Source organism: Dromaius novaehollandiae, chromosome 12, assembly GCF_036370855.1.
Source record: "Dromaius novaehollandiae isolate bDroNov1 chromosome 12, bDroNov1.hap1, whole genome shotgun sequence".
In the NCBI taxonomy this organism is placed as follows: Eukaryota; Metazoa; Chordata; class Aves; order Casuariiformes; family Dromaiidae; genus Dromaius; species Dromaius novaehollandiae.
Genome location: NC_088109.1, coordinates 14,262,373 through 14,326,798, shown reverse-complemented (window position 1 = coordinate 14,326,798; position 64,426 = coordinate 14,262,373). Strand labels below are relative to the sequence as shown.

Sequence of the window (64,426 nt, the reverse complement as noted above, 5' to 3'; positions counted from 1 at the left end):
TCCCAGTATTCATTGTGAATTGTCAAGTAAAAAAGGGTCAGTTCAAGAGTTCTTAACCTGTCCTTTCACTTACCTGAAGCACAGTCTTGAGAATAGATCATACAGCGCTGCAAACATCCAAAAAGTGGTTTGCTCCTTGAGATCTAGTATTTGTTTAGTTTTAATTCCACTTGACCTTTCCTTCCTCTGTTGTCCCCATCTCCCCCTTCCCAACCCACACCCAGAGATTTTTTCCTGTCAATATTTTTAGGGACTTCACAAATGCAAGATTGAACTATTCCTGCAGGAACTCCAGTTCTGGGCTGAAATCTTTCATTTTCATTTTTTCCAATATTTTGAGATGTGTTGAAGAAAGGTAAACAGGTCAAGACTTTGTCAAAAGCCACTTCAAGAGGAATAGAGAAAATCTGAAGCCTTAAATAGGAGAGCTAGATAGAAAATACTTTCCCTATCTTTTTCTGACATTTCAAGCTTTATTTAAAAAAAAATCTGCTCCCCCTTTTGACTCCATCAACTTGCATCTATAATTCTTGTGCAGGCTGACTGGCTGCTCTTGTGTTACTTAAGACAAATTACAGTGCTCAAAATATAATTAAAATTCATGCCAAACACTATGTGGAAAGCCATCTACTAATTTGATGATGAAGTGTTTTCTATGCTTACAATAACTATAATCATAACCACTCCTAGATCTGGAAAGGATAAATCTCACAAGTAGGTTTTTTTTTTTTTAAGCCACACAGCTTTGCTGTTTATTCGCTGTTTCAAGAGCTACAGTCCAGATACAGAGAGCCATAATTATCAGCCATCTAGACAAAAACATTGCTTCAACTAAGAGCAGACTAAGCAAGCTGTTGAGTATCTTCAACTGCAGCCTAATAATGTTTTTTGGTATTACAGTATTATAAGTATCAGAGTATTTTAAGGATACAGAACACATCTTCACTAGCATCACCAGTACACAGGACAAATTCACACTAAAATTACAGTGAACAGCAGAGACAATAAGCAAGTTTATTTTAAATTTACTCTAATAATTGCACTAAAGCAATGCATCAGAGAACAAGTGGATGCACTTTGCAATGTGAAGACCAAAAGTATAATCAAATAAGCACCTTTGAATAGCTGACAACTTGACATGACAGTGCACAAACTAAGAGAACAATATTTAATAGGCTTTTGTAGTATTTCCCATCTCTTATTTTAACTGTCCTTAACACAAGTACTCCAGTTTTCCTGTTGACTATCCCCTCTAGCTGGAGGGTTTATTTACTTGTTTTTCATTTCCTCAGTTTTTCAAAAGAACAAAGCAAAAGGTTTTTGTGAGGAAAATAATCTACAACTCTCCACTTAATCTGCACATTCCATTAATTAATATCTTGAGACACCCACTTTCCTAAGAAACAACTAAATCCATAGCACAGAATCCATCTTCTTTGAGCTTCAAAATATGGTGAACAGCATTTATGACAACAGAAATGTAAACACACCATTTTGCCTTTAGTGCCATTGCCTGTATATCTGTACCACTCATCATCATGCTTACAAGTGATTTGCAGCAAATGAGTTTCAAGACAAGATAGCTGGTACTTGTTAACTACACAGAAGATTGTTTTAGAAAATTCTAAAGTCAATTTGACAAGCACTAGCTGAGTTTCCATCACAGTGAGTCTGGAAATGCAAGAAAAAATACAGATAGACTATCACTTTAAAACTATTTATGTTACCAAAATTAAATGGTTCTTCCTGTGGTTTTGAGTGTCTTTTCTCTTGTGGCTCAAACACACACGTACACAAAAAGTGCTAGTGCTCATAATCTGTAGTTACTTTGGCCTAAACAGGATCATTTAATCCAGCCTTTGTGTAAACTGAAGTCAGATTCTCTTTTACAGCTCTTCTGTCAAGCTAACAATTCAGCTGTTACACCTTATTGCACTGGAATGCATCCTTCCTCCTCAGTTTTTCAGAAGGCAGACCAGTGGAAGTGTTAGACATTGCAACATAATGATACCACACCAGGCACAAGTTTTCTCATAGACTTTTCAGAATGATGTCATGAAACTCCCCCACACTTGACCACTATACTGCCCTGAGCATATGGAAGAAGCCCACAACTTTTCTTTTTTTAAGTAACAAGCTATCAAGGCACAGCAAGTCTGAAAGGCGCTGGGCAAAAGCAGACTTTGAGAATAGGAGACAATACAGCCCCAGTATTAGTCCTTGGGAGAACTGACAGCTAGCACATTTTAGGTCACACAACATCTCGACTCCAGGAATAGAATACTTTGAATTTAGAAGAGATTGAAGCAGAAAGCATTCTACTTATTTAACTCAGTCACAGTCCAAACAAAAAAGACTGGGAAAACCACCTTAGAATCTACATTCAGAGAGATATTGGGTAAGTTGACAGTTACATGTTCTTACTTCTCAGATTCTACATTTTTTGTCTAACATCTGCTGTAAAGCTTAATGTCCTGGCTTTCAATTAAATCTTGTTGTCATGGCAACCTCTACTTCATATGCCAGCCTAATGAAACATAAGCAAGAAGTTCACTGTGGACAAATTACTACCATTTTTAAAAAAATTGCTCTTGCTACTACCTATTTATTGTATATTTTAAATGAAGAGTTAAAAGCTTAAACAATTAACTGTGTGGAGTGCTCAATGCTTGTAAAGTTGTCATTTATAAAGAGCTGATAGCCTGGGCACGTTAGATAAAATTAACATGCATAATTAGTATATTGTTACAGGTGCACAAGCAGTAATTATTGATCAATTAACTTGAACTTAAGCATGCAAATCAAATCTGAATGTGAAATGGAACTCAATTACTGCTTACTTATTAATATTGAATTCAAGGAGTTACCACTGACTTAATGATTTGTTCTGTCCTTCTACTTCCTTTATAACATGACTACACAAGTTAGACTTCACTACTACCAGTCAGTTTCTCACAACGCAAAGCCTTCTGAATGCCCTGTGATTCCTAAGTTATATTTCAACTGTTTAGATTGTATAAAGTCTGTAATATATGTTATCCGTTAACACCAGTCCCTTCCAATCAACTCAGTTTTAAAACAGCTCAGATGAGCCTCTGGTTCATCCACTACAACTTCAGAGATTAGTCACTGCTATTTGTGCCTACTTTATTTCAAACTGTAACAGCTGACTTAAGACAGGCAAGCTTTCAGGCATGCAAGTTATTGGCAGTGCTACTCTTCAGGTCACTGCTGCAGAAGTGATAGCAAGCAGATGGCTCAGGCCCATCAGTTCAGCAAGTGTCTCCATTCTCAAGTAAAATGGCTACTAACTTTGTAGTATTAGTAAGTACCCACAACAAACTCACAAAGTCTCCATGAGTTAAACACCAGACCACCTTTAGCAAAATACGCTGCTAATAATCTGGCTAGATTCCACTGAGCATCTTTCAGCTACCTTGTAGTTAAACACTACAACACATATACACATTTAGTACTTTCTGATGTGCGTAGAACTCCTGCTATATTATCCTCAACTTCAATATACAGAATTCTCTCTGTTCAAACAGAAGGGGGTTAGATTTTTTTGAGCAAGCCCCCAGAGGTGGCAATATAACTTGTTTCTCCATTGCAGAGATTCCAGCACGCACAGGTCTATACAGGTTTTGGTACTGCATGTGATAAACAATACAATTGAAGCACAAAATCTTTAAGTATGCAATAATGTAAACCATGAGGTCAGACACCATAAAAATGTTGTATGTTTTGTTTATTGAACTTCAAATTCCATGATACATCACAGATTAAATAGTTAAAAACCTGTTCATTTACTATCATACAGTGTTCAGAATAGTCTTTCAAAACATCTCTTTGGACAAAACTGAAAAGCCAAATTCAAGCATAATTCCCCCAGAACAGAATGCTAGGGGTGGAATAAAGCCTCAGACTACTGACTATACAAGACGCTACACAAACCATGACAGCACACTTATTCATTGTTCTCTGCTGCAACACATGCATCAGACATTCTATACAATGCATATTACCATCAGGGACAGGCACCTGCTATACGAGTGGAACAGTGTGCTCTTAGACCCTTCTCCACCAGATTTCAATACTCCATATAATAGTACTGACTTGCAGTTCTGATTCATGTGATATTTTACATTGGAGAGCTGAAATCAGATTTGAGACTATTAGCACTGAAAATACTCATGAACAGAAACAGCAGCCTGACAAGGTCTTGCATTCTAGTGCTCATGCACTTCAATCCTAACACACAAGATTCCTACCACTGAAATGTGTATCTTGAAGGCATGTCACCTGAGGTCAAACAACTATGAATGTTAACAGCAATGTCTTACATTACGTAGAAGTTTTAGAATGGTTGAGACGAGAGACTAGTGCTTGAACTGCACTGCTTGTCACTTGCATTTGTTTTGTGCCATCTTGCCTCAACTGGATATACAATTAAGTAAAGCAAAATGCATCAAAACAAATCAGTAAACTGTAAACTTAGGCAAGAATCATTCAGTTATACATTTGTCCTCTGTCTAGGGCATTTACACAAGACACTGGAGCCTAAAAGTGTTAGCTTTAATTTGTGCAACTTCATTTCCTTCAGGAGTTCAGTCATCTGACTGGATGAAGAGATCTCCCACCCTTGCATGGCAGTCATCAGTCGTAGCTCACCTCACAATAAGGTTCCGAGCCAGAACGTCAAAAAAGCACATTAGTGCCGTTTCCAAGCAAAGTCAGGATTTACAGTTCAAGTTTTCCCTGCTGTAAGACTGTTTCCATTTGCAACACTATTTACTCAGGAAGCCTTACAAAGGCACCTCTCCCGGCTGCAGTACATACATTGGTACTGATGCAAATGTTTATTTTGCCCAAAAGTAGTTGATGTACTAGGGCTTCCACAGAGCCAAGTGTGTACAATGTGAAAACAGATAAAACAGCAGGTTTAACCTCAGCAGCCCCGTTGACTGATATCTTGTCCTGAAGATTTTGTAATGTCCATTGTAGTGAACACCTGTAAGACACCAAAACAACAGCTTATTAACTGTTGCTCTGTACTGTCATCTATGTGGCTACATCTATTGGGTCTCCTCTTGTACAGCAACAGCACTAGATTTCTATGAATGGTTACAATGGAATACAGGATGCAGAGCACAGCTAACATACATTTCCTACCACATATCAGTATCTTGCAGCTAGAAGTTAAACAAAATAAATCTCATTATGAAATGCAATTTACTATTCCTTTCTTTCATCTAGGTAACCACCTTCAAAGCAGGAGTTAAAAGAAGTTTGTCCTCCCTTACCTCTGCACAAGTTGGATGGATACCAATTGTTTCATCAAGTAATTCTTTGGTGAGACCACATTTTATTGCGGCAGCAAAACCTTGGGTAACTTCACCAGCATTAGGTCCAAGAACATGGAAACCTATCACACGGTTCTTTAAATAAGAGAGGTAAGAACAGAACAGGAATTAGTTCAGGGCAAAGTTTAACAAATGCTCTTCAGGGATTGATATAACTCCCACCATACTTAACTATATGCTATTCAAGCTGGTCAATAGCACTGTCTGCAATAAAAAAGGCTACTCTGAAAAGAGGATAGTTCTACAGTTCATTTCAGTCTAGTATATCAGAACAAAACAAATTTGTATTGCAGAGAAATGAGTTTTAAAATCATCGAAGCAGCACTGTAATTCAAAAGATAGTGTCCAAAAATAAACGGATCAGTTTTCTCTGCTACTTATTTTGTAGATATACAGTACATTCAGAATGTTGATCTAGAATTACCTTTCTCTACATCTAAATTAAGTCAGATGGAAGACCTGTTTGGTCTGTTAAAAATCTAATACTGAATAGCTTTACTGACTGTTCCCTTCCTCTGCCAAGCAGTTAACAAGGAAAGTGAAACTATTATAGGTTTCAATATGGAACAAAATGTGTCTGCAGCAAGATCCAGAGTAATGGCAATAGCTATAAAAATGACTTAAAAAGGGGTGTAGTTTGTTCTGACTTGCTTTACAAATTGATTTATGAAGAAGGATAAACATTTTGTTTTGAAACATTTTCTCAGGTTGTTTCCATGCATTCAAATAGGTGCTAGCAAAGGTCTGGCCATAATTGGATGGGATAAAAATTCCTTGTAATACAAAGGATTTAAAGACTGTATTTACCCTACATTCCTTTCCCACTCCCATGTTAGGGGAAGGGGGGGGAAAAAAAAAAAAAAAAAAACTAAAAACAAACAAGTTTCACAGAAACCTAAAGAAAGTCCATCCCTCCACTGTGATCCTTCCATATAAAGACTTCTTCCAATGAGCGTCCAAACAAAAAAACTTCCAACTCCCCCATCTTTTTTCCTTAGGAGCTCACTTAATCCTTTCCTGAAGGCTGCAGAGAGTAAGCTCACATCCTCTTAGCTTAAACACCATACTCTTTCACTCTGACATTCCTTCTCCCCCAAAGTTTTCCCTGATTTTGACACCAAAATCTTCCTTTGCAAATCTGTTCTCCCAGATGGCTTTTGGGATAGTTACTGGACAGCATCAGCACTTTTTCCACAACAAGAACACACCATTCACTATAAATTCCCATTTCACATCACCGAGTTTCTAGAACAGCAACATGTTTTCCAAGTTTCTGCTGAACATACAAAACCTCACACTACAAAAGGCAAAACTCACAACATCAGAAACCTAAAGCAAGAATGTAGATTGTATAGCTACTCAGCACCTACTTGGAAGAAAAACCTGGAGAATTTCTTCACAAGTCTGTCCTGAGGAACTTGAGATGAAATTTCATAACATAAAAAGCTAGCATTTGCCCAAACAGCTGTTATACCAAAGAACTAGCACTCTCCCAATTGATTAAACCTCTGAAAGCAAATATTAATGGGTAGAAGTGACTTCAGGCAGGCCAGATAAAAGTTTTAAACTAGTCAAAAGACTAGTAAGACTATTTTCAGAATATACTCAGCACATCTATTCTAGCTTGTTACTCACATTGTCATGTTTGTTGCAGATGATCTTTGCATAACAAGTATTGTTGTCTCTTCCTGGTATTGTCCATTCAAGTGGCCAGAACAAACTGTGATAAACCTGGGAGGATGACAAAGAAAGGGCATTAAGATTTGATAAAGTATTCAGTCTGACATAATTCTCATTTGTTAGCTTATCTTTACAAATAGGTAGTTTAAAATTTAACCCACTACACTTTCACAATGTATATTAGACAGGATCAGTGATTTTTCTCCCCCTGCTCTAAGCAGCCTTTCTTCCAAAAGTTAGTAGCTGAGCTTGACTCAAAACAAGCGTCCCCTCATTTAAAGACTTCATTAAAACAGCTACAGCCTTGAGACACGGCATTTTAAGATCATATGTGCAGCAAGAGCTCTTCAGTAGGAATACAAAACTAATATCTAGCTATTATGAATTTAACTCTATTCTGCAAAACAATTAATAGAAGAAGCTAAACAATGCCAAATATATTTGAAGAACACAAGGAGTTAAACATAGGGAATCTAAACAGCACTAATGAAACTGTCTCAGAGGAATGCAAAAGCCAGAAATTAGCATCAAAAGTAAAGGAGTTTCGGTCGATATTACTATAGCCCTAAGGAAAAAGAAAAAAACAGGAAGAAAGTCTTTCCAAACTGAGGTATAATGAACAAGTGGGAAATAGATCATCCCAAGACTCTTATTTTACAGCAACATGAGGCTTTTCTTCACTACAACAAAAAAAGCTACATACTGTTTTCAGCCTGAGTTTAGCTTCCTGAAGTCAAATGCTTCCTGGCAGCATGCTAACAGCCACACAAAATTCTAGTTGTATCAAATGCTCCTAAGCTTCTGGGGGTCCAAAAGCCTGTCAGCCAAATGACAACACTTCACTACTGCCACAATCAAAAAGACCTGTTCACCTAATCTTGTTTTAACACTACATTCTGAGTCTAAACCAGAGAGGTTAGAATAAATTAAGCCACAAGTTAAACAAGTCTTAAGCATTTTCACCTCTAAGTTTTGCTTTCCATATTCTTCCATGGCTCTCTCTTCAGCTAATCCACAGCTGCCATACTCTAAAGGAGTAAACACTGTCGTTGGTACATTGATATAGTCACACTAAAAATAAAAATACAAATTTATATATTAGATTGTGCAAGTTCTATACAGTACATTTTAGAGAGGAAAAGTTGTATTAGCCAGTACTTTACAAAACATTCACAACTTGTTTTCTGTGCCCATGGTTGTATGAACAAATCAGCTCCTGTGAGTTACTACTATTCTGAAGCGAGAAACATAGAAGTAAATTAATATTCTATTCCTAGAGCTTTACCTTTGTAGAGCTACCACCATAAAGCCTGCGGGCTAGCAGTTTTCCTGCTTGAATGGCAACTGGAGTAAGTTCAAGTTTTCCATCCAAGATATCACCAATAGCATAAACATAAGGCACATTGGTTTGTTCTTCATCATTTACGGGTACTTTCCCATTCCTTTAAGCAAACAGAAAACAGAACAGAGTTCAATATCATGACTTTCCCTCAGAGCTCAGCAGAAACCAAATGAGAGCTGTTCTGCTAAAAATAGATGTTATTTTCAGCTATTGAGCATACTTTAAGTGTGCTTATGCTTTACATCAATAGCAAGTTCTTCAGGCCAATTACCTTTGCCTCTTAACAAATGCTGAATTCAGTATTCAGTGGTCCAGTTTTTTCCCCAGCAATAGTGCAAGTCTGATGACAATGAAGGTAGACATATTTGGACCTTTTATTATATCTGTATTTGGATTTCTTTCTTGAAGATTATACAACCTCCATTTCACATTTTCCCCTCTGGGGAAAAAAAAGCTGTAGCATCACTCACATGTTTAAATAGGTTGATGTATTTGTTAGCTACTGTAACCTGATCCTGATCATTCCCCTTCTCCAGAACTACACGATCCTGCCTCTTTCTTTGCACCAGTTTTAACACTCTGACACCAAGGAGAAACCAGAAGAAAGTTAACTCTGTAGAAAGCAAGTAGTTTGCTGCTTCTTTAGATCCCCAGACTGACTAGCCACATGAGTTCCAGGGCTAGGGCATCATTTGAAGCTTTACGAGCCTACTATAAATAGTGAAAGTCACCTCTCAGATTTAATCAGCTTCTTGTAGAACCACAAGTTTGAGCTCACTTACACAGAACAATAAGTGCTGAAATCTGTACACTAATAAAACCAGTGAGCAAGTTAAAAGTTAAGGAAGAGGAATGAATAAAGCCTTGAATTCAAGGGAATTCATAAACTGTAGTTCCTAAGCAAATGAAGCAAATATTAAAAATCTATTCCTTATGCATAGTGATCAATAAGTGATCATCAATTCAGAATAATTCCTTTATGAAATAGGTATTTAAGAAATGAAGTTCATGAATAATTGCACTCACTCATTTTTCAGGAGCGAAAGAGGTTTTAAAGGTTCACTGAGTTGCTCAGTGTAGTAGTGGGGATTTAAAAAACACCAGTATCATTGTTAGAAAGATGTACAGAATAATCCCAGTAAGTAGTCTGGGAGAGATAAACAATACTCACTTCTCATTGATTTTGACACCAATTGTCTCTAAACCAATATTTCTGGTACAGGCATCACGACCAATGGCTATCAAAACCTAAAAAATAAAGTTACATGCAGCAATTTTATGCAAGAAAGTGTTATGCTGATCACCCTTTTCTTGCTTTTTGTTAAAAACCTCAAAGCATACGGTTGAAGTCACTTCTCTAAAAACTTTTGTGAAGAAAAGAAGTACCAACGGTATGTTCAACTTGTTTGATGCAACAAATAGAAATAATAGCACCATTCACATGAACTAAATTCCAAATGCTAAGTTTCACTGATTCTGCTGACTGGGCTCAATTCAAAATGTATATTCAACTTTTGCATCATCTTTCTCGCAGTAAGCTGTTGGTATGTGAATAATCTGCCAAGCAAGGCCTCCCTTTACTTTTCTCCTGAACAGCTCTTAATGTATTTTAACACATTTTCATACTGCTGCATATATTCAATGCAGAAATGCTTACAGTATTATATTCTCCTTCAAAAACTTCTGGCCCCTCAGTTGACTTCGCTGTCACTTTCAGTCTTCCAGGCATGCCTTCCTCCAGCTTTTCGACCTGAATAAATACACATAAGCTTAGAATTGTTTTAAACAGCACAGCCCACTTGCATTGGCACTTCAAACCTTGACCTAACTTGATCTTCTGGTAGCATATAAAAAAAAACCCAAAAAGCTTAGTCTCAAAAAATTTATTCCCATATAGAGCTAAAACCTTCCCAGAAGGCATTTGCATCCTACACATGCTATTCTAACACGCATAGTCTATTCTATTCCATATTCTAACAAATAAGGTTATTTTGTGCAGAAAGAAGAAACCAAAATAAAGTACTTGCCTGAGAAGGTACAAACTTTCTGATGAACTTCACACCGTGTGTTTCCATGTGGGCACCTACTCTTTCTGCCATTTCTTGGTCAAATCCCCGAAGGAGTATGGAACGCACCATCACTGTGACATCCAGACCTAGACCAGCAAGAAATCCTGCACACTCCAGAGCCACATAGGAAGCACCCACAACTAGAGTTTTGCCAGGGCAGTAAGGCAGGGAGAAGAGGTCATCGCTAAAAAGAAAAGACGCATAAGTTGCAAGGCTCTTCCAACACACATTTGTTTGCCTTTGCAAACACTCAAGTAGACGAAATTCAGTCTATTATGCCTTTTCATCTCACCTTGTGATACAGTACTCTCTATCTCCAGGGATACCCAGATATCTAGGCCTTTCCCCTGTGGCCAGGACAAAAGTCTCTGCTGTATGATAGGTTACTTGTCCTTTCCTGTTAGTTGCCTGTTTATATATATAGACACAGTTAAGAAAGACTTTATTATCAGGAATAGGCTTTATGACAAATGAAAAACAGCTAAATAACCTTCATTAAGAATCTAAAATTTGTGGGTATGTTTAAGAATTAAGAACAGGCAGTTTAAAGCAAAGCCTACTGCATTTATAGGGAAGCCATGCAGATCACTGAAGAGTAACAAGTTGAATCAGAGTTGAATCAGGATATTCCCACGTTAGTTAGCACACAATGTGATTTACTCTTTGAATCCTGTCCACATCAGCTATTCGTTTAGATTGAATTGTTCAAATAATTTTAAAATAAGATGATGTAAACTCCACCACAGAAAGTATTTTTTTCTCCTCCACCAACAAAAGATCAACAAAATGCCACTAACAGTAATATCAATTGCTTCTTAGGCTTACATTAGAAAAAATAGTTATATGCTTTCAGAGAGCCTAATATCCCAACTTAAAAGAATTAAAACTAATTTAGCTATTTCCTTGACCTCTAGAGGCCCTTGGTCTTGGAGAATTTCACTCATCTTGGCAATGCATCTCTCCCAAAACTTGACCTTCATTCTTACTTTGAGCTATTTGCCAATACATATAGAGGGAATTTTTCTTCCTCTCCAATTCATATGATAATTCAAGTTGAAATGGACCTCAAAGTCACCTAGTCCAATCTCTGGCTCAAAGTCTATCTGTTCTACTTCATTTGTAGACCAGACCAAGGACACTACTAAGTAGATGACCTGTACACCTTGTCACTACAACAGTCAGGAAGATGAAGTAAGTAGAGCATACTACCCCCTCAGTGCTACTCTCTTAGTTTGAAACACATGCAGTTCAGCCTTCACAAACTTGAAAGCAATTATACCCAATGACCAAAGTCTTAACTCTATATGCACTTCTAAGTTAACCTTTCACTTACTGCAAGATCACCAGCACATGTTTTGTCTTGCAAAGCTGGTAGTTTAATTCTTATGCTGATACAGCGTAAGATCTAGCAGCACTTTAATGCAAGTGCTTAGTCTGAGTTTATTTCTATAGCCCTTGCACTTCAGTATTATGAGTTTCCAAGTGGTAAGGTTTTACAGCTTTTCTTTGCTGATTTTCTTGGCTCAGGCTGTTGACCTCAGTCATGAAGTTAGCAGCTGAGACTACCTCACTCTATTGATGGAAGACTTCAGTTTCCAGGTGCCCATGTTACTTCTACATAACAGTTACTAGGTTTGCAAACAGTGACATGTACTAAAGTGCAATATTAATCTGAATTGTAACTTATTTTTGAGATGACTTTTTTTTAACTTAAATTGGAGTGAATTTCAGGATGAAGCCTTTTCTACGTTAGATTTGAAAAGGCAACCTTAGAAGATAAAACTTCTCTATTTAGTTGGGCAGGGAGAACTTAAACATGGTACATACCTTTATTTTGTGTGGTTCAACAAATTCTCCATAGGAATTGATGTATGTCACAGACTTCTCTCTTAAGGACACTCGATAGCCCCAGTTTAAAGAACCTATGTAGTTTTGAATTGCTTCTACCATGATCTCCCAGTTGTGTTTAACTGAAACAAGCCATCAGTTTCACAGTTAAGAAAATTAAAGTGCAATGAACTCCTCAAAGAGAATCTTAAGCCTTATTCATTGTATGACATGCTAAGCAGCCATAACTAGCATTAGCAGTAAGAATATATATTAAAATCTTGTGCTACTATGCTGTATTTACCTGACTTAGTATGATCTGAAATTGTAAAGTCAATTCTAGATGTTCTTTCATTAATTCAATTAAGAGAGGGAACAAAACACAATTAGCTTTCAATGACTCAAGAGGGAGGAATCCTTCTGATTGACTTAGGAAAGCTACTGAACTCTGCATTTATTACGCTAGTGTCTAAACAAGAACTATCTTAAGCTCAGAGTCTCATCCACACCCTGCCTTGTCTGTCCTTTGCATTCCTACTAACCTTGTTCTTCATACTGCCAGCCATATTTCCTTGAATCTTGGAGTGCCTGTCCCAGAAGTGCTGCTTGGTGCATTAGTTTCTTAGGAATGCAACCTACATTTACACAAGTGCCACCGAGTCCTAAGATGAAAAAAGCCCATTATTACCAGCACAAACAGGATATTTATGTTTCTCCTATTACATGCTTTGTTAGTCACCCATATACCACTCGGTGCTGCTTGCTATAGGCACGCAAGCAAATATGAGGTTTTTCTTCCAAGAGACATTTTAAAATACAATGAAAAAAACATACTGAGTTTACAAGTTTGTATTCAGTTTAAGTTACTTGAGCCATCAAACCAAGAAGACTACAGCGTGATGATATCTTAAACACAGATCCAGAACACTTATTTACAGAGTACTTTGGATTTTAGTCAAATTGGCAAGTAAGGCAGGCAAAAAGCATAGAATTTTTAGTTTAGTATCACTTATTCCATGTAGTCAAACACATACATTTGAAATTTTAGCTATGAAAGCACATTCACACTTTGACTAAATACAAAATGACCTGTGAAGTTCCTTAACTCATTCTCAAGTGCCAATAGTAGCACTAATAAGGTCAGACAGCAGCTGTCTATAGTTATGGAAAGGTGATGCTTGCGCGGACAGACACATACATCTGTTTTAAAGGTAGCCAAGACCGGCTATCCACAAAATAGAACTAGATGAACTAAAAAGTAAAAAGAAAAATCCAAATAAAGGAACAAAAAACCACAAACACAAGAACACGAACACACAATCTGGCCACTTTCTGGTTTGAAAGTGAACAGAGTTAGAATAAGATTCGACAAAGAACCGAAATAGTTAGCAATGCACAAAACAGAAGTAACTGTTAAGAACATGCATGCCAGAAAAGTCCTTTATTATCCATGCTCTAGAGCGATAAGAATTCTGTTTCAATATCCAAGAATACAAATCCATAATATATAACAACTCAGTATGCACCACTGGTACTTAAGTGCTATAAAATACAAATTAACAGAAGCTTACCCCATGAGGTACCTAGAGGTGTTGGAACAACATAATCCAATACCATTACTTTCTTTCCTAAGACAGCAGCTTCCTGTGAAAGAGAGAGAGACAAGTAAGCATTACTAAACTTTCCTTTGACCAAAAAAAGCCTGCCTTCTCATTTATGGTTATGATTCACTTTGCACTAATAGAAGGCTCTTCTGCTAGTCAGTCTTTACCATTTGGCTCTTCTATCTCCTCTGCTAAAAAATTAAAATTCCTCAAAAAGTATTACTCTTCTCGAGATTCAATGCATGCCTATTTTCAGTGCTGCACCCATGTGAACCTACGCTGTCAAAAGCCATGATCTGAAGAGGGTACAAGATGGGCTTATCAGCCTAGTATCCTCCACTACCTCACCAAAAGAAATGTATGCTGTTAGCTCTCCTTTTCTCTCAGGAGGCAGAAGTGACCTGGTATGTTCAGGAATAACAGAAAATGACATCAACAAACTGAAGAAAGTTTGGTGGAGGACAAGCAAGATGGTCAGAGGGTTGGAGCACACAATCTATGAGAAGGGGCTGAGGGAACTTGGCTTTTTCAGCCTGGAGAAGAGAAAGCTTCCAGGGGACCTAACAGCAACCTTCTAATACCTGTGAGAAGACCATAAAGAAGATGAAGCCAGGCTCTTCACTGTGGTGGATGGCTGAAGGGTGAGAGACAACAGCCATAAGTTGAAACGAGGGAGGTTCAGACTGAAAATAACAAAAGACTTTCACACCATCATGACACTCAAGTAGCAGAACAGTTTGCCCAAAGACATTGGGCAATCTCCATCCTTGGAGATTTTCAAGACCTAACTGGGTGAGGCCCTAAATAACCTTGTCTGACCTCATAGTTGACCCTACTTGGAGTAGGAGCTCAGACTACATAACCTCCTAAGGTCCATTCCAACCTGAACTATCCTGTGATCCTATATCCAAAGGATGATTAGGCATTGATTGACTCCACCCCTCATTTGATCTTTTAAGGCCTTGGATCAAATCTCTCATTGCCTCAAATCTGTTGAAGAACTCTTGCAGTTATTGCAATCCTGGATCAAACAGTTTAGAGTTACCCAGGCATCTCTTATTTTATGAAAACCTGAACTATCTCACTTTATGGCAGACCTCAGAGGGTTGAGACCAGTGGTGCAAAGTATAGTTGGAGGCCAGCAACTAGTGGTGTACCCCAGGGGTCAATTCTGGGTCCACTCCTGTTCAACTTATTCATCAGTGACCTGGATGATGGGACAGAGTACACCCTCAGCAAGTTTGTGGATAATGCAAAGTCGGGAGGACTGATACATCAGATAGCTGTGCTGCTGTTTAGAGGGACCTTGATAAACTAGAGAAATGAGCAGAGAGGAAGCTCATGAAGTTCAATAAAGGGAAGTGCAAAGTCCTTCACCTAGGAATAAACTCATGCACGAGTACAGGCTGAAAAGCAGCTCTGCAGAAAAAGACCTGGCAGTCTTGGTGGACAACAAGTTGACCATAAGCCAGCAACGTACCGTTGGGGCCAAGAAGGCCAATGGCATCCTGGGGCGCATTAGGAAGAGCGTTGCCAGCAAGTCAAGGGAGGTGATCCTTCTCTACTGAATGCAGTCCTGGTAAGGCCATACCTGGAGTACTGTGTCCAGGTCTGGGCTCCCCAGTGTAAGAGAGAGATGGAGTTACTCAAGTGACTTCAGTGAAGGGCCACTAAAATGATCTAAGGGCATCTTTTGTATGAGAAGGCTGAGAGAGCTGGAAGTGTTCAGCCTAGAGAAGACAAGGCTGAGGGGGAATCTTACCAATACATATAAACATCTGAAGACAGAGTGTAAAGAGGATGAGGCCAGACTCTTCTCAGTAGTGGCCACTGACAGGACAAAAAGCAACAGGCACAAACTGAAATGCAGGAAGTTCCGTCTGACTCTAAGATAAACCTTTTTTCTGTGAGGGTGACCGAGCACTGGAACAGTTTGCCCAGCCTGAAGAATCTCCATTCCTGGAGATATTCAAAAGCTGTCTGGCAGGGTCCTGGGCAGCCTGCTTTAGGAGATCATGCTTGAGTCTCAGGGTTCCTGCAGGGGAGTTGGACTAGATGGTCTCTGAAGGTCCCTTCCAACCTCAACAGTTCTGTGATTCTGTAACTCTGAAAGTTTAGTACTTACCACCAAGCTTACAACTCATGTCCCACAAGGCACTATGAGAAAAAGTCTGGAACATTCTGAGAATGCCTAAGACTGAGCCTCTAATAAAGTACAACTTTAGCCACTTGAAGCAGTTGTGGGGCAGAGGGAAGAGAGGTTTATATAAATACAACAGCCTAGTTATTACAGTATTTTCTGAGGAACAGGAAAGGTTTTCAAAGCCCTCTTCAGTCTGAGGACATTCAAGTTCATCTCTCATCAATGACCAGTGAATGCGGATCGTAAAATACAGACACTTCTGGCTGCAGGAATGAGAACGCTCACCTTCTCCCACTAAGTGGAGCAAAGAGTATGCTATGACACCTTTGTCTGTCTTTCTTTGACTGACCTAGTGAAAGTTGCATACTTAACTGTATTGTTGTACAGTAATCATCAAGGTTGTGACAGTAACCTAAACCATAAACCGATGGTTAGAAGACTAGTTTAGAGGTGGGAAGTGTGTGTTCAAATCCTTCATGTAGAAGGGAAAACTGAATCGGCATCTCAGATCCTGAGGCACTTTGAACAATAGTTAATTGTGATAGTAGTACACAATCTGTTATCACTTCTCCTTGTAGGTGCTTTAATAAAAGCAAGCAGTGAGTCAGTTCTGAGAGTACAGCTGAAAACACTTCATTTTAGAAGATAATCAGTCATCCGGGATCCTAAACAAACAGGAGTGCTTCAAGAGTTGCCTGTGGGTTTTCCAGATTACTGTTTGGAAGTATTCAAGTGCCCAAATGCTACACATGAAGAGGAGATGCTTAAAAAGCTTTTGGTTCTACCCTCAGCCAGATGGCTAGACCTGACTGGGAATTGGTCAGAAACTGGTCCACAGAGTTTCACAGACATTACTACTAGACCACTATTGATTCATTAACAAGTTGAACAGTAATAATCAAACTATCAGACTGTTTTATACTATTGTGATCGATGCAGAGAGTTTCTGAGGTTTTATATGGAACCTATTATTTAATATAAGATTCATGTCATACCTTGGAACAAGCAAGTCCACCAGAGCCACCACCAATAATAATGAGGTCATAGTCATAGGGCTCTGCATCTTTGCTATCCCCAAGAAGTTCCTGCAGTGATCCATTCTGATAAGCCTGTAAAAAGAAAAAAAGTCAAATTAACACAGACTTCTGAGCAAACAAAGACTGAACTGCATTACCTTTTCTAACCTAGGTCGCCCCATGTCATATTCCCCACTTTAATTTCTTAACAGAAAATAAAACTGTTTCTGAATATCAGTATCTGTATGGTCAAAGGCTCCGAGCAGCCTTATCTAGTTGAGCCTGCTTTACAATGGGAGCCTGAATTAGATTACTTCCAGAGGTCTCTTCTAACCTAAATTATTCTGTGATTCTGAAGTTCAGATTCCTAGAAAAGATTCAAAAGTGTTTCCCATTTTACTTACATAATAGCCTTTATGTCCCCAAAAGTGTAGTTACAATCAAACAGCAAATTCAGGCAGCTACTGATGGCCTATTTCCTCAATTCTATGGCTTGTATTTAGAGCTACAAAAACTTTCTAAGAATGCTCTGGAAGTTCTGGAGACTGTCTGCTTTGACTTAAATTCAAGAAGAAAATTAAATATAATTACATATTTGTAATAGAAAACTTAACCTATTTGTTTTGGTCCCAATAAGTTCACTCACTAACAAATGAGGTAGTTGAGTTGCACAAAAAGTATCTTGACCAAAAAAACAAAACAAAACCCTCAAGCACCCACAATAGCCTTGTCTACTCCCAACTGGTGTTTAAAGAAAAGTTACCTGGAAAGTTGAATCGCATCCACCTACATGCCTTCCATTCACAAATACATTAGGAACTGTCCTCTGATTAGTTAGCTCTGCTAATACTTGCTGAATACTGGGTCCATCATCTAGGTATATAAAAACAGATACATTACAGAATAATTTTCAGAGAGACCTTTTAAGACAAGCTAAGTATTATAGACCCAGACTGTAACATACTGTAGGCCCACCAGGAAAACAGTTTTATTATAAGCATCATATTTGTAGATCAGAAATTACTTCTCAAAAGAGCACACCTCAAATACAATGGATAAATTAGTGCTTTAAGCCAAAAATCCTACAGCTTGATGAAAAGTTGGTCATTAAGTTCAGTCACCATATTTCCTGGATTCTTATCAGAGCTTCTGCCTGCCAACATGATACTTGGTACAACAAGAGTTCTTGTCCTGATATCACAGGAGATCATGCAGACAGCTTTTCTTTCAAATTGTCTGGCTTTGGCATAAATCCTCTGTCAAGGTTTGCCAGCATACGCAGACATGCCCAGCAGCTTTGTGTTATAAGAATTTGGAGGCAGGAGGAATGAACATGCTCTTTTGCTTACCTGAAGCTACCTTAAATACTTTCCGTACCCACCACACCATCTTAAACCTTCTAGTTTTAAAATCATGCCTGACTTGACCTGTCCTCCAAATCACCAACACCTCCACGTAGGCTCAATTTGGATTTCATAGCAGTTGTACAGCAGTAGATGAGGGAAGGACAATTTACAGTAGTAGTTTCTAGATAAAAATCTTTTTACTCCAAGACCATATCTACTTAGCATTACTAATTACAGCAATTGCAAGGGAAATATATTCTTAACTAGAAGTAATTCCAGAAAGGGGTTAAAAATAACAAAAATCCTTTGAGCTATACTTTGCATATCTTGGGCTATGATTAGTTTATTTTATAACAACTTTAATATAAAGTAAAAATAAGTAAGACAACATGCTTTGGATCAGCAAATAAGTGTATGTTTCCAAACACGACTTAAGCTCAAACACTTCAGAAAAGCATTAGCAAGAAAGTTTAAGTGCAGAAAAAAAATGGATGGATAATGGTTCATAATTAACAACTTACCACTGGTGCCAGAAGATTAGTTTATTGAGAATTATGTTAGAAACTACTTGTTCTTAAAACTACATTAAAACTACATGCATTATGTACATGAATACATAATGAACTGCATGTGCGTTAACACTACAACAGCATGGGCTTTAAGAAAAAAGCTAGCATTGGCCACAACCAAGGTATTGGAATTTACCCTTCTTTCCAAAGACTCAGCAACTTCCCCTATGAAGGTCACTCACATACCAAGTCAAACATTAACAATTCATTTAGTGCCACAAAAGAACTGTTAGGAGAAATGGAGCCATACTACAGGCTTTTTCCTCAAAGACAGAAACCAAAGATTTCTCACATCCTCTATCAGCTGATTTGTGCAGAAGTCAAAACCTTCAGTTATATTAAAAACACATTCTGTATTAAAATCCATATTAACACCTAATTGCTGTTTTATCTTTGGATATAATGAAGTTATTTTAAATAATCTCCAGGAGTTCAAGACAGCCTTGGAGTCACCCAGTTTTAGCCACACTAAGCAGCATGTGATAGATTCTATCTTCTACTTACCAGTTACATCAAGTTCCAAAGCATAGTATTCTACACCCAAGGAACGGAAGAGTTCTTTTACCTATAACACAAATGAGTATGATTTTTCTGTACACAAGCAGACTTCTAGTGCAAAGTTTTCACAAATTTAAGGTCTGGTACATACTGCTGAAGGTAAAATTTCATGTTGGACATCCTTATATAGATAACTTCTAAGTCACAGTTAAAATCCTTTAAGGGACTAACTATAAATGACTGATAAAGTTTGGCAAAAACACTACTACTGTGTTTTGCGTATTCCATCTCTTAAAGTCAGGCTATTTGACAACGTTCAGATTAAGCATTCCACATCACAGCATCCCACCGATACAAGTTTTACTGACATCAAGAAACAGTTTCTTTATAAGATTTGCTTAGCTGCAGACCTCTTCATCCCTGACACACACCAAAAGCCATGAAAATAACTGCCATCTGGAAAAGCATAAACAACAGAGATAAAGCAGCAACCAGATCCCTTGGTAGTAATAACGAAAGAAAAGAGCAGGGAGTAGATGATTACCTGCAAAACAAAAGTGTCAAGCAATTGCAGAAAAAGGTATTGAAGAGCTACATAAAGGATAATACTCTCCAATACTGTGCTTTGCTTTACTCAGCACTGGAACACCTCATGCCTACCAGACCTGCACCCAAGTTCAGCTACTATACTTCAAAAGAGATGCAGAACAAGCAGATAGCAATTACTCTCATGAAAGAGTCAATGATTTAGGTTTAACCCAAAGAAATGATGGACAAAGAAACAGCAGTGTTTAAGTCAGTAACGGACTGCTGCTGCAGGGAACAAGAGAAACGGTGATGGATGGAATAGAAGTAATTGTCTTGAACTGCATCAAGAGATTGAGAAAAAGTTTTTCCTAATGGCAAGACAGTGGAACATACTGCTTAGGTAGATGACAATCTCCATCAGTGAGCGGCTTTAAAGTACATGTCAAAAATGTTCAAACTACTGCTTATCCATCCTACCCTGAGTCAGGGGTACAAGGCTAGATGATCTCTTGAATATTTTTCCAGCTCTAGTTTTTGGTTTGCTATTTAGTAACACCTCCCTGAACCCCCAGGACCAGGCAGGCACAGTTCTTACTTGTTTGGCATTTCTTTAGTAAACCAGCCTCATCTTACTTGTGAAATATTGACAGAGTTAATACTAGAACATAACATTTGTACTTTTAACCTCTTCAATTTTTATTCTTCTTCATTAAGTAGGAAAAGCATTCTAAAGATGCTTAGTCATTAGAAGGTTGCTTGTCTCTTGTAGTCACATGACAAACTCAAGACACAGTATCACAAAAACATGTTCCATGCATCTAGAAGCTAGTATGAAATTCTTAATTCTATACACAAGCCTAGACTGAAAAAAAAAGAACACAACACCCACAAAACAGTAAATGACAAGTTAGCTGTTTTGTTGATTTTACACAGTTCCTCTTCTAATATTAATTCTAGAGGGACAGTGTACCATTACCAGATTCAAACCAAATATCTTTCCGTAACTGTCATTTTTACTGTAACATGTTTGTAAAACTGGCAACACTGAGATTGTGCACTGTCCTTCCAGTTGGCCAATGACATACCTCACAGCACTCCTTTGAAATGTGATTTGACAACTTACCTGTGCAAAAAGATATTGTAAGGCAATGGATAAAACCTCTGCTTTTAGTTATAACTGTCTGTCTTGATCTGAAAACAGCTCTAGCAAGAAGCAGTGAATAGTGCCTCTGCAGAAAAAGATAAAGTATAATACCACACTAAATGTCTGTGTGATGGACCCCCTTGCCAGCATGGAGTCTAAAAATAAAACAATTAAAGCTGCTCCTAATTCAGAAAAAACTATCTTTCACAACCAGCTTTCCTGATTAACTTCATTTTTATTGACAGCACTTCACTAAGAGTAACTTGAGTTGATCTAATAAGCTTTAAAATGTTAAATACCTGACAAAATGGTTTTTATGCTGCTGGGATCCATGCTGTTACTATGCCAAAACCTGTGCCAAAACCAAAACTAGTGCCTTCTACAGGAGTTGCAGCTTTATTCAAACAAAAGTAAAGCTTCAATATCTGCTACCAACTACACGGCAAGTTTCTTTCCAGATCATATAGCAACAGTAATATAGTAAAATAATCTCTGCTTGTATAACTGATGGCATTAGCGTTACAACTACAGAATAACTTGAGTTGGGAAGGACCTTTGGATGTCATCTGGGCCAACACCTTGCTCAAAGCAGGGCCAAATCTGAAGTTCTATCAGATTGCTCAGAGCACTTTCCAGTTCAGTTTTGCTTATCTAGAGGAATGGAGATACCATAAGCTCTTTGGGCTGTTCCAATGTTTAACCATCCCCACCATAAATAATCTTCATTTATCTCATGGGAATTTTCCTTGGTGCAGCTTGCATTCATTGCCTCTTGCCCTTTCACCCTGCAACACTGAGAAGAGTCTGTCTGCCTTCCCTAAAATGCCTTTATTTTATATATATAAAAATATATATATATTTATATGTACATATAGTTATACACACACACACACACACACTAAAATGCTCTACTGCTATAACACTGCAACAGCAGTTTGGGAGGGGAAAAAGGACAGAGAACATTATTAGAACAAGTACACTCAAGAAATGTTTAAGACAATGCATTTAGGCAATTTTTATTCTCTGCTGTAGATGTGGAGTAGGAAAAAAAATTAGAAGTAGCTTTCATACTTTACATGAATACTGCATGCTTGTATTAGAGCAGATGAAACTGAAAGAAAGAAGTGACAAATATATGACCAGAGTTATGAAGTCTTCACTATGGGAGAGAGAGAATAGATGACTCTTTAGTCTGGAAAAGAAAATGATTAGGAGGGGTAAAAAGACAGCATATACTAATCATGAATAACAGAGAAAGCAAACAGGAAATGATTTTGGAGAAAGTGAGTACTCAGAGCAAACAGCAACAAATGAAGTTACCAGAAAAAACTGAAATGAAAAGGAAGTAAGCCTTCACACAACATACAAACAAATTTCAGAACTTACTGCCACCTGACTTCTCAGAAGCCAAAATTACAAGGAGATCAAAAGAGTTATTAAGAACAACTAATAGAAGAGCAGCCCGCTGAGAACTTTTAACTCAATAAAACTAATACAATCTCAGACCAAGAAATTCCTGAGACAGACTTCTGGAAACAGCAACGGCATTCTGGGAAATCTCCTTTCTTCTCCTTCAACCCTAAAAATTTCATTTCTCTAGCAAGTGTCAAAGACAGGATATTGGGCTGCATGGTCACTGATCCAACCATTTACTTCTCTTTTGACCTCTGCAATGGCCCTTGTTTACCTACTAAACCTTTCCAGTTTTCACAACAAAAGGAAAACACTAGAAAATTTTCCAGTTAACACCAAACAGTAGAAAACTTCTCTGAAACAGAGAAATTGGTCTAACACTTCAGAGAACTCTTCCTGGAGATGCTTTCTATTGTTAAGGTAGCTAAGCAGGTTTGGAGTAAACTTTCTACGGTGAAGTTAAGTAATATGGTATGTCCCATGTCTGCTGTTTCACATATCAGCTAACATTCTGCAATACCTACTGCTGAATTGACCTGACATGTCATTATTCATCCCAGTGGACATGTAACATAATAAGTAATAGCAAATCATAAAACTAGAATAATCAGGAACTTCTGTGCAACCACTCTTGTTGCTCTTAAAATAATTTCTACACAGTGTTCAGACTTGGCACTTCTTTATGCTAAAAAACTGTTTTCTTTATGCATTTCTATCTCACTCAATGTTAGTCTTTTCAGGGTAACAAGAAATTTAAAAACAGTCAAGTTAAGCTATGGCAAGGAAGTTATTCTAACACCACCCTCTTCCCACTACTGCTTTGCTAAAGCAATTGAACAATAAATTGCCTTTGCAGAAAGAGAACAACACAACTGCTTAGTCATACCACCAGCTAACCTGAATAAACAGAATCAACTACTGAATTCATTTAGATTAATTTTTTTTCAGCACAGCTAGGTGCATTTGAAATAATTAATTCTTCCCCACACCTCAAATTAGGTTGTACTAGGGCACAAGGGTACTCTGCACTACTGCTAAATATCATCAGTTTTTCGATTAATCCTACCAAAAGCTCACAGCTAACCACTCTCCATGGTGAAAGACAGATACAGAGCATACTCTTCACACCCCTCTAAGAACTGAAAATCATGTGATCACAGGATAAGTATCCACAGTATAACTACACTTTCAAATTATATCTACTTCATTAATTCTACCAACTAAGGCCAGTCTGCAAGAATACTATGTTATCCATTGTTCTCTCACTCCTTTCACTATTTTCTAAGCCTTCAAGAGGGGGGAAAAGGTTAATACCCAAACTGTTGCAAATATTTCTACGTGTTTTATCACTTGATCTCTCATGTATGGCTTTTCTCTCATTCATAAAGCTTTCTTCTTCTAATCCTCCCTTTGCAATATGCTGCTACTTCTACACGCTTTCTTCATCATATCACCTTTCTCTCCTGTCCCAAACAGGAAAGCAAGACAAGGAAACCTTCCTACAAGAGTGATCTTTTTTTCCCCCCTCTTCTCCAAATTTATCACCTGTTTCCTAACAAGGATTCATATAGGGTCTACCAACTCTCCCTCCTAGAAATGGCTCTGAGCACACCCACTCCAGGTATTTGCTCTCCTTTCCAAAGCAATAAAAATAATATTCCTCAGAGCTTATTGTTTCCATGAAGCAAGCAATCCTGTTTAATGGAAAACTCTGAACGAATTCAGGAAAAACACATTAATCTGGAATCTAACTACCGGACTACAATTAAAACTACTTTTTCTTAAGCCCTTTGTGTTAGTCTAGCTCCACTAGAAATAGCTATATACCATAAACAGATGAAAGAATAGGTTATAAGCTTTAAAAAGTTACTATGCCACTGTATGATCTCAAAAAATATTGCACTGAATGCCATATACGTCAACAGTTGATAGATCATGATCACTAAAAGCACACAGAGCAGTAAAGATGGGCACAACACTAAGGTCTGGTTCTCAATGGACAGCGCTTTAGTCACCAAACCACCTCAACAGAAAATACTATCCCTGTCAGCTGGACTATACTTAGACAAGACTCCCATTCTCCGATTATGTCATTTGCTCAAGCTTCCATTGACAAATAAGCAAATTTTAGAAGGATATGGGCTGCTTACTATGCTATAACTGTCAAAACATCCTTAGAGAGAAGGCATTGGTTTGGCCTATGCACTCATGTAAGAAAATTTCCCTCCCCAAAACCTCAATTAAATTGTAAATGAACAGTGTTCTATTTTACTCAAGTGTTTTCTACACCAGTGTCACAATATCTGCCCCCTCCCCTACCAGAATGAAGTCTAACCTACACAGGAGTGCAGCTTTGAGTCTTTTCCTGGTTTTAAGTTCCATTTAAGAATACCACAACTCTATCCCACAGTTCCAATTGTGTTTTTCCACCATGGCCACATCAAATAAGGTATTATAAGGTTTAACTAATCTTTTCATAACATCCTCTTTGAAAACACAAAAAGAATTACAACACCTACAGACATACGCACAGATTGTATGACTATAAAGTATTGTTATCCTAAAACTCTAGCAAAGATCCTGCTTTTGTTTAATGGCATTGGCTCACCAGTTACAGCTGCTCCATGAGGAAGTAAAATCTAGACAGAGTTGGATAAACATGACCAGGGCTGGAAAGATTCTTTTTTTTCCTCTAATCATAAGTCATACTTATTTTTGTAAAGCATGCACTATGGCTACAGTTTATAACTAATTCTCTTGTTATACAGTCAGCCTTTGGCCTCAAGTTTCAAAAATAACAGAGAGCACAACTTATACTGTCCTCAGTACTTTGTCCAAGTCAGATGCCAATGAGGTGCTTGTACTTTAAACAGGAGAGCAACCCAACCAGCACCCCGACCTTCACATAACAGATACAGAAGCAGCTTAGCAGGAAAAAAAAGCATGCTGTGCAGCACCTCCCACGCGTTCATCTACCTCTTCGTTCAAGTGGTGAAGGGAAACAACTGCGAAGGACCCTGCTTTGAATCCTTGCCTCATCTCAAGCCTGATAAGGGGGTTTCCAAGCGGAGGCACCCAGTGTTAACTCAGCGGGGGAGCGGCGGGGAGGAATACGGTTCTACAGAAGTACGGCAGAAATCCCAAGGGGTTTTCACCAGAGGCATCATCCTGGCGACGCTTGCTTTAAACCCTCCCCGCCGCCCCGGCACGCACCGCCCGGCGCCTTCGGGGAAAGGCCTCGCCCGGGGGCCCCGCCGGGCCCGCCTCTCCTCGCGGCGGGGCCGACCGGCGGGAGGCTCCCGCCGCCCCCTCCCTCGCCGGGACGCCGAGGGGAGCGGCCCTGAGAGCGCCCCAGGCCGCGGCTCGCTGCCCCCGCGGCGGGGCCCGGGGCAGGGCCGCGCTGCGGTGGCTCCCGCCGCCTCACCTTGTTGCAGTAGGGGCAGTAGCTCTTGCTGAAGACCATGACGCGGTGGGAGCCGATGAGGGTCCGCACGCGGAGCTTCAGGCCGTCCCAGTCCGGGAGCGGCGTCTGGTTCGGCGGCGGCATGGCGGGGCCAGGCGAGGTGCGCGCAGCGCAACCGTCCTCCACCACCGCCCGCGCACTCCCCGCACGACCAACGGCACCGCGCGCGCGCCCAACGCCCGCACTGACCTGACCCGCCCCGCCCCGCCCCTTCCGGAGCGGGAACGGCGAGGAGGTTGGACCAACCTACCCGCGGAGAGGGGGGGGGATAAAAAGCCAAAGAGCTCGTCCCGACCTTTGTTCCCACCACACACACTTTGAATAGCTTTAAAATAATCATAAAAAAGCTTTATATCAGAGGAGCAGCGTTAATATTTACGAAAAAGTGGTATAAAGAGGGAGAAACTTGCACTCTTTAAACCATCCCCTCCACTGAAAGGGAAGTTTGGAATAGCCCAAGGAGGGTGGGGGGGGCTGAGAAGGCGCGTGCGCAGTGGGGTGTCGCGCAGGCTGGGGGGAAGGCGGGCTCTGGTGGGCTTGCTTCGTGACTGGGCGGTCCCTCCGTGTGGGCGCCCGCAGCGTCGGTCCGTGCGGGGCCCGTGGCTCCTCCGCAGGCTGGGGGAGGCGAATAGTTCCGGGGCAGCGACTAAAGGGGACACACGGGAACTGGCTCACGGGCTTGTAGCCGGCCTTTGCCCTCGCTGCCGTGCGCTATTAAGATCAAGGCAAAGTCCCCTCACGGAGCCGCCAGATCCCCGAGCTGGAGGCGGTCGTCCTCGTATCCAGACGTGGCAGAAATGCCCCGCGGAAGGCGCCGGGGTGGCGTTTCTGTCCCCTTTGGATACCCGGTAAATTCGGGTAAAACCTATGGGGGAAGCTGCCATCTACAGGGCGAAGGCACGCGTGCCCCATGTGCCATCGCCTGCTGCCGGGGTTCCGTAGGCGCTGAGGAGACAAGAAGGGGGCACTGAGGCGAGGATGCAGGTGGAGCTTCCTCTATAATAAAGTGGATTAAGGCTTCAAAACAAATCAGCTGAGCTTACAGAAAGAAAATCCTCTTCTTCGATGGTACTGTGTTAAGGAAAGGAGTGCCGAAGTATCCAATGCTACTTATTGTTGGTTACAGATCTCTGATTAGATTTATGGTTCTCTTCCTGAGAATCATAGTAATTCTCCGGACTGAAAGCTGATGGGGACTTTGTCCTGCCCTGAAGAGTGCAAAGAGCTTAAATCAGGGCACAGAGCAAGAGGAATGCTGTCTGGTTATTCCCTTGCTTTGGCAGGGTTTTGAGGAACAGTAGTGTGCCAAGGTCCCAAGAAACCGCTCATCTCCCTCCAGAATGAGCCAGTGTTTAGCAATTGCAACAACAGATTTCTGTAAATAATCATAAGGGGTTGCCCTCCTTTAGCAACAACAGCTTTCTGTAAACAATCATAAGGGGTTGCCGTGCTTTAACATCTAAGAACTTTGCTTACTATATCAAACTGTGCAAGCCTCCAAGTGATAGGAGTCATTTTCTAAAGGTGGGGAAACTAAGGCACTGAGACAGACAAAGAGATTTACCGAGGTTTGACAGAAAATTTGTAACCTAGCATGTAATAAAGTCCAGTGCTCTATGCCCCACCTTGCCACAGATCAGGCCTACTGCTATTTACTAATGCTAAAAATAATCACATATAAAAGCAGTAATGCTGCCAGTGATGAAAATGGGCCTGGTGGGAGGCAACTGAATCAACTTGCTTAATTCCTTTTTGATCACATATATTACTGGTGTTCACTGCCCAGTGAGCTTGAAAAATCGTGTATTACATTTATTTCAATGTTAACAATGAAAGAGTTCTAGACTAAGAGTGTTTTTATCCTCCCCACAGAGAAAAACAAATCTCTATTCAAGTTTTGTGGCCCCTATTTCAATATCAGCATGAAGGCATGCAGATGTAATATTGTTAGCTTCCAAGTTTTGACATAACATGCAGGAGCCAAAATCATCCACCATATATTGTTCACAGTTCAACCAAAACTGCTTATTTGGTTCCTATCTTTGGCTAATTTTTCTCTCTCCTTCTCAGACTCATTTAATCTGTAGAGAAACATTGTTACCCTTATTATTCCTAAAATAATTAATATCACAAGCTCAGGAGTTTGTGTCACTGTCTGAAGGTGGTGTTTTTTGTATCTTGTGCTTGGGATCCATCAGCTCCAGAAAGGTCACAGAATGGAATAAATATTCAGGGAGCAAGGATGGATATCAAGGGCAATGTCACCTTGGGATATTAATGGGAGATCTGGGAGTACTGTAATGGCAACATTGTGGTATGCTGGACATGGCTTTGGTCTGAGCTTGCTTTCCTCAAAGCTGGAGTGGAGGAGCCAGCAGGCAGGTATGGCCTTGCCTTGCTGGCAATTTCTGTTTGCTTTTTTAGAGAAAGAGAAAGGATTGATCTTTTGGGAAAGAAGATTTTGCTTAGTTCTAGAGAGGAAGGGACCACCACATTAGTGTCCTGCCCCATATACCTCAAGGGCTTGTGGTAGCTCTGATAACTGTTAGCAATATAGGTCCTGCATCTGTCTTCTGTTTTGTTTCTCCCCTAGAATATCAAGTCAGATTCAGCTCTCAGGATTGTACTCTTCAGGTATGCTGGGGGTGGATACTTGTACATCCCTCTGGGATGCAGACTTTGGACAACCATTCTGCTCACTAGCAGAATAAAGCTTTATTCAATAAGGCTTAAGCTTGTTTGAACTGCGTCTTTTTGGAAGGCCAGTCTGCAGCTATAGAGTGAGCTTAGAGGATGATAGTAAACTTTGCCACCTTCCACGTGAAAGGCCTTGGTCTGTTTTCTCTAATATAAACAAACAGAATAAAAACAACTAGTCCCACCAAGACACTCCTCTCCTATGCGTTGCTCACCTTAGTCTGAGGATTAATGAAAAACAAACCACATAAAATAGATATTAATTATGTAGCATAATGTGCCATAGGAAGGCATTGAGGTTGAACACTGGTGAGGGAGATTTAAGGACAGGACAGAACAGGAGAGAACAAATTAGAGCAGACTTCAATTCCTCAGCTCTTGCACAGAACTAGAGGGCTCTGTGCATCTGAAAGAGCTGATCCTATATTTAAAGGCATAAACCCATAAACCATTCTGACAAATCCATAAACCATTCAGACCTACGCCCTAAAAAACTCCAAAAGACAAAGTGATACAAACAACAGATGTTGGGAGCATTTCTAAATGAAGTGGTTTGCAAGAAGAGATTTGAAGGAAGGGGCAAGTGGTTGGTGGAGAAGAATCAGAGAATTCTTAAACATTGGAATGTGAAAAACTTTAGCCATCCTTTTGTCTAAAATAAAATTTGTGAGTCACCTTGGCTTGCTGTCATTCCTCAGGTACATTCAAATAGCTGTGTGCCTTGACACTGCTGGAGGCAGCCAGTTTAACAGTGAAGAGTAGAGAGCTCCCCTTTCAGCCACATCCTTTTATTCACTGATTCTGGCCTCCTGTCAGGGCACAGGAAAGGAAAGAGTATGACTTTTCTCCACCTTGTCTTCCACTTGGAATCTGTTTATGGAGTGGTATTCCCTAAGGTTGCTACCTCTTTTATATCTCCACAGTGCTCTAACAGAGTTAGGAAAGAATAAATAATGTGTTTTAAAGATCAAGAAGGTGAAAAAACCCTAAACTGTGACTTCCAGCATTTCATGGGTTGAAGAAAGAAAAAAGAGGTTGGTGCTTTCTTCAGAATAGATAACTGGCTGACCTTAAACTACCAGAGAAATCAGTCATATGCCAAGAGACAGCCAGAGTCCTTAGCCATGATAATGGGTCCACCTTTTGTCAGCACTAATGATGGAGAGACTGAGCCATGCTGGAGGCTGTCAGAAACCTAATTTGATAGCCAGTCATTTGAGTGACATGAAAATTGCTTGCAGCTCAGATTAGTGTTCATGGCAAATGATGTCAAAAGCCTTCTGGCACATTCACAAATTTTGGCAGCATTAAGTAAATTACCATCAGCTCCAACAACAGGATGCACGTAATAACCCTGTGCTCCAAGTCTGAGATTGGGAATGTTTTTCAGATCATAAGAGACTTTGCGTGGGGAGGAAGAGGGGAGAGCTTAGGGAGGAAAGGTTGTTCCTTCTTCACTAGAGAAAGAGGAAAACAAGCTCTTCAGCTGAGAAGCAGCACTCTCCAGAGACTTCTTTTAGCAGTGGTAATGCTAAAATACAGTGAGTGTGCACACAGCAGAGGGTAATCACATCATCATTGTTGTAAAAATTCAACATCCCACCCAGAAAAGCTTGTCTGGACAGTGGCAGAGCATTGAAATGTGACCTGGATGTTAGCTGCTGTTAAGAAGTCAATGGGGGGATCTCAAGACCTACCAGGAATTATTTTTCTTCAAAGTCTTGAATAAATAGTGAGAAGCTGTTTTGCTGTCTTTTAAAGAGCGTCAGAAACAAGGCAGTTAAAAAGAAATATGAAGAGTTGGGACCTGCAGTTGTTAATGATGTACACAGCTATTTTTTCAATGCAAAACTCATGCTTGTGAAGTCAGAATAGACAGAGTTCTTTAAGTCTGGTTTTGCAAACCATCTGCTGGTTTGTGCATGCAAATGAGAGATGGCTGTATATCAGCTTTTCTGTAGACATGATGTTGGTGGTCTTGTCTTTCAAAATTTGGTCCCAGGAGTCTGCTGAATGCATCTCTTCTAATCTTACCCATCACACTTTCGATCCAAAGTATATGATTAGTGTCCCTTGAATAATGACTAATTTTGATTAATATCATTATTATACAGCGTTAAGGTGAGCATGAGGCTTTCTAAACGCATCATGATTCGACTGACAGCACTTTGGCTTAGAGAACATCTCCTCCCATAGGTGTAGGACACAAGGTTGATTTATGATGTTCTATATATTTCACAATAAACAGTAGCATAGAGAATGCCAGGTTTTCTTCCTCAGACAGCTGCAGTGAGAAGGAAAGCAATGATGCTCTCAGGCTCCAAGGATTTGTGTAGGTCAGGGTCTCCCTTTGCCCAGGTGAAGCTCTAATGAAGTCACAGAGATTCAGTCTGGATCTAAACCTGTATATTTTTACTTGCAGAATAATGGCCTCTGTGGTTTAAATGTGCTAGGTGCTGAACTTGAGAAGCTTTTCTAGAGTTAGCAGAAAAGGCTGGTGCTCAGCTACTTTACAGGATGAGCCCTTTACTTCTCTGTTTTAAAGAACTACATGGTGTCCATCTGCCATGCGCCAAGGTCACCTTTCCATGCTAAGTTTCTTACAAAGGCTTCTTAAAAGGAAAAGGAAAAGAAATGTAGAGAGAAAGGATAGAAAAGCCTTTAATCTTTTTGAAATGTGAGAACTTGGCTGTATTTCTAAGCAAAACTAGTTTCTTTAAGTAGTCGGATACTGCACATTTCCCAGGAGAGTATTTCAATGATTTTTTTTTTTTAATTTTAGTGAGCTCTAGTGAGACAGCTCCATTGCACGAGCAATGCAAGTGTCCTGGCCCAGGCTCTAGTCCCACCTGCATTTCACACTTCCAGTGAAATTCCTAGTGTCTTGATCTGTCCACTATGACTGTACCATTTTGCACTTGAGAGAGAGACAGTCAGAAGCATCACAGGTTAATATTTCAGAGTAGGGTGTATTCAGATGTTTCCTACAGTTTCTGTAGCTAGACCAATTTATTTTATCCTGCAGCTGCACAGGAATGCTCAGCAGGGAGGTCAGATAATAAATTCAAAAGCACAGATTTCTGCATTGCCTTTTGTCATAGATTTATTATTAAGTGTGTCTCTTAAAGTCTATTTACATGTTTTTTCCTTCAGGTAATTAAATACTGTGCTGAACAGAGCAGGGATTCTCCCAGTTTTTCACCCTCAGGATAACTGTATCAGAGAGAGATCTTTTTGTGGATCCAGATTCCCACCCAGTTTCTAGTCACCCTCTCAGTTTTGTTTTCTTCCATCCTGTGGACAAGCAGGCTGGACATCTTTGAATCCTTGGTGTTAAGAGCTTTGCCCTTTGTGCCCTTTGCTTCACAAATGCTGTGCTCTTTGCTCATCAGAATAATGGCAGATGTCAAAGGAAGCCATCATTTTAGGATTTTCTCTTGCTTCAGGTCAGTGAGTTGATCCTTAATAGTGGCTGATGCTGACAAGGATAAGCTGTTGGCTGAATCTGTGAATCCATTCAAGGTTTCACATCTGCTAATAGGGTGGTTCCTTCCATAGAAACAGTCCCACCCAAAAGGCTCTTAATACTTCCTTCTCCTGGGTGATGATCTCAAGGAGTGATCTTTCCTGTGGTTATTTGGTGTTTCCAGGCCTGGCTGGGACCCAGGAAGATGGAGAAAGCACAAGAGAAGGTATTGTGGAAAGGACAAGAAGTAACAAAATCTGCATTTTCTAAAAGTTGAGAAATGGATGAAGCTCAAATTTCAGGTAAGGATCAAATAAACTCATGTTTATACTGGAACAGTTTTCATGGCCCTACTAGATAACAGCATAACCCAAACACAAACCCAGATTATTGTCACATCCCAACATTTTGTGACACGTCTCTCAAGTTTTGTGTTTTGCTTAAAGCAGCGATGGGGAGAGAAACTCAGACTTTTTTTTTAAGATTTTGTTTGAAAAAGTGACTTGAAAACATGGACTGACAGTCTCAAATACAAGCCAACTATGCAAAGAACTGAACATTTCTTAATGGCACAATTTTGGGACTGTGATCTGATTGATTCTGATTCAGTTTGCAAGTGGCCCACACTTTTCTAGCAAGTTAACGCAGTAATCAGAACAAAATATTCCCACACACTGGTGTTTGACCAGGCCTGAACGTAGTCTTTTGGATTATCTCAAATTACGTTTAAAAATTATGTCTTAAAATCCTAGTGCTTGTGCAGTCCCTGGAATCCCTGTGTGCAGAGATACCTTACATTTCCATGACAATATTCACAGTGTGTCTAGCTAATTTTAAATTATTGACTTTATCATTGGTGAACCTGGAAAACCTGAGTGCTGTTCAGTGAAGACCTAAAATCCAAATCAAAGCAGATGCATTTATTGATTTTAATTAACTGAACCCAAAGTGATAGTAGCTCAAAGTAAGAATTGCTCAAGTGCTATTGTTGACCTCCAAATTTCCCAAGGCTGCCTTGTGTTTGTCCTTCTTTTTCACAGTAATCCACAAAGATCACAGTTTCCTTGAATGTCAACATCTAACGCCGCAGTCAAAATGAAGAGCAGAATAACAGAAATTGCTTCTTCCCAGGCTACCTTTCTCTCTTGAGGTGGTGCTGCTTGCAGCCAGCTCCATTTGATGCAGATTAAGTGGCATCAGTACTCTTGTTATACAGATATATAGTCCTTGGTCTTGCCAATCTTGCAGGTCCTTGATTTTGTTCAGATAGTTCTTACGATTTGTCACAGGAGGCTGTGGTGGATGAGGGTGAGAATGGTGGGAGGGACAAGCAAGGAGACACTATAGTGACTAGTTATTTAACTTACATAATTGGGTTTGAAGCTCTGCTTGGAGCAAAGGGAAAGCCAGGCTGAGGTGTAGAACTGCTAGCACTTCTGCACTCATTCCTTGATTTTTCAATTACTTTTGCACTTCCTCATATGGAATCCATTTTGTTATTTTGACTTCTTTCTGGCTAAAGTGTTTTATGTAGTACCTTGGATGTTACTGAGTCATTGATAAGTGCTAGCCAACCATCTGCTTATCTCAATTTAAGCCAGAGGATAGGCTGCAAAGCACAGCAGGTTTCCCCCCCACCCCGTTTTAATGTGTCAGAGAAAAATGCAGCAGAGGGCAGTGTGTTGTTAGGTTTCAGGGCAACGTTTACTGAATTACACTGGGTGGCTGAGAGTAGCCTCATTCTGATGCTTGTAGAACTAAATAACAGAATATTAAAAGCACTTCCGCTGAATGTGAGGGTTTTAGGATTTAGAAAGCAGTCTTTTTTTATGCTGTAAGGATTTGGCTGTTCTAATTTTTAGAGTATCAGGGAAGTGCAAGCATCAGGTTCTTTTTCTATTCTGTACAAGTTCAGAAAGACAGCCTCATTAAAGAGGCAATGTAGAACACAGATGACATCAAGTAGGCAGGCTACCTATAATAATGTCATGTTTTGTCATTTATAATAGATAGTTCTTCCAAACCTTTGGGATTCCCACAGCACTTGGCAAATTAAATATCTGAACGTTGTTAAAGGGAAGCTGGTTCAAGGAGACTGGGCAGCTGTGAACTGGGACAAAGATGCCATCACAGGAAGAGGTGGAGTGCTGAAATTTTGTTTGAGGAAAATCTCCACTCACAGAAAGCATCTCGTGGGACACTTTTTTTTTTAGGTGTCTGTTCAATAAATATGGCCTTGTTTAAGGTATGATTGGGAAGAGCTGGATACGGTAAATAACATGCAGTGTTTTCACAGCACCGAGCTCTGCAGAATGGCTCATTGCACAGCAAGCTGTGTGCAACCCTGTTTACCTTTGGCGGATGGCAGGGAGGTGGATCTGACACATCTGGAAATGGAATCCATGGTTTTATGAGGCGTGTTTGTTCAGGCCGGAGGCTTATGGTGCAAAGCCATCTCCTATGCGCGTCTTTGCTGCAGGAAGAATTATGTTAAGATAATTAATTCTAGATGCTTCAGGCCAGTGGTGAAGGTTTCTCTGGTGAACAGGAACTCTGCTGGAATATATACTGTGCTTCTCTGGGCTTCCTCTGGAACAGGGTTTTAGTCTCACAAACTACACCCACACAGAGTGAAGCATAAACACAAGGAGGTCAACTAGATTGTTCTTGTGTTTGAAGTTAAGCATGTGCTTAGATACACGATGGAATAGGTTATATCTATCTTACTTAATTTGTAAAGCTGGATTATTGGATGAGGGAAAGAGACTCAAGGAGGGAGACAGACTGTTCTGACACTGCCCTGTCCAGGGATTGCCCATCATGGCAGGGTATGCAAAGGGTGAGGAGCGGGTAAAGTCCTGGTAAATGGAGCTTGATCTCATGGGAGCAAAGAGTAAGGAATTCAGTTTGTCCTGTTTTGGGTCAAAGGCAAGATGTCCCATTTTAATGCAAGTTCAATGGGTTATCAAGGGAAATGGGAAGTGGAAAAACAGCCATAAAAAGGAACAGCATTAAAATCTCCAAAAAGCAGAAGAGGATTAAAAGGAAAGAAACGGACGCCTTCTGTTCTCCTCACATAAATGATGTTCTTATCCTAGTAATGGTGACAGGAGGTGGTCAGATGGCATTATTTAGCTGAATGGCCTGCGTCTCCATGTGTGCTCAGATAAAGTTCAAAATGACCTTTAAAAAAATCCATTTTTAAAGATTCTTTTTGCTTCAGAAAGGTCCGACTTTAGTAGCTTAAATTTAATTTTGTTCTTGAGGGAACTGGCTGCAGGGGAGGGAAGGCAGCACTGAAGATACTCACAGTAAACTAATAGCAGGTAAAATGTCATTTTAAAAAAGCGAGTGGAAAGCAAGTGCCATTGCAAAGAGGAAATTCATGAATTCTCTTCCCCTAATTCCTTTCCTCAAGTTTGATTTCTGGTGTCTTTTCTTTTGACTGCCATTGCCACTGCCTCTGCTTATGTTAACAAAAACATTAGCTGGCTCGTTGGTTAGACTGAACCCGAGGTCACACGTGCAGGGACACTGTAGCAGTCAGCTGCACACACTTACAGGCATAGTCATGGGAACACAGGCTCCTCAGCTTCAGCTCTAGAAACACGCAACCCACAGGACAACCCCCATTGCTCCTCAGTAAACACAGACCTTACCCTTTTTCACTGTAAATCTCCAACAAGCAAAGGACAGATTGACTGCAAGCTCTTCACAGCTATATCCCATAAGAAACAAGTGACATATAAACACCAGCAGATATATTGTACAAGACCAGAGTCTTCATCACTTCTTAAAAAGCGTAGTTGCTCTCTAGTTTGTGTGTCCCACACTAAGAAAGTTTGCTTTCAAGTTAGTAATGACACACAGCCAGGGAGAGATTGCAGGGAACCCTTTGGACTGACTGGATGAGTGGCTCTGGCACTGGCCCATTGCACAAGAGTGAAGCCACCTGTCTGACCCTGGGTTGGTCCCCGTTCTCACTGAAATTTGATTTTGAGACGCTTTCAGTGTTTGTTGCTCTTACATAAAACACAGATAATAGTCATGTCTCCCTTCACCAGTTTGCTCTAGTAAATAGTGCAAAACACACCACTGTGGCAGCCAGTAAGCAACCAGAGGAGTGGGCAAATGTGATACCGTCCACTGCAATCAGCAAAAGAAAAAGGCCCTCTAAGACATTGGTTTATGACACCGTCCTGATTGGCAAATAAACTGTACTGCAGTTACCATTATTGCCAACAGATAAAAGTCATCTCTTCTACTCATGTTTCCTCTTGCTTCCTGGAGGACCGTGGCTGTAAGCTGCGGACAGCTCAGCACCTTTCTTCTCTGAATTTTGGACATCACATAAAAAGGGTCCACTGGATGGTATTATTCCAAGCCTTCTTTCCTCCCAACACACAGACATCCTACCTGAGCATTTCTAATGTCAGCTTAAGACCTGGTGCTGAGGCCCATGGGACACTTTTCTTTTCTTTTCTTGCACTTAAAGTATCCAGCTGCCTGGCTGAGTAAAGCTAGAATTAGCTGTGCTGGCAGCTTTGGTTTGGCTTGATCTTTGGTTAAGCTGCTGACAAGCTAATTCACACTGCCTCATTTTCCTTGGAGATCCCAGCCTTCTCCTGGGCTTATTAGAAAGAAAAAAAGACATGAGGGCAGTGGATGGACAGGCAAGACTATGCATGTGTAATGACAAAAAGTACAGGCCAATATGGGAGGGTCGTGCATGACTGGCGGGGTCTGCTACTGCCCTGGGAGGGAGGCGAAAACACGTACTTGGACTCATGGCGACATGGTGCTTTGAATGAGTTTTTGCATGTAGCCTTCTTACTGCAGGATGATGCCCGATGACTTGGCTGTACTGACAGTGCAACAGCCTGGCCCCACTCTCTCAGCCCTGGTGTGTCTCAGAAATCATGTTCAGCAGCAGATCCAGTCAGGAGCTTGACTGCATAACCAGAAACAGCAACTGGAGGCTGAAGTTGGTGTGTCTGCTGTGGATAAAATAGAAAAATCTACTTGTAATTCCATCCAAAGACTGTTATTGAAATTAGTGAATCTTACTCATTTATTTAAGGAATAGCCTACCTGCCTCTAGGCCTGTGATAGATGGTGTCAGCACCCTGTGCCCTTTTGGCAATGCAATGGCTTGTTCACAGGAGTCCTATAATTCTTAGTTTTCTTTCTCTTCCTCCCACCAAATGCAGTAGATCTTCCTCTAACAGCAGTCTGTTAGGGCTAATTCTCTGCTGAGGCATTATTATGGCAGACAAGAAATTCAAATATAATCTCATCAGCCTCTCTCTGCAGGAAGAACTTGGACCTCCACATACTGCCTTTCTGGGAACACCTGCAAGCTCAACTTTTTTTTGTATTATGTAGCTGGGAGTCTGGGCTGTCTGAATGACCCCAGGCAGAAAGTCAAAGATGGTTTTTAAGGCTGGATAACGTATTTCACAACTGTATAATCCTGCAGTAGCCTGGGGGTTTAGAGTTGTTTTGTACTGTTTTTGATGTAGGGCTTATTTTAGGTTTTATAAAGAGATGTTGCTTTCTTAACTAAGACTGCAGTAGCTTACTAGCTGTTCTGCGGAGGACCTGTTTGCTTTAGGGTCGCTGCATACAAACCAGTACTTCTTTTTTGGGCTCTGTGTTCAGACATGCACATGGGTGGAGACATACTGGCCTATGGACATGCGTGCACCTCTATACATGCATGCAAATACTATACAGAAATTTTCATATAAAGATGGATACATATCTCCTAATGAGAAATCTATGTATGTGCATGAACACATGCTCATATGTGCAGAGAGAGAGCTGTCTGTCCTCAGACGTATACACAGAGGCATGAGCCTATACAGAGATTTGCAGAAACATACACAGTCACAAAGTACTCACGCTTGAATTAAGAGGCATCTTTTTACATTATTTGTTCATGTAATGGCTGTGCGCATATTACTGGCTGCATCCCAGTACTGCTCTGACCCCTCTCAAGTGACAGATTCACATTAGTCTTAGAATAGAACAGCTAGTGGTGAAATCCAGAGAAAAAAAATGAGGCCATAACGTAAGAGAACATGGTGAGAGTCCATTTTGAGCCATTTTCCCTCCCTTCTCCCTCAAACCCTTCTAGTCTAGTGATAAAAAGCACTCGTTCTGTTTCTCTCCTCCAACATCATTCTTGATAAACTTTAATAAGTAACCAGGTGTGATCTATGCCAGCTGCTATTCTCCTGCTCCTCTGCTTGCTTTTGTAGTGTAGAATGATTCTGCAGAAATGACCTCCTGGGGCTCCTGAATCGATTCATTCTCAGCTGATCTGAAACTTCAGCCATTTCCCTTCTTTCATTGTCCCTGGTAGAGAATATTCTTGAGACAGACCTATACTGCACATGCTACTGGTAGTCTGGGGGCTGGCATGAGTGTGGTTGGGACTCATGGGGGAGGTTTACAAATGAGCTGGGTTTGCTGCCCCCGCAGCTCTGAGGAGACCAGAGAAGAAGCTGAGGCTATGACCCTCCCCGTGCTGCAAACACAGTATGCAAATGATATGCAATATAGTATGCAAATAACAAGGACCCTCTAATCTTTCAAAATAGGAAGCCCTGGACAAACTAGCCTGGCTACACCATCCCCATTCTTTTCCTCATTTGGAGAAATGAAACTCAGGGACTGTTGGACTATGCTTGCGGTGCCAGTGTTGATGCACTCCTCTTTCTAGCTGAGACAGTTGAAGGAAAGGAGGGTTGGGATGTGGGGAAAAAACAACAGAACTCTGACAACAGCAACAGCTCTCCCTCTGCCTAGTCCAAGGTGATTTGGGTTGAAGTGCTGATATCAGAGGCTATGTGGGCTATATAAGGTAGACAATATCATAAGATATGTAAGGATATGACAAGGTTAAAGCCCCCATTATCAGCATGTCTGTTTTTTGCACATCTGTGTTTTCAGTTTGGATTAACTACTATAGCACCCTGTGATAGAGGAGTCAGCTTAAAGCCTCCCTCTATTTGTAGCCAGCAGTGGCTGCTCCGGTTACTTTCCTCTCCCCTTTTGCACACAGCGCATTGCATCGCTGGAGTAGGATGAGGATAGGGAAACCCTCTGACCCCAGTGTACAACCTCCCTGTATCTGGGAGAGTAAAATCTGCTTCCCCCTTAAATAATTACATGTGATAGCTATTTTGCTATTCAAGGATCGTGATTTCAACACTCGAGGGGTTAATGCACCAGGGAGGCAGCTGATGCTTTCATACACTATGCTGTATGAAACAGCACAGTTTCCAGGAAGATGAATATCCGTAACCAAGTAGCACAGCAGAGCCCAAAGCCTGTTCAAAAGAATTCTTTTTGATGATCTGGTTTTATTACTTTCAATGAACTGGAGTCTCCAAGGTACCAGTGAATAAGGGATGCTGTAAAGCGGCATCTTGTATACACGTTTCAAGCTGCGTCTGCTGGTGCTAAAAAGGATGAAAGAGAAACTGCTTAGCAATGACCCTAGGGCCTAAAGCCAGCTCAAGTGTTCCACAGGGCATTTGCTGAGACAAAAAGAAGATTTTAACCATTTGCACTGGGACATGACAACTGGGATGCAGGTTACACCATTCACTTTCCCTGTTGGGAAAACTAATCCGTTACCTGTCTGGAGCATGTGGCATATGTTATATATTTCATAAAAGCTATTGCCAAATGGAAAAAAAATATATATGGAATATCAAATCAGGAACAGGTAGATGTGAATTACGGGACTCTCTGCTATCTGCAGAATCTAGCTGATTTAATAGTATACAGTGAGAGACACCACATGGGCAAAAATCCTCAGCAGAGATATAGTGCTTAAATTCACCTTTATTCTTGTATTGTCCCTACATAATATGGGTATTTGAGTGTGAAACACAGCTTGGACCATGAATACATTGACCCACCTGGGAAAGTGGTTCTACATCACCCTCACCAGACATGTGAAGGGAGGCAAAAAAGAATGAAACATACTCAAAATCAGCAGAAATCGTACCCGGTTGTGGTTTCTTTAAGCACCAGACCATCTTGCCTTTCGTGTAGCAAAACTGAGGAGAGATTTTATAGCTGTAGACTGGAGCTCAACTACTAAATGGACAGGGGTTGAGCTGTACTGAAGCCCAGATTGTTTGAAAGTCCTCTTATCATTAAAGGACACCAGCTAGTGCCCTTTCTTCCTAAGCTCTGCGTACACCATTATAACAATATTAGCCTGTGCATTGCCTCTCAGTGCTTTTGCTTTGGAATTCAAATCATGTGTATGTTTTATAAAAGGCTCTCTAGTGTGAGCCTCAGAAATACATATGCACTCTCCAACTGTGTGGGTTTTCTCTTTCCTGCCTGGTGCACAAATTACTCATTGTAACATGATAAATGAATGGGACTGTATAACCCTCTTTATAGTTTACAGTTTTTATAGTGCTTTGCCACCATATGTTATAAATTCATGAAGCAGTTGTAGCGTGTAACAGGTTTTTCTGTTTGTTTATTTAGTTATTTACTAATTCTTACAGCTGTATATACATATATGGATATGTGTGTGTAAATATATAGAGATATTTGCCTGGTGGACTGAAGCCTAGAGGAAAAGATGGCTGCATCTGGAGAGCTCTTTTGGGGCAGAAACCAAGAACGGTAGAAGTATTCCTTTGACCTCCGGGGAAAACTGAGGAGTTTGACTGGAAAATAGCTTCACAGGGTAACTTCACATTTCATGGTGTGCAACATTCGGGGCTAATTTCTGCTAAAACCAACCATATTGTAGATTCAAGGAAATATAGAATGCAAAACTGTATTACGAAAAGCCTGGGGAATCTTCATATGATCCTGTAGCTTGCAGACTTGAGGGATAGAAGCTGTGAGCTGAGGGAAGAGCAAAAGATGCTGCTTTAATCACCTTCTGGGATTTTTGATAAGCATCCTCACAGGATCCTATGTGCTGCTTCTCTTGAGGAGCAGGAGTCATAGGGAAGAAGCTAAAAAGAGTGGCTGATGGGGAGAGTAGCTAGATTCCCAGGTATAGGTGTGAAGACATCTTGTGCTTCAGCCGGTATAATGCAATAGGTTGTACTAAAACACCCATATGGCTCAATAAACTTGTGTGGGGGGTGCAATTACAACCTAGCTGGCCTTCAAGGGGTATGTTCAGAAGTGATTTTTTGAACGGAGGTTTCTTCCTGCCTGTTATTCTGTTCCTCTTTCTTCTCTCTTGTGGCTTCTCTGCAAATACTGTTTGGTTAGGCCTATCTGTTTGATTCATCAATTGTGAATAGGGAATTATATTCACAGAGTACCCAGACAGGTTGATTTAATTTCCCCAAGTTTCCTGGTGGGAAATCAAGCTGGTATTTTAGTGGAAACCCCCAGACATTAAGCCTACTTGCAATCAAGGCCTGACAGAAGGAATGCATATAACTTCCTATATGTCTATATCTGTGTAAGAATGCATGGCATTTTTTACATATATACAAACACAGCTATATGCATAAGTGTATATATGTGTGACCATGTGTATTTATGTCTACGCCTGCTCAGGTTCAATATCTTTCTTAGCAATTCCACTAGCATTCCTATGTGTCTCACTGTTTAACAGAGTTGGACAGGACGTGTTTACACTTTATTTAAGAAACACTGTAAAAACAAGATGATCTTAATCATCACTAACCATGGTAGCTGCAAATTAAATATCTGAGCTTTTGGAAGCTCATTCATCATAAATATCCTACATGTCTCTAAGAGGGAGACCTAAAGAATCCTTGCTAGTTCCAAATGAGGGAAATTACTAGGAGGACATATGTAGTGTAAGTAAACTGGAATAACCTCTATAATGCTGGTGCCAGTGCTTTTAATAAGAATAGTTCCTAGGTTTTTATGTCTTATTTCACCTCTATCGTATAACTTTCCCATTTGGAAAATGACTCTAAGACAGAACCTACTCTTTGAAACCATAATTCAGACTGAGAAAGAAAGGAGGAATCAGGAGAATATACGGGAAGTGGTCAAACTCTAACTCTGTTAGAAAATAACAACAATAATTCACAATATGCTTTCTCTGGCCACGCCAAATTAACTATGCGACCCTTTTGTCTGGTACCAATTACAATATAGCCGATGATTCAGAGAAAGAAGACTACCTTAATTAGTGGTTTCATTAAGACAGTTCTCTAATGGCTTAGACTGAAGGAAAATACTTTCTTTGCTCATCTAGAAGGGCAAATTATGATGAGTGTTCTCCCATCAGGCAATTTTTTTATTTAGCTACTGATGTTATGTTTGTGCCAAATTCTGGAAGAACGTTAAACCTAAGCTCTGGATTCAATACTACTGAATTTTGGCAGATAGAAGATTTATACCCTGGCTTGGAATGCAAACTTGGCTTCATTGTTGCCCTGATAGGCTGAAAAGACCTCTCTTTAGGCCTAATAAGATCCATACCTTATCTGAAGAGTATGATTTCCAGTCCTTCATTTTACAACAGACATGCTGGGTACTGAGCCCTCCTGGAAGTCACCACTTCATTATGCTGAAGCAAGGCATTAGAGGGCTTGCTTCAGCCTTCTGGGGCTTACTTCAGCCTTCTGCTTTTGGAATGAAGAAATGCGGATATTCTTATTTGCATGCTAAATGATTTCATTGGTAAAAAGTGTTTACACTAAGCTGCAGACATACAAGCTGTGGATATCAGCTGCATCATGACAGTACAGTCCAGTAGCACTTTGTTCATTATAAACATGTTGTGGATGCTGGTATTGGCAAAAACTATACTCAACTTATAGCTAAATTCTTTCTCTGGAGAGGCAGAGATTTAAGTGCTGTACTGCAGCATGGAGCTAGAAGATGGGCAACAACAATTGGGAATTTTAAAAAAGAAACATGGAAGGCTGCTTTAGCCATCTGGAAAAGCAGCCCTTCATATCAAGCAAATACTTTGAAAAGGCTTTTTTGGGGGGTAAGAGGTTGGGAAGGGTATGGAGGAACATTGCAGCTCAAAAAGTTAACATGGCAGCTCATCAGTTTGCATTTTACCCAAAATAAAAGCAAATGACTCATTTGCTCTGTAAAGGGTCACAGCCTCCCGGATAGGTTTCCTCATTGGTGTTATCCACTGGCAATGATACAGCACCTGGTCTATGCCAGGGCAAGCTGGCAGTGAGGTCTGGGTAAGTGTGTGCATTTGTGTGCATCTGAGGAGGAAGGGAAGGAGGAAGGTACTCACAACAAGCTAAGAGGAAAAGGAGAGAAAAAAATAAATCGGCTGTCTCTTTTCTTTCTCTATGAATCGATTGAGAAAGATTAAACAATTTATTGAATCATTGCCAATCCAACCAAGCATTTAGCAGCACAGCCCAAAGTGATCCTTAGAATAACAATGGAGTTTCCTCAGCATTAATAGGACTTAAAAGGGCCAGGTTTATTCTGGAAAGTGGTCTTGAAGGCAGACCTGGGTCCTGCCTTTCTGTGAAGAGTGGTGATAGAACCATCTTGTCCTTCCTCACTAGTAGTATGAATGTTTGCAGCACTGCAGGATTCCATAGATACCTTCTGCTGGAGATACAATCTGATGGCAAGACCTGAGGACACTCAATTGTTCTGTGATCGGTGACATAAGCATTTGGTTACATGATGTTGGCATGTACCATGGTGCCACAGAAGCTGGTCTGCAGCCAGCCCCACTGGTGGTTATGTGGGGTCTCTGAGCTATGCTAAGGCATTTAGCTGGGCAGAAGCTCTTTACGTGGGTATCTCTGGTCTTGTTTACACCCAGACTTCAAGGGACCATCCCACCACCCTGCTTGGCTCTGTCTCCATTTATACACTGAACAAAGGCAGAACTTAGCCCTCACTCACCTAGTCCAAAGACATTCAGGTCCCCTATCTCTAGACAGTCTTCCTGCTAAATAAGTCACCTGGAAGTGCTCCACCTCTTTTCTTTGTTCCTCATTTTATTTCAGCCAGATCAAGATTTCAAGGCAGAGTCTTGGAAGCAAGAATAAAATAGAAATTGACATGACTTATGGTATTTGCAGATGTTAGATCTAGATGCACCAATTGTAATTAATCTCGCCTAAGGTCTTGTATGAGCCAGAGAATTTCACTCAGTAATTCCTGAAGAATTCTTTTGATTGCTTTGATGTTATTTGACTTGCCCTTTGGCAAGTCATGGTCTCCTGTAAAATTCAGTCTCACAATTACCTGAACTCCCGCTGTTAAGTGCGGAACAGTCCTAACTCCCATGGAGTCTGTTAAAATCAGCTCTGGGCAAGATCAAGCCAGAAGTCTATTTTCCCTCCTCCTCCCTACCTCGCACCACACATCTAGTTTTGTTGCTTGTTACATTGTGAAGTCCTACCTTTCAGAGTCAGTAGGTATTAAATTCATATGGCTGTCTGCCCTCCCCCACCCCCAAAACTACCAAGGTGAGCCTGTGTTGAAATGGCAGATACCATAAAAGAAAATGTCTTATGCCAAGGACTCCAAATGCAAGCATCAGAGGAAATGAAGCTGACATCAGTAGTACATGCAAATTCAGCCAGAGACCCACATCCCAAACTGCCATGTAAATCCACACTGGCATCTGCAGGCACATGTCATTGGTTCAGCATCTTAACTGTATCAGAAAAGATGGCTGCCAGGCATTGACTTTTGGATCTGATATACAAGGAAAATTTGCACTGCAGTGGCATAACCTTTTTATTGCCTTTGCTCTGAACAAAAAAAAGGAATTGTTTTAGATAACTCTGGGCACGTTCCCAGGACTGCAAGAGACAAACTGGGACACAGCTGGTCATCAGCTGAACCACAGTTCCTGCCTGGGCACCTGTTCTTAAGCCTTCCCCAATGGCAAGAGAAAATGGTGTTGCTTCAGCTCTCAGATTTGTGTAGTCAACAAAAAGAACAAGGTTGGGCTAAAAGAGTGATGTGGGGGTTAGGAAATCTTGACTTCCCATAAAGGCTGCTCAAGTGATTCAGTGTATGGCTATGGACACTTGCAGCTCAATAACCAAACTGCAACAAAACACACGTGTGCTTTCAGTCTGGCAGGACCTGGCCATAAGATAGGTTTATTGTGCCCATCTGGTGCAGGCGGGCATGATCAGGGCCCAGCCACGACCATCGCTGTGTCCATGTGGAGGTTTCTCAAGGTTCCTGCCTCCCTCTCTGTCCCAGGATGGATGTAGCTCCTGTCAAAATGAAGGTTAGGAAGGCATATATAGCTTCATGGTGTACCAGCCAGAGGCAGTGGAAGGGGGGGTCAGACCTTCTTCCTATCCCTGGAGAGCTCTAAGCTATTTATCTCATTATGAATCCATCTCTCTAATATCTGCAGCTTCTTTTTTCAAATGATTAGTGAGCTGACAACTGGCATTAACAGTGATTAACAGGAACTTTGTGCAGACGAAGAAGCACTGACTCTGTATAGACTATCTGAACTGGGCCAGTCAGTAAGTAGAGTCAGGAGAGATTTATTCTGCACTACTCCCAGCCCCAGAAGAATGATGCTAAACTCTATCCCTGCTTTATGAAGCCTCTTATGGCATCCCACTGCTAGATTCAACAAACCATTTTGCATGTATTTATTGTCTTCCTAGCCCATAAAGGCAGGCTTTCCTTTATTAACTACAGTTTACTGCCACTCTCAGCAGAAGGAAACTAACGGAAGTGAAACTGTACTCGTTTTGAACACTCGTCTATGCTTCCAGATGATGGTCAAGTGGCCAGTGCCTTGTCAAACTGTAACTGCATGCATTGTGACTACAAAACAGTTAACAAATAAGTGTCTTCCAGATGCTGCTGCTTTCTCCACCCTGTATTACCATTGCAATGCATGAATCCTTTGGTCTCTTCCTATTATTTCCATATCCCTGACTCCCATAAAGCCTCAGTGTCAGGAAGTGCTGACCGCCCAACACTGGTGCTCAGCTCCCTGTAGGAGCTGAGAATACCTGGAGGAGGAGAAGGGAACAGTTCCTTCGATTCTGGCTACAGTAGAGGTGAAAGAGTGAGCACTGGAGTAGGCTCATTATGCCAATGTCATGACCTTCACTGTGGCTGTTCTTACTCTGTTCAGCTTGGACTGAAACAGGATGGGCTTTAACGCACTTTCCTCATGTTAAGGTCCTCACACAAAAGGATTTTCAGGCTCTTCCTCTTCATAGATCCCAGTGTTAGTGCAGGTCATGAGAATGTACTCAGCCTCATGTGTAACTGGCTGAAGGAAGAACAAGAAGATGGTTTGCTGAATGCTTTGGTGTGCATCTAAATGCATACATACTATTTCTGTTATTTGGGAGAGGTAGAGCAGGGCTACAAACATTTGTCCCTGCACCTTTCCATAACAGCTAAAGTTATTCTGGAGGGCTAATACTCAGAGGATGCACTTTTGGAGAATTTTGCAACTGGCATGTCTCCTCCAGCCTGCTGGTCATGCTGGCTGGAAGGATCCCCATGAAAGATCATTGCTGGATGGTAGAACAGAGCCAGCCTACCAAGCATGCCTCTGCAAGATGAAATGGTCACACTGGGCTCTTCCGTTATAGCTCAGAAGTAGGGGCTGAGTTCAGTGCCATGAAGTTTATCAGTTTTAGCAGGTGACAGCTTTACCCGTGGAAATAAGCATATGGTCACTATCAGCCTGTTTAGCTGAGTACATCTTCTCCTGTATATTAACACTTCTTTTAGTATTTCTTTTTTGGCGGTGGACTGGGAGGAAACAGGAAGTAGCAGTACTACTTAATATTGTTGTGAAGATAAGAGAAAAAGAGGAGAGGGAAGAATGTTCTCTTGTCATGGAGGAGAGGAGAGGACAATCTGCTAGTGCTCTGGACACATGCTGTTTAGCACGGGTTACTCACAAATCCCAGCACTGGCAGTGGCTGTGAACTGGGCCATGATATGGAAGAGACATGATGGGACCCAGCTGCAGTACATGCTGCTCTGGCCATGGGAGCTGGCTTTTGGTGGGCTCACTGCCCCAAAGGAGTGTCAAGGAGTCTCCTCTTTCTTAGAGCACCCTTCTGAGCTTGCTGAGCTTTGCTGCTTGCTCTTTTGACACCATCACCCGGCCCAAGAGCCTGAAGGCACAAAGATAGGTCGCGTCTGTCCCCCTGGTTGAGCAGGTGTGTATTGCTCTGCTTGAAAGCACAGCACAGAGTCGTTGGCAGCACTTTGAATAAATCCAACTGCACTGTTTATTAGTTTAATTATAATCTCTGTGCCTATGGCACCTTCCATCCAAGAATCACAGGGCTCTTTGCAAGCATTAATCCATTCTCAGAAGTAATCCTGTGAGGTAGCTAAAAGTCTTATCCATTTTTTAAATGGGTGGGGGGAGAGGAGATAGGAAAGGAGGTAAAGATGCAGAGGGATAAAAGGTCCAATTTTCATTCATGCATGTGCACAATTATGACTACAAACGTAACGCTGTCATTTTATAGCTGGATTGTACATCCACACCCAGGTGTAGACCCTATAGGGATCCCCCACCCCGCTACACTCCGTCAAAACAACTGTCTGGGCAAGTTGAGAATGCAGTTGTGTGGGCATTTTTACACATGCAGCTGCACAATTCGAAAAATTGGACCCAGACAGTCCAGCCCATTTATCAGAAGCTGATAGTGGAGCTGGGACTAGAATCTGTGTGTCTCAGCTGTGTTTAATGTTGGATTCTCCCATCATGCCATCCAGCTCATTAGGGACCTCTCCTTCCCGCTCTGAGAGAAGACTCCCAAAGAGGGTGCTACCATGGCGCTGCAGAACTTTTCTTGGTGCCAGTGGCTGTAATGCAAATTGGAAACAAGTCTGGCACCTCAGAGAAAATCAAGGCAGATCTTTGCACTGTATGTACTGTACCATGTGTGTGGTCACTTTGGTGATGAGTTCTGACAGCATAATCTTATTAAAGTTCATTCCTGACAAACAATATAGATATGGGTAATGGGAGGAAAATCACATACTGTTAGCAGTGACAAGGTAACCTTTATCAGGGCACAGTCCTATTAATCGCTGTAAAACTCCTAGTTTAGAGAGGTTCATTGGTCTCACAGTTGTGGTTCTGCCTCCACTCACTTTTTTTTCAGTTTAACTCTGACATTGTAATTAATTTCATCTCCTACCTTCCCTTGAGATCACTGTCTCTGCCAATCCACAAAGCATCTAGCAGCAATGTTTCAGGAGTGGCTTGTAGGCTAGATAAACCTATCTAGCACTAGATTTCAAGATTTGGGCCTGTTTCCTCTCCTTCTGTGCTCTCAGCCTCAAGAAACAAAATGGGTTTTGTGATTTAGTCTCTGATTTCTGTGCTGGGGATAGAATGATGCAATCACTACCATTTGTTTTTGTGGCAGCATCATTTGTACAAACGCATCCCTGATGATTCATAGGCAATTGCACTTGGTAGGTACCAGGATGTATGCGCTGAATGGGTTTTTAGTAATGTATTCACTGGAAATTAAGCTGAAACTTAGCAGCTCATTTTCCAGATGCCACCGATACAACTGTCAGATGGGAACAACTTCCAGTGCCTGCTTTCCTGAGCCAGAATTGAACTGGAGATTTGCAAGTAAAAAAACTTTGGCTTACATTTTCAACCATCAGTAGTGATTTTTTGGCCTGCAGCTTTACCAGAAGTGCTGAGAATCTACCATCTCTAATTCAGGTCAGTTGAACCTGTATCTGGTTGGACACCCAAAAGCAGAGACACTGAAAACCACCAGAAGTTTGAGAAAAAATGAGGTTTTTGTCTCCAACTACCAAACACCGAAGCTTCCATAACTCCTACTTTTATTTATACAGCGGCATTTATTGGCCCTAAGGGAAAGCCTGTCATCCTGAGCACTAAACAGGCAGACAGTGAGAAAAACAGTCTATGCCTCAAATAGCACACACCCCAGAGCAGACTTACACAGTCTCAGTGTTAGAGGTGAAAGCACAGAGAGATGAAAGGCAAACATTTCCAAACCAGCTATCTGCATTTAGGAGCCCAGCTACCATTGCCCAGATTGAGGAGTACATCCCACTGAAAGTCAACATTCAAGCATGCAAGTTTGATGCACTTGCTCACCCAGGGCATATGGAGCAGAGGTAGGAACTGACTTCAGTGCCCAGAACTCAGAAGTCCTCAGCCAGGACCTCAGCCACAGGGCTATCCTGCTCCACAACTCTCCCCATCTGCACAAATACAGAATGAAGAGGCCTCAGTGAATGTGCTCCAGCAATGCGTCTTTTCTTTTTTTTCCTGTCTGTCGAGGAGATAATATTAATTACTCTGTATTCTGGAAAGCAATAAATAAATAAATAGATGGAGATCCAGAGGAAAAAAAAATATAATCCGTAAATTAGAAACCAATGATTTATGAGATGCCACCTAAGGAAAATTCTCCATCTCTTTTATGCTGGGCTATTTCAGCGCTGGCTTCTTAGGCTGAGAGAATGAATTCTAATATGCAGATGAGGTTGTGATAATGATTTTGTGCTGCCTGGATTACCGAAAAGTATTTTTGATGCGGACATATTTAAAACATCTTAGCGAGGCTTTGAGTTCCCTGCATAATTTGATGAGCAATAAGTAAGACACAGGTATGCTGTGCAAGCAGGAAAATGTTAAAAGGTTATAGAACTGTATTACATCCAGTCATGTGAGACAGCAAATTAACAGTGCTGTTCTTCCAAAGAAACACAGGCTGTGGAGGGAAGATCATCAAGTTGATCTCACTGGGAGAGTTAAAAAAAAAAAAAATTGCTTCTTTTATGGACTTGTTAGCTCTTGCCAGTGGGCTGCAGGGACTCAGCTGTTCTTTCAGCTGAGTTTGAATGTACTTTTGAATTTTTTATATATTTATTTAAATACATGGGAAAAATACATATACATGCAGTGGCACTTCCTGTGCTTGCTTCAGACATCAGTAAAAGAGGCTTTTACCAAAATCTGTCCCTTTGGAATATTTTCCCATTAGTTTCCTCTGCCAGTGAAGTGGGAAGCATGACTCCCCCAGCATACAATTCCTTCTGACATTCAATCAAAACAACTGACCTAACATTTTAGTAGTGACACTCAAATTACAGGGCATCTTCTGAATAGCTAACCATTCCTTTTTCTTTTTTTCCCCCCTCCTCTCCTCTACCTCTTTTACTCTCTCGTCCCTGTCCTCTTTCTTCCTTTAATGCAATGTGTGATTGTTCCTTGTCAGGCTGGAGCACGTTCCCATCCTGCTAAGTGTCAGCGTGCAGCTATCAGCTTGCAGCAAATTGTGCTTTCCCTGAGCGGTGGCTGATGGAATGAATGGCAGCCTGGAGATAGTCCTGTCCTTCACAGTGCAGGAAAGGCCGAGAGTTCCCACAATTGCTTTTCCCCGTGAGCGCATTACGGTAGCAGGTCAAAGGAGACAGAGAGTTGGAGGGAAGAGAAGAGAATTAAAAATAATGGGCTAGAAAACTTGGCAATGCCCAGATTATCATTCGAAGGAAACAGAACAGTAAGTGTAAAGAAAAAAAACCCTCACCCAGAAAAAAAAAAGGTCTCTCCATCTCTCTGACTACAAAGCATTTATGTCAGCTGAACCTAATGTGGTTTCGCAAGGCTGAGGTTCAAGACTTAGAGCTGCAGATGAAGCTACAGCTTTGTCTCCTTCTACTATAATGGGCAGAAAGGTAATGTTCAGTGGCAGCTCTTGTGTCTTTATGTGCTTATCATTGAATTTCTCCCCACTAATATCCTACAGGTCTTCTGTGCAGGGGGCTCTTCTTCAAAGATTTCTCTTAGCTGCTTACGGCCCAGTCTGAAGTTCAGTGGTGGTCCTGAAGGAGTGAGCTCTGCCCCAGCTCTTTCTCTGTTAGAAACCCTGGGATAAACCTAGTTAAACATCTTGATTTTGTTGCTGTTGTGGTTTTAGTGTCACATTTCCCAGGTAAAATGCAATGTGTCCTAAATTGTCCTTGATCTTCATCTGCACCTGAGATCCATGCCATGACATCTGTGGCAACTCCCATTCCCCAGATTCAAGCATATTAAAAGTGGGCATTAAATTGCATTACACATTGCATTACACAGAGTTGTTGGTGAAATCTGAACATAGACCTCACTTTTCCATCCAAACATTCCTCCGGGCTAATGCTTTGAGAGGGGAAGGGAAGTGACAATTTGGATGAGGCTGCTATCACCTGCCGCACCAGATGTGAGAAACCTGGGAGACCCACCTAGAGCAACTGCTGCAGCAGTGCCTGCTTCACCCTCACTGTTCCCAAGTTGGAGACAGGGTGGAGCTGCATGTCGTTGCCCTGCTATGTACAATTAATATGCCAAGATTTTTCTGTGTCCAGTGGCTCCTCCCAGCTACTCTTTTGGCCCCTCCAGTAACGCAGCTTAGCCCTGGGCACTGCCCTGTGCCCCTCTGCACTGTGTGGAAACAGCAGGGCACTGCTCTAACACCAAAGAGCATAACCCGAGAGCATTTCTGGGACAGTGCTCCAGGGAGTGCCTGACTGCTATTAAACCCTGCCAACGACACTACAAGGCTTTTCTGAAGAGCTCTGAAGCAATAAGCACTTTTTTGCCCTTTTGCCACCTCTACCAGTAACAGAAGCTGTTACCAAGCCAACAGTAGAACAAATGAAGCCCTCGCACTAAGGCTGGGTGATGCTGCTAATGATACACACTTGCTGCAGTTTGGAAGCATTGACAGAGATATCACAAAGCAGTTAGGTATCCCGGATGCTGAAACACTGGACGTTTACACAGGTGTGAGTATCCCCTGTCTGCTCACAAACTCATCTCCTTTTTGTGCTGGAGGCCTATGAGGAGATCTGAGAGAGAATGATAGAATGAGAAACAAGAGATACTTTCTGCGGGGCCCCATCTAGCTCCATCTCTGTTGCCATGCGTGGGAGTTGCACTGGGCTCTGAGCAAACAGACGGTTTCTCCTTACTGCCTGGGTTGGCGGCATATGGCTTTCTAAACGTGTTTCGTTTAGAGGTTTGCATTTGTATCCAGCTTCTAACTTCCAGCAGGTCCCCATAGCTGTGCTTCATCTGCCTGCCAGCATGATGGGCCAAATGTAGTTCTTGTCTACTCTGACTAAATGTTCCTGCAGTAGCAGCAATACCTCTAAGCTGGGCCTGGAGTTATCCATATCTCCCCAAACTTCCTATCCTGGTATAGAAATATAGTGTAATTTTGGCCCTCCTGGGGTCCAGATTTGCTGCAGTGAAACAAACAGTCTTTGTTCTGTTACTGCTTCTGCTGTGAACAAAGTATTGTGAAGGCCCAGGCTGTAGCTTGCCAGAAAAGGAGCTTGAATTTCCAAAGCACTGGATACTTGCAGATCCCACTAATTCCAGCTGGATGCTCGGATACATTTGAAAACTGGGTTCTGAAGATCTGTGTAGACTAAGCTCATTTTCCTGCTTTCGGAAGGCTTGGGAAACTTGTTTCTTTATTTGAATCGATGGAACAAAGTCGGGAAGGCATACTGTCTGTTTTAGTGTTTAATGTTGGATTCTCCCATCATGCCATCCAGCTCATTAGGGACCAAAATGTGAGCAATAAATTTACCTGGGGACTTTTAATTAGAAGACAGGGGAGGATATGAAGGGGATAGATGCCTAGTGGTCAAGTCCCCCCCCCCCACACACACCTGTACGATATTGTACCCCTCCAGTCTTCTCTATGCAAATAAGTGGCAATAAAACAGAGCTAGGAAGATGATTGTCCAGTGTCAGTCATCTCTCTGTCCTTACTTCTCCCTCACTTGACTGTTTTTGACTTTCTAGGCTATCAGATCTTTGGCACACAGAAGATGTCTCTGTTTGTACCAGACCAACTGCATTTGATTCCAATAAAATAATGTTAATTCTTTCAATTTCTTTCTTATCCTAGGCAGTGATCTTCTTCCACCCCCAAGCATGAAAATAGCCTTTGTAATGCTACCTTAGCAAATGCTGCCGCAAAAAATTTCTCTGGGCAGAACATCCTGACTACTAAAGGGCTCTTTCATCCAGGGCAGAAAGGCATGGCGGAAACCAATGGCTAGGAGCTGAAGCCAGACAAATTCAAATGAGGAATAAGGAAATAAGGTTCACATTTTAAACAACGAGGTTGATTAAGCACTAGTTCAAAGAAAATGGTAGATTCTTCATCTCCACCTGGCCTTAAAACAAGCCTGGAGGCACTTTCTGGAAGATCTGTTTTAGCAGACACAGGTAGATATGCTCAGCACAGGGTTATTGGGTGAAATGTAATGGCCTGAGATAAACAGAAGGTCAGCCGAGCTGTTCTAATGGCCTTTTCTGGCCTTAAGCTCTATGAATCAATGAATAGCATGCATATAAAAATATACTCTGTAAAGCAAGGTACTTAAATACATGCCTAACTCTAAGCGTGGAAGTATTCCAGCTCTCTTCAGTAGGACTTGCCTACTAAATCAAGACTCATGTCCTGAAGGCTTGATCTGTTACACCTTGAAGTCAGCAGGGATCTTTTCCCTGACCACTTCAGGCTGCAGATCAGGCTGTCAGAAAGACATGAAGAGGTTAGTACAACTCCTGGAAATGCGTTTCATGCTAAAGGTGCTTTGCACTTGTATGAGCCCTGTCTGATGAAGGATCTCAAAGCACACATTAATTTGCTACTTAATTAAACTTAAAACACAATGATCTTGAGCAGACGAGCTTTGTGTCTTTCTTCAAGCACCATTTATCAAAGGAACAGGTTGCACTTGTCATGCTGATAACAGTGTGTAACTTTCCTGCTTGCATTGTGTTTCTAAATCCAGTTTAAGTTGTTTTCCTTCAATATGAATAATTTTTGGAACAGTTTTTGAAAGAAAAATGCAATCCAAGCACACTTACTTATTTTGTTGGTTGTGCTGGAAATTAGAGTACAAACGCTTTATCTGCATTACAAATACTATTACAAAGTGCTGGGGTGCTTTAATCTATCTTCCAGATTTTTTTTTTTATTATTATTCATGCTTGAAGTGCTTCATCTTAATGCTCACAGTAGTTACCATAGGCATACACAGCAGCACCAACCTCACTAGAGGGTTTGCAGTGTTTTGTTTTCTTTTTCCTGATGCTCTTATTACTTGGATGACATTAAAGTATAAACAAGCCGACAGATGTGCCCACAACCTGGTAGCTCTCTTGGTAGAAGGAAATACTTGATTGCAGGAAGAGGGGTTTTGTGTGTGTGTTATTATTGGGATAGTGCCCTCAGTCCTAGTAGATGGTGGCGTTATCACCTCAGAAAGTAGATTGGAAAATGATGCCTAAAATCGCACAGGAGACAGTATATAGCTGCAGGGAAAGACCTGATGGTGCTGGATTTATATTTGAGCTGTCTTGACTAATCTTCCAGCTCCGGTTTTGAAGCACAGATATGCCTGCCTCCCTCTGGCTGTTAATAGCTAAAGGAGGCTGGATCTGAGGGTTGCAGCATGAGCAGAATTACTGGAACTTCAGTTCCATCAAAATGAACCATCTGCTTAGCAGCCAGGGCAACTCTAAGACATGAGACCTCTGATTCTGAAGGCTGTATCCTCATGTTTAGTCCTTCCTACAAACAGAGGGAAACCTGATGGATGCAGGACAGCTGTATTAAAGGACAGTGGTTCTCTATGAAGAATAACATCCTGGATGGATGTCCCATCTCCTTTGCTCATTACTCCCCAAAACTCAGCACAGGACCAGCTTGAGACCTAGTGCACCCTAGAACAGAACTACTGGGGGAGTGACCACTCCAAGCAGACAGCACACACGGCAAAGCAGGAAGGTCTTCCTGTATTGCTGCCTTTTGGGGTCAAAATATCACCTGCTGTAAAACAGCAGTTTTACTCGAGTAGCTCTAAGGCACTTTACGATAGGCGAAGGTCTGGCCCACAGCAACCAGTTTTATTCCTTGATTGCTCAGAAGGGGCTCAATCATTTTCTGGATCATTTGAAAGCTGGGTGAATGGGGACTCACAAGTATTCCTATCAAAACCCCTCAAGCCAGCTGCTTTTATCTGATCTCCCTTTCCTCCCTTTTTTTAAGCAAAAACTCATCAACCAAACTACTATGAGGAAACGTTAGTATTTTAAGTGCATTTGCTATGTATGGATGGAGTCAGCGCACACATCCAGCACATAAAAATTTGATAATTTCACATTTTGAAAAGAGATATCAAAAGGCATAATTTAATATGTTCTTACTGAAAAAATCATAAAGTGCACATTCCTTGTACTGTGTGTTCAACAATCCTAATTACTGAAGCTATTTACATTTGGAAGATTATTTTCACAACCTCAAGGGTTAGAAAAAGGTGGGCTTTTTTGTTTTGTTGTGTGTTGTGTTTTTATTTTCAGTGAAGGCCAAATCTTATGATTGGTTGGAAAAAGAAGAACCTGAGCAACAGTCCCTCAGGACCACCACTGAACTTCAGACTGGGCCATAAAAGTGGTGTTTGCCTTGGCAATCGCTCTCGAGATGGGGATATTGCTTTGGAAAATGCCCAGAAGTACCAAAGCCTCTGTTATTCCATGGCTGATTCACTTTAAATGTGGTTGCTGGAATTTAAAAGCTGGTGGTTCATTCGTTCATGTTTTCACACTTGTGTAAGGAGGAGCTGAGCAGGGTAGCTTGGGGAACATCCCATACAATTCATGCAGGGAGAAGGCAATCCAGTAGAAGCAGAATGACAAGCGTTCATGTGAGAATATCTGCAACAAGTCTTTGATTTTGTTGTATGTTTTAGGACAGATAAGAGCAGAAGTATGTGAAATTATTTTGTAGCTTGTGTTTTGGGCTGACCAACAGTTCATTACTCAGAGGTATTTGTGAATCTCCCATTTTGCCTCCAGACTCCTTGTTCAAGGATGAATACAGGAGAGTAGTAGCATTTTCACATTAGAGTTTGGTGGACAATCAGTTCCTAGAGGGAGGGTATGTAGGTCTGAGGAAATGTGCTGAAATGTATGCAAATATGTGCAAATGTATGCAAATTTGCAATCTACTTTTTTCCCCACCTTCTTTTGCAGAAGATATTAGCAGGTATGCAAAGATTTAAAATTATCCAATCCAGAGGAATGCTATGAGTGTCAGGAGGTGCAGGTACCCCAAAGTTTGGGGATTCAATAGAATGGATATATGCTGTCTGAAATCTTTCCTCCCACCCATCTCTGATAAAGAGATTAATCACTTTCTCCCTCCTACTGCAGGAAAACCTAAATCATAAGTACCTGATTGGGCTGGGGGCAGTGAATTAATGTGAACACTGATGGCCTGCTGCTGAAATGGAAGGATTTGGCAAATCTAATGGTGGAGCTCTTTTCACTTGCTTTTTTCCCCTGTAATTTGGAAAGTCAGTGACAGAAGGATGATTTTAAAGCTAACTCCTCTCTGGATTGCTGAAACACAGGCACCCAGAAGTTGACATTTTGAACAAAGCAATACTTGATCCAGACAAGTAATACAGCAACTATGTGATCACGGTGTGGGTTTTTTCTTCCTTGTCTATAAGATATTTTTCCTCCCTGCTTGCAACAGCAAATCAGAATGTTCTGCACCCTCAGCATTAAGCACTGCTGGACTGGATGATGTTACGCTTTCTAAACTGTATGTGCTGGGAATAAGACACCATTACCCTAAAAAGCTGAGAACTGAGGGTTTTAAATTGAAGATAGACTGCCTTAGAACTGCAAAGCACTAATGGAAAGAAAGTCTTCAGAAAGCTAAACAGATGGGCAGTGGACACACATCTAATATTTGGTCACTGAGAAAAAATTTAAAATTTTAAAAAACAAAACCAAATATGCAGTTATCCATGGTGCAACTTGCAGAGTTTGGGTTTGGGTGTGAGTTGAGATAGACCAAATCTTGAATGTAGGTGGGTCTGGCTGTTAGGTGAGGCTGGGAGCACTTTGGATTAATGATCTTTGATCTACATCACATCACTCTGGTTTCAGTGCTTATAATGGGCTAAAATAAAACAGAGCACCTCAACAGCTCTGAGATTATGGATTTAGATTAAAAGAGCTCCTGCACACTTTGCATTGGCTTAGAGGAGTTCAGGGTGACGCTCTGGTCTTAGTCCTAACCATTCCATCCGCCACAGTTGTTTGAACACAGCTGGGAATCTCACAAGCAAAGATATCCTTGAATGTGAATATCTTTCAGGTGTTAGTCAGGCCAGAGCTATTGAAAGGACAAGTCCTGAAACACACCCGATTAGCGATGAGCTGTGTAGCATCAAGTAAAAACATTGACAGAAGAGCAGCAGGTCAAAAAGAATTAGCTACATGGGGTCAGAAAACCTCTGGCTGGACCTTAGAAAACTTCAGGTTTGGCTGAAGTTCAGGGAAAGCTCAGAGAGCCCCTTGCCACTTGATTCCTCTTCCTCGTCCCCATCAGAAAAACAGTGCTTTGTAGACCCTTAGAGGAGAGCTGGAGGGGACTGAAATCATCTCTCCCCACCCTTAGGTCTTTGTGAGCAGTGATGATCAGGGAACAGCCCAGGGAGAGCTGGCCACAGGGTGTCACTAGCACCCCACAAGTAAATCAGTCCTCAGCACTCCCATGGCACCTCCAAGTGAGCCACTCGCTGAGATAAGTTGTGGGGTAAGGGTGGGAGGGTGAAGGGTTGCAGGGGAATGGAAATAGCTGTAATATTTACATTCCGGAGAAAGGAAATATAAAACTTGATGCGGCTGGTCAGGAAATGCAACGCTTTTTCATACCACTTTTGACAGCCAGGATGCTGCCAGATTTTTCAACCTGTTCGTTCCTTCGCTGTCCAGCACAGTCAAAGAAAGTCTCCCAGGAAATCAGTTATCATGGTCTGGTGAAGACACGAACAGGTCTGGAGGGGTTTGTGTGGGGGAGTGTGAATGAGGGGCGGGGGTCAAATAAATGGAGATTTTCAGTAACCGGCACTACTAGTATTTGCACATTTCAAACTGTCTTCTAGGCTTTGTTTCCAAAGGTCCTTTAATGGGAAGGGGTTACTACCAGCAGGGGTAGGTTCTTTTCTTAGGTCCTCAGGAGTTTTCTCTTTTGGACCAGAATCCTGGAACATTTGGTCCTATCCTTATTCCAGTTCTTATTAAGATCTATCAGTCTTATCTGTCATACATGTTTTCTTGATATACAGGCACACTGTTTCTAGCTAGAAAGCCTTACATTTGGAATTGCCACCTTTTGGCGTGTGAGCCAGGTGGCCTCAGGACAGCTGATTCAATATGTGGCTTCTGCAGGTGACTGCACAATTTGGCCAGTAGCAGGATTTTCACCTTGCTGGGGCTACCGAGATTTCAAATAAGTTTTGTTTCTTGACCTTGAAAGGAGGGGTCTGGAAAGGAATGGGGAACTTGAGCTTTCCCCTTCTCACTTCTCTTTCTACTGGAGTCACATCTTGCCTGCCTCAGGCATAATCCCTCCTGCTGAGGTCTGTAATTTGCCCATTTGTGTCAATTTACAGGTTAAAAAGAAGGGTCCCAGCCCTGCTGATCATGGGTCTCCAGACAACTCAGATGGAGCTTTCCACCTTCAGTATTTGGAGGTATGGGTAAAGGACATGCTTCCTTCTTGCAATCCACCGGGATTCATTGTAACAATGCTCAGTCTAGTTATCTCTCTCTCCCCCTTTGCTCTTGAGAGTTCTTTAAGTGTAAAGAGATGATAGCTTGTCTTCTTTTCATCTAGAAAGACTCAGCATGATATACTGGAGGGAAAAAAAAGAAGAAGAAAAAAACCCCACCCTTCTAATATGTTAGCTGACTCATCAGGAAACAGTAGTGGATTTTTTTTCCCTGATGGTATGTAAACCTTTGTGGGAAAAAAAGATGCATCTGAAAAAAAGGAAAATATCTGCTATTTAATAGCAATAATTTTCCAGTAAAATGCATTGATATAATCCTTGACAGTAATGATACTGTTCTGCTCCTAGGTTCCTCTGCACAACCCTTCATGAATAGCTACAAGAAGCTTTGTGCCTGCAAAATACTCAGGAAATGGTAGAAATAAGGCCTTATGCTACACTGCCTATTGCAGTGCTGTTATGCTATGATCTGTTGGCCACTTTGGCATCTAGAGAATGAGCCAAAGAAAGTCAAAAGATGCATAAGCCTTTTGCATAAATGTCTCCTAACATGCCTTCTTAAACTAGTCTGTATAAATTATAAGCCATCACTAGGGATAGAGGTGCCCTTTGTTTTTGTTTGCTTGGAAGGAATCCCACACATTGGGACCTCAGTATCCAACAAAGGAGGAGGCCTTGGAATCTCTTGATCCTTGAGAGCAAAGCCCTGTGTCTTGAGTGATTCCCCTTGGGTCCCTTTCCATTGTTTCTATAGGTCCTCCTGACCCTTTGGAGTGAGAGATCAGAGCTGGTAAGAGCATATGGAGTCATTCCACATTACTAAGTTAGCCTGGAAGTGGAAACTGGCACTGACTGTAATCTATTACCGCTCAACAGAGGGTTGGCTGCCTGTCAGATTTCTTTGTAGAATCTCCCTGCAAAGGCATGTGTGTCCCCGTTGTAAAATTTGACTTCCAAAATGACATCAACTGTGCCTTTACCACAGGAGCTGTATTAGCCCTTGAGAATCCCTCATTCATCAAAAGCTGGAGCCAAGTCGTGCCAGGAAAACAGCAGCATGAGGGAATTCTGCTTTCTGAGTTCTGAGTTTTATGGATAGGTCAAGACCTTCAATCACCAGGGTCATCAATCCAATCAGAAATTACACTCAACAAAACCTTGTGAAAGCTCATTATCAAACAGAGTGCTGTGACATGTGTGAAAAGAGTACAACAGTGCAGGCACATCAACAACCAAATGATGCCAACCTCTTCCAATATCCTTTACATTGTCATGGTTTTTACTGTTGTCCCTGCAGTTTCCCAACCATTATCAAATCATGGGATGTTCAGTATCTCAAAGGCAACTAGTAACTGGGAGTCTAAATGTGCGTGCAGTTAGCACTAAGGAGATGGCATGTGTGTGGTCAGAGGAGAGATGTTCCCCAGGAGCCGCAGGGTTTTGGTCTGAGATCTTCCACTGGCTCAGTGTAACAACTCCAACTCTCTGGGTCGCAATTTCCTTCTCTGTGAACCAGGAATGGGGCTGCTGCAAGGTTATTTCTTTCAATAGTTTTGTGAGATCAATGGAGGGGAAGGGCACTGAAACTCCAGGTTTTATTCTGAGGTGCCTGGATGACTCATATCTTCTCTGGCCTCAGCTCCAGTCCTTTCAATTCTTACTGAAACTTCGTCCTTCTTTAGCATAAATGTCTTTTAGGACATTCTGCTCTTCTCCTTCATCCTAGGCTGACTGACTCCAGCTTCCAATTGGCAGAGATCAGTCTTGCAGTTCTACAAATGTCCACTGAGTCTTTTAGACTTCAAACCCAACCATCCTAGGCTTTCCCTGCACTATGGCTCTCCAAGACGGCACCTGCTTTCTAAAGACTCCATCTTCCCTTGGTATTTCTAAACATGATGCTCTCCCTTGCTGAACAAACAGCAAGAAAGCAAAATGGAAACAAGGGAAAATATGACACCCACTGCTAATAAATGCAAAGCGATGGAAAACAATTTTGCCAACTAGGCAACTCAAATTAGACTTCTCTCTCAGAGGAATATGGTCGATTTGTAGCTCTTATTACAGTGTAATGCTATTTCCCTAAAAGTTTGTGTGTGCATTTTAATGAATTCATAAAACCCGGACTGTAAAAGCCCCATGGGGGAAACCTGGCAGCTCTTTAATTCAGCATTAAAGCTCAACTGATGTCAATTGAATTGATTTCTGTGCATAGAAATTGCATTCGTTGAATGAAAACTTTAGCCCTTGCCATTCCCCCTTTTAAAGCTCACTGTAATACAATTGGCTCCTTGAGTCAGGTTCAATTACATGTTGAAAGTTTATAATCTGGTGTGCTGAATGGAGGCTGTGAAATCAAGAGAGAAAACCTAGCTAACCTGATTAAACTTTATACCACAGCCGTTCTGGGGCCAGTGAATCCTTATTGTAGCACAAGGGAACAGCTCCTCTCTAAGTATGCAATGTGTCCTGATTGCAGCTGAAGATTTTATTCTGGTAACAACCGCAGTGACCTCGGTGTCTCTAATAGGAGTTCAGAACTCTGACCTAATTCCAAAATTTTCCGCTTTTAGCCTACAGAAAGCTTTGAATCAAAATAGGAATTGTGAAGGGAAAGGAAAGATTTAGAAGCTTAGCTGCATTTGGATTCTCTTCTAGTGTTAGGCACACATCTGTGTTAACATATGACCCCATTAAGCCTAATTCTCAGCTGTGTTTCATGTGGATTCACATCCCCTAACTCTTGCTTTCAGCCTGAGGAAGCTCTAGCAATCCCCCAAATTTTGACCCAAACACAGCCCAAGCCAGAGAAGTTTTACTTGTTGGGAAGTTTTACTTATTGCTACAAACTCCGCCTCAGTCTGTGAGAGGAGTTGCTAACTTTTGCAGATATTTCAGCAGAAGCAATCTGCAACAGATCCCATATTTTGGATTTTATTTCCAGAATTGCTCCCAGTTCTCCTATGAACATAGTGGAAATCTGATGAAAGTGGCCTTCGTTCACATTGTTCTGTCAAGGGTCAGATTAATGTTAGCTGTTCTCTTTGCTTTTTCAGTGTTTCTAGTACTTCTAATGCTCTTTCACTGCTCCCAGAACCAAAAGCACATGAAGAAAAAAATGATATGATCTTCCCATTATTATAAAACAATCAAACAGGCTTTTTCTGTGTTTCAACCTTAGCCAGAAGATTGACTTATTCAAACGATTTGCTTTTCCTGAGGCAACATCATTGTAACATACACTACATGGAGCTACCCTCCAAAATCTCTTTCAGTTTGTTTAGGTCATATGCAAAGGATTATTCCATAATAACAAGAAGTCAGTTTGGTGTATTCCAACCAACAGCCACAAGGTTTGTTACAACCACAGATCCTCACACACCCATCTGAGACAAGTGTTATAATCCTTTCTTATAGATGGAGAAAGTGAGGAATAGAGATGTTCAGCAACATGGGAGAAGTTGGCTGATTCTCTGACCTCCAGCCCTGTCCTACAGCCTCCAGCTTGTTTCCTCCATGGGTCAGGCGAGACATTCCTGAGCCCCAGCATCCAAACCTTTGAATGAAACAGCTTCCCTGATTTGATGCCTCAACTTGAGTTTTAACTTGTGTCTCCACTGGCAGCCCCTTAGCCAGTCTGGGGCTGCCTGTGGTCACCGTAATAACGTCAACCCAGAGAAACTTTAATCCTTTTGTCACAGATAACTGCAGGTCTCTGCTGTTACTTGGTCTGCTGATCTATGGGAAAAGCCTCATCCCCTTCACAGCTGTTGCAGATAGGTCAAGGGCGAGATGCCTCAATACATCTGGGTTAGAGAGAGCTTCCTGAGGGACATTAGTTTTCTGTGGTGCACAAGCGAGGCCCTTGGGGTGCTGGGGCTATTTGCTGAAAAATCAAGTAGTCACAGGGCAAGGTCAAAATACTGAGCACAGCAGGAGCATATGTTTGTACTGGGCAGGGATGGAATCTTTTACCATCATCCATGTGATGATTTTATATTCCCAATCCAATAAATCTTTTCAAATCTCTCCTTGGAAAAAACACCCCCAAACCTGTCTTTTTTAGTGGTGCTGTAAGAACTGAGTTAATTGCAGAGGAACATGCTCTTTTGAGCATTTCAGTATATGCTGATATGTCTTTCACAGTGGGACAAAGACTGCCAAACAAACCGAAGGTGTTTAAGAAATAGTCACAGATGATAATTAGTATAAATGATATGGAAGCAAAAAAGAGACTCTAGGGGCTTTGAAAAGCAACCGATAATTTTGGGAACAGCATCAGAGAAGGACATAATATCCCAGAGTCCTGAGCAGTCTCTCTGGAAACACAACAGACCAATACTGCAGGAAACTTTCCTTGATGTTCAGTTTCTATTTTCCTTTGGTTATTTTTTTTCCCTTTTCCCTTCTAGAGCCAGTGTCCCACAGACTCACCAAGCAGTGCTTAGCAGGATTGTGCTTCCCCGTTGTTGGCTTTTTTGTGCATGCTTTCTTGCTACCACTTACTGTGTAGTCTGGTAGCTCTGCTGGCCTTAAGACCTAAGGGCAGTACAGTGGATAATGACTGTCAGGCATGCAGAGGCTCTGTAACCACATGCTTGAGTGGGAACACACTGATAATCCATGTCCCCCAATCCATCTGACCTCCTTTTCCCAGCAGACCTAGCTGCCCTGATGAGCTCCAGGGTGAAGAGAAGCAGCAAAGAAGAGAAGGTCTAATGCTCCACTGGGAAGTGAATCCCCATTTCCCTACCCTAATATCTGGGAGGTGTCCTCAGTGTAGTCCTTGTGCCTGTCATTTTACAGGCACAACATACTTTGCTTTGTTGGGTTTGCCAAGCAACATGTTTAAGATGTAATTGTTACAAAGAAAGGAACAGCAGAAGGACTTTTTTCCCCTCTTCCTTCATTCAAGGTTGTTTTTTTTTTTTTTTTTTTTTTTTTTCTGTATCATCAAGTTTAGGCACCCAGCAAAAATAGCCGTGAAATATGGAAATGTCTCGTTCATAGCGCAGTGATTTTTAAAGGCTTCTGCTGTGCAAATGCAGCTGAGATAGGCTTCTATAGTCTCTTGTCATCTTCCACTGTAACAGCGCTTCCTCGCTATTTCACTGAATAAGCAGATACAACGGGAAACTATTCACCAAACTAAAACAACATCAAAAGCCCATTAAAGTTCTGATTTAAGCTCTCCAAAAAGGATGGAAATTCACAGCAAAATAACAGGCACCCAGGATCTCTTCGCAGTTAGCCATCACCCTTAACGTTATCCAACTGTGCTTGGATATTGGATGCCTGGTGCTTAGCTGTGAGTTTCTAGATGTTAGTGGGTTTAAACCAAAACCTTAATGGCCTTTTCAGTACTGTTCTTTCTTAAGCAATCTGAAGCTTCCCCCGCCTTCCCCTGCTCTTTCTTTTCATGTCAGTTAAGCACTGCATGGGCAGAAGATGAGGCTAAGATCGTCCCTTTGCAAAAACAAAAGAAACCTCTATTTGCAGCGCCCAGAGAGGCTCTGTGTGGGCAGTATCAGTAACGCCCTCTCTGTTGCTCTGTCCCACGTGGGCCAGAGGAGACCTTTCTCTATGGCTATGCCATAGACTATGGCTAAGCACTCACTAAATAATCTCTCCCTTTTGCCCCAATCTCTCTATTCTGATAATTTCCT

The 64,426-nt window shown here is 41.3% G+C and overlaps 1 protein-coding gene across 1 annotated transcript; it reads right to left on the bottom strand.

Moving 5' to 3' along the window:
* Window positions 1-3,733: 3,733 nt before the first annotated feature.
* On the bottom strand, window positions 3,734-26,228 carry TXNRD3 (thioredoxin reductase 3). The gene is made up of 16 exons (XM_026093087.2): window positions 25,967-26,228; window positions 19,464-19,524; window positions 17,808-17,917; window positions 17,024-17,137; window positions 13,853-13,925; window positions 12,824-12,943; window positions 12,282-12,424; window positions 10,747-10,862; window positions 10,413-10,638; window positions 10,043-10,135; window positions 9,557-9,633; window positions 8,329-8,485; window positions 8,007-8,114; window positions 6,999-7,094; window positions 5,304-5,438; window positions 3,734-5,011 (listed from the first exon to the last, which is right to left on the bottom strand). Exons 1-16 carry the CDS (start codon window positions 26,087-26,089, stop codon window positions 4,949-4,951), a joined length of 1,815 nt encoding a protein of 604 aa, XP_025948872.1. The 5' UTR covers window positions 26,090-26,228; the 3' UTR covers window positions 3,734-4,948.
* Between the last annotated feature and the right edge of the window lie 38,198 nt (window positions 26,229-64,426).

What these genes read in the sequence shown, in the direction of transcription:
- TXNRD3 (XM_026093087.2), bottom strand. Translation starts at nt 26,089, where the DNA reads ATGCCGCCGCCGAACCAGACGCCGCTCCCGGACTGGGACGGCCTGAAG. An exon ending in ACCTCTAGGTACCTCATGGG is followed by an intron (nt 12,944 to 13,852) that starts GTAAGCTTCTGT and finishes TTTTCATCTTAG; the next exon opens with GACTCGGTGGCACTTGTGTA. An exon ending in TCTGCAACAAACATGACAAT is followed by an intron (nt 5,439 to 6,998) that starts GTGAGTAACAAG and finishes TCTTATTTAAAG; the next exon opens with AACCGTGTGATAGGTTTCCA.